This window comes from Rhea americana, unplaced genomic scaffold (genome assembly GCF_003343005.1).
Source record: "Rhea americana isolate MKP2758 unplaced genomic scaffold, rheAme1 scaffold_272, whole genome shotgun sequence".
Taxonomy (NCBI): Eukaryota; Metazoa; Chordata; class Aves; order Rheiformes; family Rheidae; genus Rhea; species Rhea americana.
Genome location: NW_028186393.1, coordinates 585,841 through 657,929, shown reverse-complemented (window position 1 = coordinate 657,929; position 72,089 = coordinate 585,841). Strand labels below are relative to the sequence as shown.

General features: G+C 37.2%; 1 protein-coding gene across 1 annotated transcript; it reads right to left on the bottom strand.

Annotated features, from left to right (window-relative positions):
• Window positions 1–39,790: 39,790 nt before the first annotated feature.
• On the bottom strand, window positions 39,791–62,204 carry OLFM3 (olfactomedin 3). The gene is made up of 6 exons (XM_085308267.1): window positions 62,034–62,204; window positions 57,265–57,405; window positions 54,468–54,623; window positions 50,460–50,679; window positions 42,797–42,903; window positions 39,791–41,113 (listed from the first exon to the last, which is right to left on the bottom strand). Exons 1-6 carry the CDS (start codon window positions 62,184–62,186, stop codon window positions 40,436–40,438), a joined length of 1,455 nt encoding a protein of 484 aa, XP_085164393.1. The 5' UTR covers window positions 62,187–62,204; the 3' UTR covers window positions 39,791–40,435.
• Window positions 62,205–72,089: the final 9,885 nt, after the last annotated feature.

Below are 72,089 nucleotides of genomic sequence, written 5' to 3'. Positions count from 1 at the left end.
TAAATACCTCAAATTGTATATCTTTCAACACCAGCTTTGCATTAAGCTTTTGAGTAGCACCTTTGAAGGTGACGGGTACTTGCATGCATGGTGTTAAGCAATATTTGATGGACTCTGGTGGGGAATTTTGAACTTAATCTCTAGTAATGACTTCTGTGCATACAGAACTATTAAATCATTGGTATTGTTGGCTATTCATCTCTATACTCTTATTTGAATAATTAAGTTTTTTTATTCATGACTCATCCAGAAAACTTTGCAACAGCTGACTTTCCTAGGTACAACTAATAAGAGAGGGTTTATAACATCTCTGAGCCTTTTCAAATACAGTAATTTTGTCTGTATACACATGCATGTATATATGCCTAAATATGTGTGTATGTTTCCATCCATGAAGAGAGTTAAAATTTTCATGCATATGAATTTGTTTGGCTCATAGGAGTGAACAGTTATTTACCCTTATACAGGGCATGTTTTTATCCTCATATATGGTTATAGTTCCAAAATAATTACTCCTTTGGAGCCTTGAGTTTCAAAACGTCTGTCTTTCCATCTTGAGTTTTTCTTGACTTATAATTAGCTGGTAGCTTGGTGTTTAGTAATAATTTAAACATGGTAAGTCAATATGAGCCTGTTGCCAGGACTGAGTGCTCTAAATTTAGCTCCTAAATTAGACACTTCTCTCTGAAAATCTTGGCTTAAGGTTATAAACGGTAGTGGCAATCAGCCAGTTGATACTGATTCTTCATATGCTCAAAGCTTGTCTCCATTMCACCTGAGCTGCAGCCAGATTCGTTTTTCATAGGAAAAATGAATCATCTGCTTTCTCATTTATTTGGCCTGTGTTCCGGGCCTTCATGCTTTTGTTCAGTGTGATATTTGGTTATGGAATTTGATTCCTGTTTGTATGGGAACTGCAGAAGATCTGTGCATTTCAAACTATAAAATAAAGCTTATTTCTTTGGCTTGACTTTTTATTAATGTTCAGTTGCATTTATTTTTAAAGTGAACTTGTTCAGTGCCCTGGACTACTTGTACAAAGGCTGCTTTATAATGTAAATTTGATTTGATTGAAAGTTCTTTAAGGAGATGTGTTTGGCATTGATCTTGAAGTCATGCATCTTTTTGGTCTAACACTAACGTATTCAGAGCTTCAGAATACTGGAGTCCAAGGGGAGTTTTGATGAGAAAGAGAATATTGGACAGCAAATATCAGCAACATGCAATGTCAGCTTGCTTTTAATTTGTCATCTAATCAATTTATTAAGCTAATTTTTAAAATTCTTTTTCTCAAGAGCTAATACCTACAGCAAGAAATATTTTAATTTAACATTTTGTATTGTCTATATTATTTGGTCTCTAGAGGTGTAATTGTCAAAATTCAATTACGTGGAAGAATACTTGAGAATCTGAAAAGAAACCAGAATTAAGCTATGAGAAGTGTTTTCTTTAGAAAAGAAAGAGGCAGAAGTGGCAAGCACTGCATTCAGAGAGGCTCTGAGGTGAAAAGCAAAATACTAAAAATAGAAAATAGGGAGGTCACCAATCATGAATGCTTAGCTTCAAGAAGAGACAAGATAATAGATTTTGTAGACAAAGCCTGAAGCTTCCTGCTAGTGCCTGAATCATTCGTACAATGGTTGATCAGTTTTTTTTTTTTTTKTTTTTTTTGTTTTTTTTGTAAGACTGTTGGTCAGATGGCAGTTTCCCTTCTCAGTAAGCTGGATAGCTGAATACATTGCATCTAATAGAACTGCATTATTTGGGGACAGTAAATATTGTCAGTGATGCTCAGAAAATGGAATTTAGGAAGAAAGTTCGTAAAGCTCAGCCTGTGTTCATATTTTAACTCTACTGAAATCAGTCAAAATTGTACTTGTGATGCATCAGTAAGAAAATATTTTTTATAAATCCAGCAAGTATGAACAGTTCAGAAAAAAAGAAAATCACAAAGTAAAGAATATCTAGTTTCAAATTGTGCAACATAAACACGTCGTGGTGTTGGATCAAGTGATGGTCATGCCTCTTGTGCTAAGCTGGGTTGCCTCTCTGAGAGGACAGCCCAATCAAGGTTCTTCTCCCTTATGTAGGAATGGACAAATTCCTAAAGATGCATCTGGAGAGAGACAAGAAAAATCACATATTTTTGACAAAAGGCAAATGGAACTGACTTTTCCAAAAAAGCTCCAAACCAAAGCAAACAAACAACACCCCCCCGCAAGCCCCACAAAGGCAAACCAATAGAGCAGAATAGTTTTCCCAATTTCCTTCTTTAGGAGATTGGAACAACAGTCTGATTTGGGGGACTGTCCCACCCAGTGGGCACGTAACCCTCATCCGGTCATGCTCTGTTGGTCAGCACCTCAGCTGCCTGTGTGATGGCATTGCAGCCCGCTCACCTCTGAGAGCAGAGAGTATAGGCTGGCTGCAATGTGCTTATTTCTTTTGATTTTAAAGTGCAGTGATGTTGGATGACATGTTGTTACAGAGATTTGATACAAAGAAAAAGTCAAAATATTTTCATGGTTAACATTAGTATGGTTGAGTAAATTGAAATAAAAAATACTGATTTTTCTTGCACATGGAGCTGCAGTATGTCCTTGTTGCCAAATGTAAAATGCTGACCCTAAGGATCAGTTACTTTGTTCTGACAAGACAAAACAACTCCATCATCAAGAGTGGTTTTGAATCTTTTCCTGCATATTTATTGGCAGAGTAGTGTGGGCTGATAAGAACCACCTTTCATCTCTGAGGCATGTGTTTCTGAATCGTGTTGTTTCTTGGGGCTTTGCCTGTAATGGCATAGTCTGTGCTTCTCTTGCAGTGCAGCCTGTTGTGCGTGTGCTGGAGTAAGAAGGATGTGAGAGCTCTCCCTATCTGCTGAGCAGCCAGTTTGAATGGGACTCCACAAAGGTGTCTAACTGGGGCCCTGAGCTAAGGCAAGGAACTGAAATAGGAATCTCCAGTCAAAGTTTGCTAACAGTATAAACTATCTGATGTGGCTGAGGGAAAGAGTCCCCTCAAGGCAGCACCCTCTCCTTCTGCTGTTGCTTTTTGGTGAGCAGGTAGGAGAAGAGAGGACTGACAAATGAGTTGAGAAGCTCTCATTCCCTTGACCTGCTTACTTGCAGGAACATTTGGCTCCAAGGAATGTGAGCAGTAATGATCCCTCCCCAAAAAGAACAAAAAAGTCTGGGGGCTTATAACTTTCTCTGGCTGCTTCACAGTTTATACACATCAGATTTATGGGAGCAATATCTCCCATAGTCAGATGCTACCTCTACTTCTTTTCATGAGGACTTCCCTCTTCCTAACTTTATAAAGATTAAAATCCAACTCCTGCTCATCCAACTCGGTCMCATCGCTTTCAATGACACAACTAGGAATAAGGCAATGAGATAGCTGAAAAGAAATGCCTGTTGGTCAAAGCAAGTGCTGAGATGGGCGATAAAGCACAAGTAAGTCAGGGAGGGACTGGTAACAAGCAGGAAATTGTGTGCTCAAAGAGAAAGTGGCATGGGACTGAAAACTCAACCCCCTTCTTGGAGAGATTCTGACAATACATGTTGTGTTTCTGCCTGACACAGTTTAAGGACTGATTAAAACTGCCACCTGAGCAGAAGTGTGTATATACAAAATAAGTCATGTACGTGTGACAAAAGACTATAAATAAAAGGCAAAATATAAGAGCTACTAATCAAGCATTTTGTCTTGAGTCACTACAGGAGCACTGTTTTGTTACATACARGTCCTTTGAAACTTGCTTGCCTGACGTTAATGGTTTTCATCTCTGTTCGTATAAATTACTTTTTAAGACTGTCACTGAATCCTCCTATGTTGAGCAGCAGTCACTGGAAATGGGAATCCAAGCTGGTAGCTAAGTATGAGAAATTCAGGTCATACCTRTATGATGTTCTGGCTAAGACGATTTCTATTTCAAGCAGCAGAGAGAAACTCATCAGAAGATATTACCACTGAAGATACTATACTATTAACACCTGTGATTTTAAGAAAAATTGTTCTGTGGAGTTTCTGACATTGTTCTGTAAGCTACTTGTTTTCAAGAATGTGGCTAGCCATAAAACACAGATTTATGGGCATAAATCAGAAAACAGATGATAGTGTCATCTGGGATAAGAAATCTTTAAATGCCAGTATAGGATGAATGAAACCTGTAAAGAGTTGAAGGYAGCTTCCTTTTTTCTTGACGTGAAAATGTGACTTGACTCACTCCATTCTTCTCTTCCCTACAGTTGAATTCCAACTTTCCATCCCCTTGGGTGAGTCCTGCCATGTTTCTAATTTCAGAAGTGAGTATTCCTGATGGCCAAATCTTTTAAAGTTCAAAAGGGAACTAAACGGTACTGTAAGAAGCAAAGTACTGATCTGCAAGCAGATATGTTACGTACAGAAAATAAATTGTGCATACAAACAATCACATTTCAATTTACATTTCAAGAGCTTTCTGGTTGTGTATAATGTAGGGATGATTTAAAGGTATTTACTGATGAGCAGAGGAAAAGATATGTAGAAGCAGCAACATTTATAATCAATAAAAAATTCTGTATTAATTGACAACTCTGAATTTCTGCAAGTCTTAAAAAAGAAACCTAAAAGGGTAATATGACAAATTAAAATAAATTCAAAATGCCAAGTAGTGCCCAGTGTGTATGAAGATTTAGATCAGACATAGAAATTTGGGACAATGACTACATTTGGATTCCTTATTTCTCAGCATTTTGATTTTTACAGAGTTGCGAAGCTATTGATTCCCATTGCATCCTTCCCCATTAATCTAGAATTCAGCAAAGTCAACTTTTTTTTTTAATTTATTTTATTTTTTTTATTATCTCCAAGTATAGGAATGAGTTGCCTCCRAAGGTAATTAGCCAGGACAAAGAAGGATCTTGTTACATTCTTTCTCCTAGAATAAGGGAAAGTATTACCCCAAAGTCCCTGCACATATATGATGTTCTAGGCCAGTGAACACTGGCTGAGACCTTTATCACACAGAGAAAGTGGGCATATAAATGCCAATAGTATGCTAGTGACTGAATTATGTAACTGAGCAATTTTTTCTAAGCATAGCTTTCAGTACAGAATAGCTAATTCTGTTTTCAAGGCTTCTTTTTTGCTGCTTGAAAATGTAAAGGTGTAGGGTTACTGTGCTCGGAAGTCTCCTGTTGATTTCAGCAAGAATTTTGATCAGATTAAAATGTATCACATTGCTTGAATGTTTTCTCTATATTTTAAATAGAAAGCACAGAAGTATTTTATTTCATAGTATTTCCTCTGCTTTTTGTCCTGATTCTTAGTTGTACATGTTTTATAAATGCCATTGTCCACTGAAGATAGGGTGCTGAGAAAATATAAATGGTGATTTAATTCAGCAAAAAATGGACTATTTCTGACCATGAAAAATTCCTACTCGCTGTACTTAATGTGAAACATAACTTTCTTCCTTTTCTTTAATGATCTGACCTCTGTGCCAGTGAAACCCTTAATAGTGCGCTGATAGAAAGGGCTGATACAGAAGATAAGCACAATCCCAGCAAAATTGTATAAAACCCGATTAACTCAATGCAATTTTGTTTTCTGTTGTTGCAGAAATTATTATGCCCCAGCATAAATCCAAAAGGCTGTAGAAAATAGTTTTGAAACAGATGATTTTAGTGTCAAGTAAATGTCATAGAGAAAAATGTTAGACTGGCCTGGAGGCTGCAATTGCTATGTCATTTCCAGGATTTGCACAGCCAGAGCCTTCTGGTTCTCTTCAGTTTTATGCTGGCCAAATTTGAGCATTTTGTAGAACTGCAAAAGTGGCAAGCAATAAACATGATAGTTCTACAAATCCTGAGTAGGATTTGAAAACTGTTCAGTAAACTGGAAGCAAAATTTCATCTTTTACTGAATTAATTACACTTTTTTTGCAGCACGGGGAATTCCAGTCAAAACAACAACAGGACTTTATTGCTGAGGAACAAATGGTAATAAATGATAGTCATTAGTATACTTTTGGAGGAAACTGGATGAAAGTTTCCAACAATCAGAGAAATGAGGTCCTGGAATAGCCTTGCAGTCAGAGTGGTAGAGGCACAATCCTTGTTGGCTCTGAGGTAGCTTCTCTGTGTGAGACTGAGGAGACCTTTCAGCTTCCTTACTGGATGGAAGGGTAAGCCCTCAGTGACCAGTTTCTGCTATGCATTGCCTTTCATAAAGAAAGGTTCATCTCCGCACGTGGCCACAGTGGTGTAGGTATCTGGGGTGAGAGCAAGCAAGAGACAGTTTCATATTCCAGTCAGTTCTTTTTCCAGACCACATGGGAAAATAGTTTGGGAGTAGGGGAAAACAAGAATGCAAAGACACAGTAATGATCAGGATTGCTTATACTGTTGCTTCTGTGAAAATTAAGTAAAATTCTGCAGCCTTAGGGCTGCTGTAATTATGCAACATTTTTGCAACTACTCTGTGCCATTTTGGGAGAACCTGATGAGGTTGCCTTGGGTTTCATGAAATTAGTATCAGGGAATGAGCTCTGGGCGATGGACTGCTGAATGTACCTGATAGCAAGCAGGTATTGCTCATCTTATTGACAGGTATTCTTTTTAGTGGGGTACAGAGGGGAAGCAAATGAAAGTCCTCAATGCAGATGAAAAAGGTGAGTTTTGAAGCTCAGCAGTTTTGCTCCAGGAGTCTTAGGTAATATTATTCTATTAGGTTTTTATTATTTAATAGAGATTCCTCTGCTTGTGAGGTTGAGTGTTATAAAAGGGGAGTTAAAGGACAGTCACAGTGTAATAATGTAGGCTCTTGAGCATACACAAATAGGTCAGTGAGTGTTCCAGATGTTGGGTCTTATTACCTTTTACTTGCATTAGCTTTAAATTACTGCAATTCTGCTGTTGTCTTTGGCATTGCCCTGATTTCTGTCAGTGTGGATGTTGGAGCTGGGCCTAAAGATGAGCAATTTCACATGCAAAATAAAATGCAAAATAGAATGCTAATTACTTCACAAACTGGAAAGCCTTCATTCACATTTTTGACTGAGTTCTTTGTTTTGTCTTGTTTCTCTCACAACTTCTAGAATAAGTCTATAGTGTTGTGGCTCAGCTGTCGTTACTAAGGACTGTAAAAGTAACTTAGTTCCAGATCACTGTTCACAGACAATAAGTTCTAGAAGAAGTTTCCGAAATGCAGATTTGTAGATCAATTCTTGTGTTCTGAAGTTTAGTTGAGGAAAGGTGCAGAAAAAGTGTTGTCTTCCTCTGCGTCATAAATTATTTTTTTTCTCATTCAATGAATTTTGCATTTTTGCTTTGCTCAAACATGTTTTATAAAAATGCAGTGGTAAATTTGCCATTTTGTAGTCACTTATCTTTCACTACTTGTACAAGATTTTAATACAAGGATTTTGAATGGTTCATAAAATAATAACTTTATTATTCCCATTGAAGAGAGTAGGAGGAATCYGGGGACCTACTGTGCATGAGCTGTTTTTCTCTGCATGGACAARTTCAACATGCTTTGCACTTGTTGAATATGGCCATGTCACCACTCAGTGGTACTTGCTGCTGTACTGGTCTGCTCACATGCAGTAAATACGGCATGTACTGGATGCATTGGACACCCTGTGCAAAGCCTCTGGAGCTGGATTTTTCCTACGCAGTTAGTGTGAGACATCTGCGATGCAGGGCGTGCATCAGATGAGTTTGGCAYGTGTATACAGTTTGTGGGAAAGTGCCACTCATGCTCAGCGACCTTGAAAGCAGGTTTCTGTTACAGGTGGCAGTGTAGGAGGAGACTGTTGCTCAAACAGCTTAATGGGCACAGCTTCCTGTTTGAAAAATACTTTTTTCTCTCTGAGGTTGAGTTTTATTCCAGAGTTACCCTATAGGTTTTGGCCTTCATTGTGAGGAAACAGATGGTGGTTTTAGTATCCAGAATGCGACTGCATGTGCTGATTTTGCTGGGGTGATTAGTTGTGTTAAATGTTTCTTGTTCTCTGATCAGATGAGAATAATAGTTGTAGCAGGGCCTGATCAGTAAAAGGCTTCCTTGCTGTAAGGATGCTCCAGCAGGAGGGAAGGCAGCGGGGTAAAAATGCATGGTGATGTGCGTCTGGTCACAAGGCACAGCGCCGTCTGTGCCGATGGCACAACCTCTCCTCTGCCTTTTGCCTCCCTGGYTCTGCTATTAGTGTAAAGCAAAACCAAAAGTGGTGTGAAATCATCAGATATTTATTACAGTTCTTCAGATCTATATGCAGTCTTTATATAAAGAAGTTGTTTTAAAACAGTAATGTCTGCAATTCTGTATGAAGATTGATGACAATCAAAAGTTTGATTTGGTTAAAGAAATCTCATTAGAAAGATTGTTTTACTGGATTTTTTTTCAGAGAATTTTTCAAACCTAGCTGCTGTTGAAATCAATAGTTTTACTATCAGCTTTTTGGGGACTGGAAAACAAACATGAATGCTTTTGAAAAACCTCAGCCATACTGTTCATGTTAAATATATTTGAATCCACTGTCTTTCTGTGTATTTTGAGTTTTTGTGCTTGATTAATTATTGATAAAAACTTAATTCAATTATCTGTAACCACCGAGGGAAAATATACTAGCATTACTTTAGGCAGTTCAGTGAGTGTATCTGCTCACTGCTTATTGGCAATCAAAGCCACAGACAAGAAGCTATGTTTTATTAATAAAAAATTACAGATAAGCCCTGAAAATATGGGTCTGTTATGTAAATCACTGGTACCCTGTAACATTGAATACTATATGGAAGTGTCTGTCCCAACTCGACAGAGAGATGGTAGAATCTGTGAGGATTTAGAGCCACAGTTTGGTGCATAGGTTTGAGATGTTAATGAAGATGAAAAGACAGTCTAGTTTTACCTGGGACAGAAGTCATTTGAGTATTTCTGTGTATTATATCTTATAAAATATGTGAACAAAGGAATGCAAAATGAAATTTTAATACAAGCAGAAACCTGATGGAAATACTTTCTGCAACACATTTAACTTGTGTGATAAGAAGGAAGTGAAAAAAGAAGTGTTGATATTCCTAAGACTGACACATCTGTGATTTGATGGGATAGAAGTACATGGGCCTTGAATTTTAGCGAAGAATAAATTTAGCTTCCAATAGGTGGGCATTAAATTGAAGTTTCAACTAATGATTCAAGATGAGGTATGCAATTCCTTGCATAGATCTCCARATGCCATAACTGGCTACCTAAGGAGGTCTAAATGCAGACCACACAAATACCCGATGGTTCAGTCTGCCTAATTATKGCTCAGAGAAGAAAGTATAAAACCGTGGATAATCCACTGAGGTAAACTTCATGGGAGCAGTCTTTCCAAGTGGCCAGAGGGATTCTTTTTTAAGGCCACCATGGGGGACTGGCTTACTGATTGAGAGTAAAGCGGCAGCAGGAGTCTTGCTTATATAGGTCTATTCCTGTTAACTGTTCACTTCATTGTATTTAAACTTACAAAGAATTAGTTTCTGCTTTCTCCAAAGAAGTTAACATTCTTTAAATCACCCCTAATGATAGTATAATCAATCAAGGGTGAACTTGTTCCAATCAATGGTGGAATTACTTGTTGTCAGGAGATGTATTTAATGGAATATTGCACTTCATTAGCTTAAGCAACTGGTTAAGTTTGTAAAGAGACTGTTAGAGTCTGGGGGTCTTAATGGAGGGCAAGCTTTAATCTCAGCTTCTTGACATGTGTTTTATGTGGTGTCACTCTACTGAAGTAGATAAATTAACAAATAAAAGTGTAAAGACTATGAATTCTGAAGATTTGCCTCAATCAGTTGCTTGTTGCAAATGTGTGAGGCCATATTCATTCTTCAGCCATGTTTGTGCAACTTACAGTTTAATGGATAGTATTGGGCATATTTCAAAGAGGAATTAAGCCATATGTTTTACTTAGCTGAAAATGAAGGTTATAACATACAAGAGAGAGAGAAATGGAATGAAACATTAGCAAAGAAAATTTGTGACAGAATTATGTTGAACTCTACTCCCATTTGAGCCAATAGTAAAACTGAATGCCTGAAAAAATGGATAAGTATTTTAAGTAATTTAATAAGAAACTATAATAGCATGCGTTGAAGTAAAACATTATTTTGATAGTCACAGGTGGAAATTACTGCTCAAAATACKTTCAGGTTTTACAGTGGCATTATCCCACCTAACTTATGGCATGTAAAATTAGTCATCTGAATGAGGCTGGTAATTTAGGCCTTCTTTCTGATGCCATAAAGAAAGTAAAAGTCTAGGTAAATTCCTTACTTTTCACCCCAAGAGAATTCCTTTGTTGATACATTAGGATTGTTGTGCAACAAAAAGTGTAAAGGACCCTTGCAGTCAATGCAGTCATGATAGTAGAAAGATCTGCAAGAATATTTGGCRTGGGATCAAAAGTTTTAATCAATTAGTACTGTAGATGGCATAATATTTTGTAAATAGTATTCATTGCAATTCTTTTGTAATCTGCCGATTTATTTATACATAACTATTTCCATTATTCAGTCCGTCTAGGCAAAAATAATCAAGCAGTCCGAGAGAATAATACAATGAGCAGTAGAGGATGATGTTTATCTTGGTACTGTCCAGTGATGGTATGGATTTGTGCGATGAACACAATGCCCTGCACTGAAAAGGAGCGACTATGATAATCTGTTGTGGTCATTGGAGAAAGAGTGCGTATATGAATATGTGGCTCACTAGAGTAGACTACAATAAGAATACGGGTCGAGGTTTGTGACACAGTAAGTCAGGCACTTYTGCAAAGCAAAGAATGAAAGGAAAATTAACTTTATCTGATAAGYGAAGTCAATTCACCATAAGCCCTGTAAGAAAAGCATCAGAAATAAAATCTCTCTAGTAGCCTAAAAGAAATAATAGTTAGATGCGAACATGGGACATCTTTGACAACATAATGATTACGTACATTTATGCTCAGGAATGAAATAGTTGACATATGACTGTTGCAGTATGTGGGAAGCAACAGTAGTTAGTGTTTAAGCCCATACAACAAGTTTTGCTATCCTTCCAAATGTTTTTCTATCTRTGTGCATTTAGTGATACCCTCCTTTCTTCACTGCCGTTTATCACAGGGCCTTTTAAACAGGAAGAACAGTAGAGAAAACCCATTGTGCTGTGTTTAATAATGTCCTTATTTCTTCACAATAGCTTTGTATGATTTTTCATTAGAGTTTCTGGCCTTTTTTCCCCCCTCCCCCCCCCATATTTACAGCATTCTGTGAATAAATAGCTGTGAAGGAATAAATGAGGACATTATTAAAATCTACACAATATTTATTTTTTCCTTTAGATTTCCTTTTATTTTCTCCATATTTACAAGATCCTGTGATTAAACTGTGTTCAGGCAAACATCATCAACACAGAATGTAGGTCGTGCTGCCAACTTATGTCAACCCATGTGCATCTGTGTATCACTCATACTAGTGTGTGATTTGTAAAACTCCTCCTGCAGTGGAGTTTCAGTATAAACAAAAGGAAAATTGTCCCCATTTGTTTGGGAGCGGTATGATGTCAACAGCAATGAAATGGGTTTGTTCAGCCTTTTCTGGAAAAGGGAATGTCATATTCATTATAGTTTCTTGCATGCCTATTTGGATTTACACTGATTACCCATGTCAGCTCTCTTACCTATGTAGTGTGTGTTTTTTCTGATGTAAAATTTGGTCTTTGTTATGATTTTTCATCACTCTGAAAAGCTTTTYTTCCTTTTTTTCTTCTTCCCAGTAGCTGTTTGAGACTTTGTCCTTGTCAGTGCAGCTTCCTACAGGTCTCAAGTTTATTTTGTCCCATATTCTTTCCCTGCTGCCTTCTCCTGCCTTTCTCATATTCTTAATTTCACTTTTCTTTTTGATGGTTTATTTTCATTTCTATTTTTGTGCTATGAATAATTCATACATAGATTTTATTTTTCCATTATACGCATTTCTTACCTCAGCTTTGTAAGGTAGTAGGAAAAGTAGGACCTTTTTTCCCCCTGCCATTAAATCCCACAGATGTATTAAAGTACCATGGCTGTCTCAGTTTGYTCTGTTAGATCATTTATGACTCTGTTACAAAGGAATACTTTCAATAAATGTAAGTGCACCTGTGTCTTACGGATTTTAATACATATTCATTCAAAATTATTTGGCTTCTCTGAATAGTAATTTAATCTGTTACTTTGGTTTCTTCTGGAAAGTTGGTGTCATTAGCAGTTGCATTAAACCAGTACTAATCTCTTAAGCAATGTCTTAATCACCTCATATTTTTGAATTTATTCTCTCATGTCCTACTATTTTCTCTGTGAATGGTTCAGAGTGGCTCATCAATATACTTTCTGGGTGCAATGCGAGCAACACTGTATTTGGACTGCAGATACCCCTGAAATTCAGTTCTGGATGTTCGTTTCCCATCTGTTATCTTTTCCATTAGCTACTGTGGCCAAGTAGATATTGGGACTGCTCTTTCTTAGACTTAGTGTCTGACAGAAGGTGGTAGGGGATTTTCGTGGAGGTTATATAATTCTAAATTTTACTTCCTCTGCTGGCTTAATTTATGCAGAGTCTTGAGTAAGTTTTACAATATCCTTCAGAAAATGCAGTTTTATTAATGTTGAACCTGTTCACAGGATTGGCTAGAGAAGCTTGTATAGATATTTCAAACTTAATTCATTTTGATATTGTTGAAAATTTTATTTTTTCATTGTGATCCTTTTTGATGTTGATGTACTACTCGTGTGATATACATAGTATCACAGGTATTGTATGTGTATATATATTTGAAGTCTGCATGCATGCTTCCTTTATTAAAGTATGCAGCTTGTTCCAGCCATCATATGATTGCAGAAATATCCAATATAGATGTTATTTCCATACAGAATTTGTCTTACATTTAACAGTATCTTGGGGAGAAAAGAGCATTATCGTTACCTGCTCAGCTGATCCCTGTTGCAGTCTTAGTTAGTATTATTTTTATCAAGTAAATAAAGATTGTTTGCTATCAATGGTATAGATTACTGGATATTCAAAAGTATSGTGTAGTTAAATTCTTCCAATTTTTCCTTTCAATTTCTTTAGAGTGTTATATTTTAAAACAGCAGCAAAGGTATGCCTTCTGGCTGTGAGGACGCCTGCTCCCAACCAGGTCCAACTGAAGACTGTGTGGAGTCACCGCATTGAGTAGTGTGGGCAGAGTTTCACCGTTTTCTCCTTTTTCAGCATRGAGTCAGTCTATAGTGGACCAAGACCCAGTGTTTATGCTTTCTATGCATAAGTTAATGGAGCTTTTGCTTCTAAAGGAGGTGTTACACCAAATTCAAAACTCTGCATTCCTCTTATGGATCCCCTGAAATCTCCTGCTAAGAACTTCTTGCTTAATAGAGTTGGTTTTAATCATCAGGCAAGAAGAGTAAAAGCGATCAGGTATAGGACACACAGAAAGATCAGATTTTTAAGGTTGGTTAGGTACCTACTGATGTAAAAAGGCGTCATAATGGGCTATTTAAAAACATTTTTTATACCAAGAGTGTTATTTACTAAGATGCAYCTGAAAAGCCTTTCTGGCCCTTGATTTCATCTTTAGACGTGTAAGCATCTTTGAAAATACAGCACCAAGCCCATCAGCAAGTCAGAGGCAACGAAGCTGATGRACATAAAGATACAAAATGACTCTCAAGTGAGGCAGTGATTAAATTTAAACATACCAATGTTTCACTTCTATACCTATGCCTTGAATATTTGTTTGAATATTTTTTCTGGTCCAAAAATCTGTGCTGGTATTTTATTATTTGCTATTCAGTGTTCACTCTTTGTTCTTTTGTTTAAAATGTTTCAGTCATCCAACTAGAGTGCCAGAAACACAGTTATATAATTGAGTTGGTCAAATCATTCCAGAAATAACAGAAGTACGGTACTGAGGTGAAGATTTTACAAGCATTCCCAGGACTGGAATTTATTGACACAAAATATTTACCAAATGCTTGCAGATAGTGAATGTTTGGATAAAATTATGGTCCATAATTTAGCACCTACATTGCCTCCTGAATAAAAATAAGAGGCTGAGACTGTTGGGATAAGCTGCCTTTTGCAGACAAGTGCCTCTGTTCGGGGTGCTAGGGAGAGCCTGGAGAGCTTTGTTCAACCAGCTGCCATATTTCAAGGTGACTGAAGTCAAGTGAGTTGATTTTACATCCACACTGTGCTCCTCTGCGTTGCTGCAGGAGGAAAATTGGCAACTCAGCCATAGGTCGTGTCTCCATTTTAGCAGGTGTACAAACACTTTGTCTCCAATAATATGATTAGTGCTTTCACTAGGATAAATGCCTAACAACTTTTAATAACAGAATATCTGAGGGAAATTGTACTGAAGAAGTGACAGTCATTTGCTGCGCTTCATTGGGATGCTGCAYGTCATCAGGAATTTTGTTATTGGTGTTGACTTGGATATATTGGTATCCAATATTAGAATCATTCCTGCTCTTGGTMGGATAGGGTAAAACACCAGAGTATGATCAGATAGAGAGATCTATGGGGGAAGAGACAGATTTCTGCAGTGTTTGTCAGACCTGTAGGACTAGATCCTCATACATTAAAAAAAATGAAGTATTGGAAAAGGCCTCAATTCTGAGGATGCAACAAGAGTAATAGCAAGGAATGCTGTAATTAAGTGTTAAACAGGATGGGCTTGTATCTGCTAGTCCAGAAAAGTGATGGGAGGCTTGTTGGGCAAGCTCCCAGGCCTGGAAATTGCTATTTTTGCTGCCTCCTCCACTGCCTCCTGTTTCTTACAGCTGTACCTTGTGGTTCTTTTGGAACGGGGGGACACTTGGGATAATGGCAAGATTGAGCAACTAACTGGCTTATACAGCATACAGCCCATGTTAGGCCTGTTTCTCTTGCATAGTCAAGCAAAAGTGGGAAACTGAGCAGAAACTGAGGGGCCTCAACTCTCAGGGCTAAAGGAGAGCTTCCGACTAGCCCTGGTCCTTCATTCCCTCATTGCTTCAGAAAGGATGAGTCACTGTTGCTCAGATAAATGAATACAGAGCATATTGTTATATAGAGTAAGAAATGATTATTTTCTTCTATAATCTATTCTGTGAGCATTTCAGATCTTTGAACCTCTAGTTCCGACTTTTCCTAATCACCCAGCAAGAAAATATATATATTGTTTGGGCATAATGTCTAAAATATAGTGCCTTTTGGAAACAATTTCAGCTGAACTCACTGAACATTTAAAAACCTACTTCAGCTGTCTGAAAAAAGTCCCAGTTGATATTCTGTAAGATAGGGTCTGATTTGAAAGCCAGTGATAGCAGCAGGAGACTTTCCCTTTACTTCAGCAGGTTTTGGATTAAGTCTTTGTATGCAGGCATTTTAATGAAGGATGTGTGTTTTTCCATCTCTTGTATGCACCAGCAGGTAGTGGATAATTGGCCTGTACAGCACATTGGAATTCATAAATATTCTCTTTGGGCTAAATTACTTGTTGCACATTATTAAAGTTTTATCCAAACTGAGGAATTCCTGTGAGATATTTCAGAAAGAGGCACCAAAGCAATGCTGTGTGATAACACAAATTTTAGATATTTTAGACTGTTCATTGCTTCATGCACCCTCAGATCAAGTGAAGTACACATCTTGATCCTAAAGGAAGATAWTTACTAATTCTCTGTACTCCCAAAGTGGCAATCTCCTTATTATAATGCTAGATCATATAGTAATCTGTCCCTTATCTAATGCGACTGGCTAATTATTAAAATACTCCATTTTTTTACCCAGCTGTTGTCTTCCTTGGTAAACAAATTGCTAAGTTCAGTTGGCTTCCATTTGCACTTCATTGCTGCTTGACAGCAAACACTCTGCAAAGATGAGGTGCCTCCGGGTGTTTATGATCTCCAAGGGAAAGTGAAACAAACGTAGGCATAATTTCCCTCTCTCTCTTCTTTTAATGTTGGCTTCCTCAAAGCATAACTTTTAAAGCTTGTGTGCAAAACTGTTTGCCTTCTCCCGTTCCAATCTAATATTATCATTGCATACTTCTGTGCAGAGTTACAGCTTGGCGTCTGCCACAGCAACAACTGTGTACTCAGAAGTTCAAAATAGCTAAAAGGTTGCTTGCAAAGGGCAGTTAAGTGTATTGTTTTAGTAGTGTGCAGTATTTCATTTAGAAATGGCTCAAGCTGAGTTAAAAAATGAAAAAACTGTGCTGAAACATTCTCATTAAATAGTTTTTCTTTCATTCATAGTGCAAAAAAAGGGGGCAGGAGGGAGGAGATGGTTAGTGAGCATAAACCCGTGGAGGAGTCTGTTGGCCCTTCCATGCTACAAAATAGCAATCTGCTAATATCCACATGCRTATGTGGATATTAACACACATTTTGTTGTGTTTATATATAGGGAAAATTTTTGCTTTTGATAGAGTATTTGGGCTATTAGCTAGGCTCAGTGGATGTATAACTAATTTTTTGGAACCAAAGGTAGGGGATTTAATTTTTAATATTGGGTGTTAGCAGCTGTTTCATGACAAAGCATAGATGTGGCTCCAGATGAATCATTTTGTTGCTTCACTTGAGTTTTCTGTGCAGTCGTTTACCTTTTTCTGGAAGGAAAGAAGACAGTGTTTCCTGAAGAGATGCAGGAAAGGCAGGCTTTTAAGAACCTGTATTACTTAGTAAGAATGGTTTGATACGTAATGACACAGCATTGATATTCCAGTACCGGTATTGAAGATTACTGATGTGGAAGGGGAGAGGAGGAAAATGTCCTCAAATTTAACTTCTCAATGTTGCTGATTATATATATAATACATATATAAAAATATATATATATACACACACACATATATATATACACACATATATATATAAAACCTGCTTATATGCTACAAATATAATGCATGTTGCTGAAGCATAAAGCAGTGATCTTTACCCAGGAGTTAAGTTGGCTGAAGCCAATCTGAATATCTGTAGGTACTTGAAAAAGAAAAAAACACATATCACCATTTTGATGTTTTCTTTATTTAGAGATACTTTTTAGAATGTATCTGCACCTTTTTTTTTTTTTGACGTTTGATCCCTATCTCTGTATTACTGCTAGATTTTAAAAACAAAAGGAAAAACCCTAACACTGTATTATGATATTTTAAACACATWTTTTTTGCAATGTCTGAAACCTTTTTGGTATCAGTCCAATTTTCATGTGAACTGACTGTAAGAATCTCATTAAGTCAAATATACCCAGGTTTTGCAATTTTGTAATTTCATTTTATATTGGAGAAAAAGAAATAAAAAAATGCTTTTGCCAAGGGCATGGAAGAAAGAAGGATGCTGAGCGCAAGCTAATTACTAGCATGAAGGGTAGGGCCTGCAAAGGGACACTCAGCTCTGTGTTTCTGGCCTGATACCTGCGGCGAAGGGAATCGCCTTCTCTCACACTGTGGTCAGGTGCCCGAGGATCGCACGAGGGGCTTCTTGGCTGCCCTATCTCTCATTCAGGCTCTGCTTTTCTCACCACATACTCCACCCCAAATCTGAGAAATCTTTGCACTGAAATAAGTATGCATCTGTAGAAGGTCCTGACTAGTTAGCTTAAAGTGGTACAGAAGTTGCATATTGACCCAAACAGGTCAAATGTATGTATCAGTCTGGTTTTAAAATACTGTTTTCAGTACCGAAGGGTAGAAGATAAGTTTGAGCGCTGATAGGAGCGGCACACTGTGCTTCCACCTTTCTTAGGTTAACTGAGTCACTGAACGGAAGACTTGGGTTCTCCAGTTACACTATTGTTATTTAATTATTCAAGAGGCAGAAAGAAAATTGAAAACAAACATCTCTTTGGGGCCTATTAAACAGAGAGAGCAAGAGGGCAGGGAATACTGGGAGCTAGTGAGATTACTGTAGTGTTGCAAAGGCAAAGAGGCAGAGGATAGCTGTGATGGAGCTGGCAACATGAGAGTAGCAGTTCTGGGACACTTCAAGGCTGCAGTTGGCACTCGGGCAGCACTTGAAGCTAATGGAAACAATCATTCATTAATATTTTATATAAAATATTTATGAAATTCATGTGTTTCTAAATATTTTCAGGCTAATTCTATGAGGTCAGATTGTAATGGAGGAGGAGAATTAAGGAGAAATAACATCTGAAAAGCTGAAAGCAGCAGAGCTTATTAATCATATTCAACTCAGATTGGCCCCTTAGAGCAATATGAAGTGAATAAACTCTGGCTAGAGCATACCTGTTTCTTTGAATACAGGAAACATCTGCAGGTGCTGTGTCTAAATGATCCCACAGTTTGCAGGGGAAGATGTGTGCTGTGGAAGAGAAGTGCATCAGTGCTGAGAGAGTCTGGAGTTACACAGCATGGCGGTGTTACTTCCACTGAGATCAGTCTCTGAGAAGCCTGCAAGGAAGATTAATACTGATTGTCAATGGCAAAGTAATCAAAATCAGCAACAGCGAACTGAATTACTAGATTGCTGTGTTGCGTTTTGTAAGTCATTGGCATTCTGGATCATAGTAGCTTAATATTTAGGAATGAACATTTTAACTTTTCATTAGACATATGTGGTATAGGCAAGAGCTGTGAACATTTTTTCCCTCCTGCTTGTCTGTTCTGGTTTTGAGCAAGCTGTCGTAATAATGGCACGGTACATGCTCAGCCTTATGTTAACAGCTTCCTGGAGATGATACACTATTCCCTTTGGGCAGCCAGCGTGCCAGCTTTTGGCATATGCACAAAGGAGGGAACTGAGAAAGGGAAGGTGGATATTTCTGTGGACAGCAAGTATCTTAAACAAGATAATACAATAAGACGTCAAATTATTTCATGTGACTTAGTAATGTGACTTTTCCTAACAAGCAGAAATTAGAGATTGGAACAGACCTCAAGTACAGGTTCTATTTTTAAAAGAATAGTATGAAAAATGTATACAAGTTTCACCTGCTTTGTTCCGGAATACTTTTGCCGCAATTGAGCTTAGTCCAGTTTGGAAAAAACCTATGCAAAGTAAAGACTGATACTTTGAGAATATTATTTGAATAATTTGAATGTCTAATACTGAAAAGCATGGCTGTCTAAACTGTGGTGCGGTACACCTGTGAGTAATGTTGGCCTATAAACATGCTTAACTCTCTGCAGCTTCCCTGAAAGCTATAACCACCGGTGAATTTATTTACTTCCATAATACCCTAATTAGGTAGTTTGATATAACTTTTTCCTTTACAGATATGCAAACTGAGGTGTAGGTTAGTTGTAGCTTTACCTAAAAGTTTGTAGGAGAAACAGGAAAAGATCCCGAATTTAATCTTGTTTTCTAGCTTTTGGGAGTTGAACAACCTTCACCCAATAATCTGCTCTTTCCATCATATTCATTATTATGCCTTGGTTATTGTTCCTTTTATTTTAAAGTATGTTGTGGAAGACGTTGTTCCAACATAGGTTTGCAATGTAAGCATCCCCACAGGTGGGTGCTCTCTACCTCTGGGACAACAGTGGGCATTTTTCATTTCACGCACTCTAGAAACTGCAGATTTGTGAGTTCTCTTCAGCCAAAATTTGGGATTTCTAGATATAACAGTCAAAGTTCTATTGGTTTGCTATTGTCCAAAATATTTAGTCTTTTTCCACATAAGTATCAGAAAATTTTGAAAAAAAGTTCAGTTTTTGGTGCAAAGCATTTCTTTTCCTTCTGATTTAGTCTCTTGAGAGCAAAAATTGCAGCACAGARAGCACGTGTGACGATGCTCAAAGGTGGTCAGTAAACACAGCCTGTCAAAAGCATTCATATATCGATATTTAGTTACGCCAGTGGGAGTAGTGAACCTTTACATATCTTCAAAGCTCTGACCTCCCAATTTGTTTCAGAGTGTGCCAAAATATTATTTTCTTCATGAACAGACTTCTAAAAGCAGGTGAAATGTACTCTTTTCCTTGCTTTGTTTGGTTCTGAGGAATTTAGCAATTCCAGAACAGAATTTTTTAAACAGTAGGCATTTTAAAAAAGGCTTTGACTCTATCATCAGATAGTAACAGCTTATTTTTACAAAACTCATAGGTGATGAGCATTATCTATTATTTATGTGTTCCAGTGAGATTTAAACTTCAGTGATTTCAGTGTTTCAGTCTTGATTTATACTGGTATTATGAGATCAGAATCAGGATCACTGAATTTTGAGATGTAACATAACTCCTAGGTTTAGTATAGTGCAGAATTAACTTTAAAAATTCCGAGTATAGTGGCATACAGTAGATTAGCAATAAAGACATGCAGTGGGTAAAACTGTAGGGGGATAATACTTGCTATATTTGTTCCCCTGTCTTGTAAAAAAACAGGCAATAATGCATATATGTAAGTGGTATAATTGCAGTTGCTGTAGGAACCTAACTTTAGTTAGTAAATTCCCTGAGTTCTGTAGCTTAAAATTTCAATCTCAGTAGTGCATTAATATATTATTTTGCATAACATCTCCTTAAATTAAATCTCTCAAGATATCATTGATAAGACTGCCAAAGGCTATTCATAAAAATAAYCTCCTCTGATACTATCCTTATTAACATGTTGTGTGTACACTGCTAATCCAACTACTTGAAAGCAGGAAGTTCCACTAAGTCTTTTACTTTAATGGGGCTAAAATTTAAAAATATTTGTAATTTCCAAAGTGTGTAAGGTTTATTTCATGTATTTATGTCCAGCATCTCTATTTGTACATGACGTGTACAAATGTCATATCAGTACATTGATTTTTTTTTTCCACAGCAAGAAGATTTTAATTTYGCTTTCAGCTGAGGGAGAATAACCCCATATTCTTTTTTTTGTAGAATGTCTGTCATCTGTATACTGTATTTCCACAGTGGACTAAAAATAGCACTTTGTGCTTGTCCTTATTTGACAATATTGATTTTATTTCCAGACCATTTCCTTGCTTTTCTAAGGTTTTTATAAACTTAAAGTGGTTTGTTTTCCCACAGTGTAGTGATGGGAAGTGTTTCCATGGCTTATTATGGAATATAATTTTAATAATCTCCTTCTACTGCAATAAAACTTTCAATAGGAGATGTATAATTACAATAAATTACATCTATTTCCACAGGTCTGTTTCTGTAGATGACAGTGATCTGTGCAGCATATCTAGAATGTTAATAAGTGTACACCTGCTACGCAGCTACAGTATGAAATGTAAATACAATTTTCATTCCAGGAAAACATGCAAGTATTTTGGAAGTTTGCACTCATTTTTAAGCCAAGCTTGATGATGTACTGTATTTTGCAGGGACTTTCAACATATTTCTACCRTTTAATGAGGCATAACAAAATCTTTCACCATCTACAGAAAGTTCCTTTATCATGCAGACCCAAAGAAATGTGCCCAGAGGCTGACAGACCTACTCTCGTGAGTGTAAATCAGTGGTTAGCTGTAGGGAAGTAGGGCAAGAACAGTTCCARGGTCTTTATTGATTTACTGAAGCATGAGTGAACAGATAATGGTACAAAGCTATGTATTGCCCACTGTTCTCAGAGGAAAAGAGGAGCAAGAGGCAGTGCATCTGGGAGGAGGTATGGCATATGTATGTGAACCGCTGTTCTTCAGTATTGTTTTCCTTAATTTATCTGATCCAGTTTGCTCTTTGTAGTCACCATGGTCTACAAGTGAAGTGGAATTAGAAGACGAGAAGGCAGGATTCATTTTCTCTCCATCCTCTCCATGTTCTAGTTACAGACTAGAGGGTAGGAAAATCCAGTTAATTAGAAATGAATTTTGTGAGACAAAACACTGAGTTTGAATTTATTCAGATTTTGTTTGACATATAACACTGTAAGTAACAGACTAAAAGGAATCGAAGTAAATACTGCTAAATATTTTCTTCCTCTTTGCAACCGGATCAATAAAATCATTTTATTGTCTGTCACCAGATACTTCATAGCTAAATACTTCTGTTCAATAATATTTGGTATTTCATGGAGGGAAAATGAAAGAATACAGCTTGTCTCTCCTAGATAGATAGATGTTGTAAATTTACCTTTTATTTTTTTCTTGATGAAAAATGACTATGATAGTCTCTGACCTTTCAAAATAATTTTTACAGTCTTCTAAAGAAAACCCAGTACTTCAAGTGCATATAACCACTGTCTCTTCTAGTTCAGAGAGGAATAAAAGAAAGCAAYGAGGAGAAAGAATAGATACAGTAGGAGGCATTTTTTTCCTGACTATTCTCGATACATTATTTTTTCTTCATACTGTGACAGTTTAAATTTATATACATTGGTACTGTCAGTGCAATATGTATCCATCATAAGCGCTATATAAAGTAGAGAGAACAGAAAAATACTACCACTTTAGGAGGGAAGGATTATGAACATTCATCTGAGCATGAGTATTGATGAAAAGAGACCTAGATTTGTTCCAGTCACAGTTAAAAAGAGTGTCAATTACAGTTTAAGTGTGTATTTTGATAACCAGATTTTGATAATTTCAGATAACCAAACACCATGCAAAACAAACTAGCTATTTTAATAGAATGCATAAAGTAATCACAGTTGATGATTTTACAGTTGACTAAAGTGAATGAATGAACTTTAATATTAGTAAACCGTCACTGAACTTTTTGTTTAATGAATATAATTAACATTACAGTGCACATTTAGTCTGTTTGTCTTATCTGTCCCAACGATCAATGCTATTCTGGGTGTGGAACTTCAGATTCTTGTGTTTCTGTCTGCACTACAGTAGATGGGTGGTGGCGGGTGTACCCTGCCCTCTGTTGTTTTTCTTTAGCCTCTAAAATATACAATTTACCGTATCTTCCACCTAATCGTCTATTTACTTACGAGGTGCTGCATCCAACACCAGTGTTTTATTTAATAATGATCTGTAGTACCAATTTCTATCAGAGCTGAATTTTTCTTTTTCTTACATGGGAAAGGAGCCCAAATAAACAACTGAGTCCATATTGTTAAGTTAGGTACAGCTTTAAAATGGTTAAGGACAGAATACTACTAGGTCATTAGAAAATATATGGCCTCACTCAGTGTATTAAATGTTTTCAGTAGCTTTATGAATTTGGAAGCTGTTGCAGAAGATGGGCTAAGAGCAGGTCCATGTAGAGCAGTAAAAGTCTACTGTAAGGTCAGGAAGGAGAGAGCTGTTCTTGAAATTGCATGCACCAGCGTATTTCTGATGCATTTCTCCTTTAGTATTTTAGAGACTAATGCTACATCTTCTGCAAAGTTTTAACTCCATCAGCACAGAATATGGTATTGGACTATGTTTTCTAGGCTAAGCAAATAGTGCAGGTGTAAATTCATGCCTGGGACATTTATATTGGTGAATAATCTGATTTGTTACTATACCTGGTGTTCCTGTGTGGTATGATGCGTTCCCTTTCATTGTAATGTTCAGTCTTGCGTAATCTGAATTCCATAAAAGCAAATTTTACTATTTCTGTTGTCTTAATACTGTATTAAAGCCAAACAATCTAAAAATCCCCCAAACGTTAACTGAAAATACTTGTTGCTAAAACATCCAAAGAAACTAAGAAAGGTTGTCTGAACCTAAACTTAACCGTATAATAACAAAAGCGTTTGAAATTGCTATAATTTGTAAGAGGATGCTGTTAAAACTAGCTATCAAAATGAAACTACAAAGATACATTAAAATGTAAAATAAGAAATGTTTGACTATGAGAAAGTCAACATAGAAAATGCCTTAAGGAAATTCCTCAAAAAGCTGAAGAGTTACCCTAGAAATGTTATATATGAATCCACTCATTTTATTCRTGCAACAAAACTAGACTGTCTCTTCAGTCACCATCACTCCATTATTGGAAACAAAATGATCCTTCACTATTCGTACAGAACTGAATATTTGCTAAGCCCACTGAGGTCAGCAAATATCTCTAGAGAAAAGAAGGAATAGGACCAAGTAGGACCAAAATAACATTTTTCTTGCCATTTGTTTCTTTCCAGAATGTGAGAACTCTTCAATGCATAAGTCAGCAGCAAAAGTTGTGAAGCATATCAGACGGGAAGAGAACGAAAATCAGAAACTATTGCTCTAGGTGAGGTATCCTTAAAATAACTTTCTCAGAGAATAGCAGTGAACATAATTGGTATTCTGATGGGCAATGAAAGTATATCAAATATCTCAGTATCTTAGAGAAACAACTTTAATATTTGATGATGTATATAAATTTAATGATATCTGAATACTGGGTCTGCCCTCTCTGATTTTGAGCGGTGAGAAAGGAAGATTAGTTCCTTCTGCAATATTAGCTTTTCCTTTGTTCTGCAGCCTATAGGGAATATTTTCCAGGGTCAGGATCWGCCCTGAGTGAATGAGTGCAGATTTGGCTGGATGAAGACAGAGGTATGCTAGGACCAGGCACATTTTTACTTCTGCCTTKGCGGGATACAATGAAATACTAATTAAGGTTGAAGTGTCAGCGTAGTGTATTTAGACTCAGAAGTAAGAGTCCTAGGAAGATAATTTTAAGGCACTCAAGTATACCTTTCGAGGACTTAACTTTCTCTTACCATGAGTTGTCAAGAAGTTTGATTGCACTTTGAAGCAGAGACAGATGATGAGATAGATGGTGAAGACTGAGGGGGGAATCTTACCAATGTGTACAAGAACCTGAAGGGAGGGTGTCAAGGGGACGGGGACAAACTCTTTTCAGTTGTCCCATGTGACAGGCCAAGAGGCAATGGGCAGAAATTGAACCACAGGAAGTTCTGCCTGAACGTGAGGGGGAATTTCTTCCCTGTGAGAGTGACAGAGCACTGGACTAGGTTGCCCAGGGAGGYTGTGGAGTCTCCTTCTCTGGAGATCTTCAAGGCCCACCTGGATGCAACCCTGTCTAACATGTCCTAGGTGACTCTGCTGAGCGGGGAGGTTGGACTAGATGATCTCCAGAGGTCCCTTCCAACCTTACCGATTCTATGATATCTGTGTCTGGTCCCTGAAGCTGCATACCAGTGATGTGAAAGGGTAAGAACCTGCTGGAAGAAAGTGCTGGGAAATACGACATAGGAATGGAAGCCCACAGTTTGCTGTCGGTAGTTCAGAAATGCACTGTTCCACTAGCCTTGATAGAAGAATCCTTGTGGAGACTTAAACCAGTGCCTTGTGCCATTGGATAGACTGCTAACTACCACTGGTTAGCTTGTATCTACCAGTTTCTGAACTGCCAAATTCCCAATATACTGATTGTGTCGCATACAATTTCTGCCAACCAATGCAATTATTGCATGGATGACATAATTTTATAAATTAAGAACTGTCTTTCATTCATAGTAGCATAGCAAATCTCTCACTAACATAAAGTGAAATGTGCTAGCTTTGCAGTAGTAGTTCTGAAACAACAAGGTCCTCTTTTAATGATACTAGTCTGTATTACAGTTTTAATACTAATATTTCAGTTATTTTGAAGTTGACAATATTTGATCATATTACTCTACAATTTTAACCTCTGTGTAAAATATATTTGGGGTGAAAGAGTCTTCTCATATTTGACGTGGATTTGTTTTGAAGCTATTGAAATATTTTGCATCTTATGAATGCTTTTTTCTCCTTTCAGAAAAGTTTTAGAAGAAATGTTTTCTCTCTGTTGGGTAAGTTCATACAACATAACACACATTCTTTTCATAATCTTTCAGTATTTTTATTGACATTTTCCACCAATATTGAGAATATTTTCAGGCAATTCTGATATAATCCTCATCTCATATTYCTGACCATTGTGTTACTTGCAGTACAACTTACACTAAGAAAGTTCTCATCTCTGGGAATTTTTCTCATGGTTTGATCTTGCTAAAGTTCTTGAAAATACTTAAGTGATTTGAAGCAGTCTCTCTGATATCTGTTTGACTTAGGGAGATTAAAACTAATTTTTTAAGAATCAGCAAGTTATTTTGCTGAAGAGTGTGCCAAGAATGATAGCTGGTAGTTCTTTCTCAAACTTAATCCCTTGTAAAATTCTTTCTATCTGTATATACACAGAGCTGCCGATGACTGAATGAGAATAGGATTTACTGGGATTTAGTAGCACTCTCAGTAGTAAGGCTGAACTTAATATACAAATTCTAGTGGGAATTTTCATTCCAAAAGATTTTTTATTAGTATTAAGCATTTCAAAGTGTACAAAATAGAGATCCAACTTTCAAGTAGAGAAAATAAGTCTTGTAAAAATATTATTGCACTTAGATGTAAACCTTTATAGAAACTGCATACTAAACTTGTAAAGCTGAAATGTGAGCTTATTCCTCTTAAATGCTTTGAAGTATCTGTCCTCTCTCTTGTTATTGACTGTATTTTATACAGTCTTGGAATTTATGTTTGATAATCTCAGGAAAGCAGAATGTAATTATCTATGACTAGTCACTTGCAAAGAATGGTGAAGTAACTGTCAACTATTGGACATTTGTCTTCATAGAGTCTGAACCTCCAGTATATTATGTCTAATTATTATCAGTGATCCCAAGGATGTCTTCTGCTTCTGTGAGTGGCAGCTTTGATACAGCTGCTTCACCCTGGTATATCTTAGCTATAAAACTGACTAATTGGATTAGGTTTATACCACCTCAAGATACCATTCAAGCTGTCCCATCTTTTCCTAAAAAAAAAAAAAAAGGGGGGGGGGGCTGCAAACAACGCAACTGACACTGGTTTAGCAAATTTTGTTTCTGTAATTGTTTATCAGCCTGAAAATACCTTTTCAGTACCTCTGGAAATTGTAGCTGAATCCTAGGATAGCATCTCAGACAGTATTGTTTTAAGTGATGCTAACAGATAGAATTCAGTAATTATTTTTGTATTAAGGGCAAATGGCTAAAAGCTAACTGAATGTTGGTATCTTGTATGTATTATCAAAAGACAGCCTATAACGTAATCATCTCTTAAGAATCTGTATTAACTGCTTTTGCATAACACAAAGTTTTGCTATGCATGGACTTGGTTTTTAAAAATCTGAAAGGAAAGAGCTCACAGATGCTTCGGATCTTAATATATCATCRAATCATGTAGTCAAAGACTTTTAGGCTCTAATGAAGAACCCATTACCTAATGTGACCTTTCCTGTTTCACAGACCATTGCACTTCTCCAAAAGTGACTCTGGTGTGGGCTCTGTGTTGAGCCCTTTGGTTTAGGATTGATGGAGGCAAAACTGAAGTCCGCATCATTGGAMCAGAAATCTCCTGTCAGTTTTTTTATAACTCTATTGATTCTAAGATGTTCTGTCTTTAGAAGCTGTTTCTTAACATCTTTTCAATTAATGAATAAGATTGTTTACCTAAAAGTGAATGTAGAAAATAGACCATTTACTAAACTGRTATCTACTTAATATGTTTAATTACTTGAAATGCTAAGGCCTCTTGTCAGTAACTCAGTGAAGCACCTTATAAAAGGAGCTCAGAAACTATATAGGAGTGGGCCTTGTACTTTTAATTAATAATAATACAGCTGATAATGTTGATAGCTGTATTCAGATAGAGCCATATTCAAGCATGACAGTGGAGCCAATTTGTATGTCAATATATGTAAATGTAAGCTAATTTAAATGGATTATTGGCAAGCCGGAGTGATCCCTATTTAGCAGCAGTATCCCAAAAGAATACAAATTTTAGAAAAACCTGATTACCTTAATTTAGGTCTACTGTAGCCGTCTGCTCATTTATCAAACTTTCTGCAGTAAATATCTCCTGTCTCCCCCAACTAATTTCTGGGAGGTTCCATGGCAAATATTTAAAGATCCTGTTAATGAGGTTGTGCCACCAAGTGGACTCGCTAGGCAGAGGCATGGAACTTTGGCAAGCAGGACTTGTCCTTTCAGACAGAAGCTGCTTGCACTTAGTAAGACTATTTTCTTATAAAGCTTATTACACTGTGAAGTTTGCTGGAGTTTATTAAAGATGATCCTTTGATTATTCTGGTGAGCAAGGGAGGCGCATTGTGGTTCCTCAGGAACATCTGCGGAGAGCTTTGCAGCTTCCATAGGATGACTATATTCCCGTCCCGAGCTAACAGCGGTGCATCCAGGGCAGCAGCATCTGTGCCTGTCCCATTACCTGTGGCAGGCTGCAGCCCCTGCATGGCATGACAAACTGTTCATAGAAGGAAAAATATCTCAAGTTCTGGGAGTCAGGCTAGCAAGGGGGTGGTAGTTTTCTTATGTTTTGTGTTTTTAAATTATTTTTCTTCTTCTAGTTGGTATTGCTTCATTGAGCGTAAAAACGATTGTCCAGAGCTGCCATATTCTCTCCAGGCTTAAATAGCATGTAGATTTGAAGTACAACCATATATCTGTATTTACATCTGTATCTATATGCATATTATCTATAAAATCAATTCTGTGCTTTTTCTCTCTGAAACGTAGGAAGAAAAACATAAATGTGAAACTTTTTTAGCTCTTTCATCTAGATTTATTTGATGCACTGTATATACCAATTTCTAATTTGCATCTTCAATATAAGAGCATATTATACCGAGTGGTGTAAAGTATTTCCATTTCTTTATCTGTTTCCTAACTCTGTTTTAATATTATGAAAAAGCAGCATTTCCTGCTTGTAATTGTATAATATTCTGGGTGGTTTTTTGTGAGTCAGTCTAATGGCATAATAAATACCCAATTTCATATGATGCATATCCAATTTCGTAATTATCTAGGCATATGTCCTCCTGTCATTCAGTAAATACTAGTAAAGTCAACTGAATTGGTATTTACTCTATTATATTTTATTGAATAACTATAATGGAGTGCTGTTAAGTTAGTATATTGTGAAACRCTGTCCATTGGGATCATTTCATTTATTTTGTTGTATTTTACCGAGTTTCTTTTTCAGATCGGGGGCTGTGCTGTATATGATGCCATTTGTCTATTACATGTAGTCATACCTCCATATTTAAAATAACAGCATATTAATGTTTTACATAGGAGTGCAATTCAGTCTTTCAGAGTGAAATTCATTCCTGGCCRCAGTACCAGGATGAGGCCTGTGAATCTCCCAAGTCCTACTTCAATTCTCAAATTAGTGTAAAAGCATACAAAAATTGTCCTGTTTTCCTCCTTCATTTAGCCTAGTGAACAGAACCGCTTTTGCGTACATTTTGCTGATGAGGTCTGTATGCTGAAGTGAAGGGAGCTAGTCCACAGATATAATAACCCAAAATAAACTTAGGTACCCAACTGTGCTTAATTTTGAGTCACAAGACTCAAGTAACTCAAGAGAGGCAATGATTCCAATTACATCACATATGCACCTTATTTATCTACCTATCTCAGCTGTTTGTGGRGCATCTTTTCTTCTTTGGGGAATAGATTATTTATCTGAAGGAGTCACYTGGATATYGAGTATAATCTTCAGTCAGCATGACAAGAAGAACCTCTCTCATCATGTATCTTTGATTGCTGCCATATTACTAAGACTTGATACTTGTGTGGAAAAAAAGATCATTAAATCATTAAAATTAAATCTTTACACAGTTACAGTATACACTAGGAAAAATTCCCATTGGGAAAGGAATTCTGTCAGAACTTTTTTCCATGTTACTTTCAAACAGGCGCACAGTTTTGCTAAATACTTTGTCAGGAACAGACTTCCTGGACTCCAAACTGGATCAAAAAGGACCAACTTTAACAATTCTACAACCATCAAAAGAAACGCATGCATCATACAAATCTACCAGCATATCTCCACAATACTGCAGTACTTCTTTCTTCCACCCTCCAAATTTTCAAATCCCACATCTGCACTTCCAGGAACAGTGTTCAGATCAACCAAATACCACTACAAAAATGCCACTGCTGAAACTGAACAGCCACTATGCACCAGAATGAAAATTATAGACAATTTGTGAAGGGCAGATACACACAGTTATACCTGAGAGAATATCTTTCCCAAGAAACCACTCCTTCACTCACCTCTTGCTTCTTTTCCTCAGGTAAGACCTAAGCAACATTTCAAAAGACAAACCTGTGAATTGAATTTACAGTTCTGCTAGACAACAAAAATAATGGATGCAACAGAGACTCTGTTTTCATGGCACAATAATAATCTCTAACATATCCTGTCAAGCTTTAATCTCTCCTTAGTGAACTCCATCTTCACCACAACTGCCTTTCAGTTTTTGTGTTATTCCTTCACTATTGCCCTTGCTGCCCTCCACTTGTTTTAGCTCTCAGATGTTACAAAGCCAGGGGTGTGTATTCCGAAGGAAAAAAGGAAAACAATCTAACTAAGCAAAGAACACATTATTTTTCAATCTAGGATTCTGGAAAACCTGATTTAAAAGACAGTGCCACTGAAGGGTGAGTGAGAGATGTCACTCTGAGGAAGAATCAGTGCAGTAGAGCTTGCAAGAAAGACTTGAGGGCAAGGTAGGAGGAAAATACATACAAGAACTGTTCGCTTAGTGTGCTTTGCACTTTAGTAAATGAATAAACAATACATAATATCTTTTTCTAAAGAGGCAAAACCAACTGTGTCTGAATCATTGAAACTGTTYATGAATTGAACTGGTTTCCTGAGTGAAAGGACTTGCACAGGCTGCAGCCTGCAGAGTTACAACATCAGGTGATTCCAGTGTGTGCTGCAGGAAGCCATAAACTGAGAGAATTCAGGAAGGTTTAAAAGAGATTTTTTAAAGAGCTCATTTTCTAGTTGTGGCATGTGAACTGAGGAGCTTAAAACCACTGCTTATAAGTAAACATTAAAAAGCTTTTTTGTGACTGATTAACTGTAGTTCTTCCTGGTTGGTAAGGCATGTGGCAGGGAGAAGAGAGAGAGAGGCAACTGTGTTACAGGATACTGCTGTGTCTGGGAAAATTCTCGGGGCTTCAGGTCTTTCCTGTAAATGTTCAACATTAAATGTCCTGTCTTCTCAGTGGGTTTGTGCTTCTGTTGGAGGTCAATAAAAATTAAATTCTTTTCTTTCCACCTTTCTTTTACTTGCCTTTTGCAGTCTCGGCAAAGATGAGGGTAATTGAACAAGTGAAGATTTCAAAACTGTTAAGGGCTGTACATAGAAATATTGTCTCCTCAGGATCTGGGGTATTGTGAGCTGAAGTCCAAAAGGTTTATCAGTGGTGACTATAGCCCTTGGAGCTGTTCAGAGACCAAGAGAAGGATGGACATGACCTGATACACCTTGCTTACTCATACATTTTTTTAACTGGCRTGTTTTTGTTATTCTTAATCTGATTCAGTTAGAATCATTATAATTTTAATCTTGTTTGTATCAAGCAATCTAATACAAGCTGGTTGAATCCTGATTACTAAGCCATTTTGATATTTAAGAAAGAGAAGCCTTCATTTTGGGCTTTCAAATTGAGGCATAGGCTTTAGGTCTGATTCTCAACCACATTAAATCCTCTTTGAACCGCTCCTTGGGTTGCAAAGGTGTTTTTTAGCCAACCCACTGTTCTTTTCCCAAACATATGTGCTGCACTGTGGGTTAGTGCTTCTGCTCTCTAAGGGCTGGCTGTGTGGTAGGTTAAAACCCTTCCCTTTTGCTGCCCTGCGATGGGAGGGTCTTGGATTGGGTCAGATGCACTGCACTGTGGCTAATCTTTACTTTTCAGGACCAAGAGAAGCCAGTAAAGCCCAGCAGCACTGGAGCTTCTGTAATTCAATCTAGAGGCAAAATAGACCTTTGCAAGTGTGCAAAATATGGGCAGCATAAAAGTAGTCACATACAGCACACTTTGCCTCTCTTCTCCATGAAGGGAAACAGAAGAATTCTGAATAGCAGTGATATTTTTCTTCATWAGTCATTTAGAGGCAGTTACCCATGACAAACACATGCCATTATAAATTAACCAGCTGTGTCTGYAATATAGGCCATTGAGATTGGAGCTGTTGAATGAAAAATAATACCTTGCCAGTGTGAGAAGGCTACTTTACTAGGCTGGAAACRAAACAGAAGAAATCACTAAAAATCATTGTAAGAATGCAAGAACTGAACCTGGGCACAGATACTGGGTTCTGCAGAATTGCTAATAGATAAATACACTGACATGAGATTGGCAAGGCAAAGAAACCCTGTATGGCTTAAGCTAAACAGTTCTCTCTGCAGTTGCTCAGTCTGAAGAATGAGGATTGTAAAAGTTCCCTTTCTTTCTTGATGGATTGTGGAACTTCATTAATTAGCATCTGTTAATTGCCTTGGAGTCCTGAGGTGGTGGCTGTTGTAGTAAAGTCAGGTGATGTGTGTTCTTTCTCCCGAGTGAGTTACTGTCAAAGAACTGTAGAAATGTGTTAGAGCAGTTCTCTTTTTTTTTTTTCCTCCAGAAAAGTGCTTGTCTCTTGAAGTGCTACACTGACAGTGATGGTTCTGAGTAACCATTAATCTGTAGTGTCCTTTGAGGTGACAGTAGGACCAATTTACCACGATGAAGGAAGCTTGAATAAATGGCTTGTCTGCATGGTTTGACGTAGAGTTTTGACGTAGAGTTGGAGCTTAACTCAAAAGGCATAAGCACCTTTGACAAGATGCATAATCAATTACTGTGTTGCCTGATTTCCTGGAGATAGAAGTGTTCCTGAACATCTTGAGGAAGGAATCTAGARAGAGTAAATGAATGTTTAACCTACTCTGGTGAAAGATGATTCTAATCTGATTTCTCACCATCGGTCATATGAAATATAGCATTTCTTCAAAAATAAATAAATAAAATGGAAGAAAGCTATCTTGAATCTGTTTTAAATCATTTCTGTAGACCAGCCCATGATATATAATCAGTATTGCTTGCAGGCAGTTTTATGGACACACTAGAGCTAAATTTTGCATAACTGGGAAAATAGATTTAGGCTTTCTCCAGGTAAAGTTTGCTGTGCTATAAATCTCCTGTGCAGTTTTAGTTCTGCCTAAACAATCCTACATTAAAATTCACTCTGCAAAATGATCTAGGTTTGAGCATTATATCTATTATCCTCCTCAAGAAATGAACACCCTAAGTGAGTTGGAGTTTGAATGGGACTTGGGGAGTAATTTTTCTCCTCATGACAAAAACAAAGCATTTTTGTTTGGGAATCTTCAGTGCCCACCTACATTGAAAACCAAGATCTGCTTTATATTTTAGCTGCAACACAGAAGAATTATACTCCTGAGGACTGAGCTCTTTAATATTAATAACAAAGAGATAAACTCTCTCTCCTGCATAAAAGAAATAAAAGAATTTGCCATGATCAAGGCTATAAACTAATCTCGTGTGATCTCTTGACATCCTTGCTCAAGGTAGAAAAGTTGCAATAGTTGCAGGTTGCTTTGYCTAGTTTAAGTTCTTCCATTTGAAGATTAAGCATCAGTAGGAGAAGGTTCTCTAATAACTGCTTAGGAGGGAATTAACAAAACAGTCATGTGTTGGCAGTGCTGTACAGTGCTAAGAGCCTGGGGCCCTTAGGTACTGAAGTGAGAGGAATGGACAGTCGTCTAACTCCAGAACACAACTAGGGGCCTCCCCAAAACATCTGTAGAACTAGGTAAAAATAAGGAAGTAGGAATGTTCTTAGAAAAAGAACTGAATTACATTAGGTAATTCAGTTGCCACCTTCTTCCTGAAAGCTTTGTCTGAAGAGAAGCAGAATAGATGTACAGAGGAGAATGCCGCAGCAAGCAGGTGCTCTCTTTAGCTTATGGTCTAGTAATTAAAACTCAGACCAGGATATCAGGATTGCTGAGTGACCGCCTTCTGTTCGTTTTAACCGTTCCCATCTTTACTGAAGTAAAGTGAGTTTGAAATAAAATCTTCCTAACAGAATTGTCATGTCCTAATCTACTGTTGAGCAATTTTAAGTTTATTTAATAGATGCTTGAATGAAAGGTACTACATGCTGCTTACTGTAGTTTCAGCCTGTGTTCTCCTTTCTTTTCCTTATAAGTACACTTTTTGTTTCCTCTTTCATCTAGAAATATACTGTGTTGCCTAGTGGACATCTCAGGAGCCAAACTGAAGGATCAGTATGAGCACTCAGGAGAGGTAATCTGAGTATTTTGATTGGAAAGAGTAAAATAAACTCTGGGGAATAAAAGAGTCACAGTTCTATTGTCTGAATGAAAGCATTTTTGTACAACTAGCAATATTTTCAATATCGTGCAGGTAATATTTTTTTTTGCTGGATTATTAGGGACTAGAAGTCAGCGCAGTTAAAATTGTATAGGTATGTCACTGTAAGTACAGTTTTAGTAGTGTGAGTTCTCTCAGATGAAGAACAAAAATAATCCTGAATGATGTGAAGCATATTTAACTATTGGTAACTGTATTTGGCAGTAGAACTTTTTTTGGGGTGTAACAGTGCTTGAAGGTACTTGGCTCGCCAATAAGTAGGCAGTTGTAGAAATATGGAGGCTCACATGAGCTCATTCAGTCTCCTTCAGTGGAAAGCTTGGGCTGTAAGTGTGTGTACCCCCAAAGTACTCTTGCACATTCTGGTCGCCAGTGCGAGAAGAATCTTTGTCTTACCTTTGTGACACTGTGTTAGCTGTTGTAAACACTAAGCAAAGATGGGAGAAGAGCTGCTAGTGAGAAACATTTCAGTAGCTTCAYAAAGATGTAACTGCTGTTGAGAGTTGGTGTGAGCTTTGATGAGAGTTACTGCAAGCTTTTTGGGGGAGATGTCATCTGCATTTTCTGCAGGGGGCCAAAGGCTGAGAATATCTGTTTAGGGTCCAGAGCCTGCAACATGAACAGTGTAGTATACCTCTGCAAGTTGAAGTAAAGTGAGTATTTCTGACCTTGTGGATTCTTACTGTTCACAGGGTAGATAAGAAATACGTACTGTGTAAAATGCATTCAACTTTCTATGTGAAAAGCTCAGTAAAAGGGATTGTGCATTGAAATGCAGAATCTGACCTTTTAACTATCGTTCTTTCATGTATCTTTGTATACTTTTGTGTGCTGCTATCATAGATCAGTCAGTTTTCAGGAAACCAAGATTTCTATATCATGAACTCAAATTTGAGGGTGGAATGCAGCTAATCCAAATATTATCTGCATTTCTAGTGGTCTGTGCTTCAAATTCTATCATTTTTAAAAGGAAGTAATCCTGACCAAGTCCAAGTTTCACTTGGACTGCTGAAATGTYTCTGCAACCCAATTACTTTAATTGGGTAGTCTGGAACACACAGGCTCTGCTGCTGATGCTCAGCTGACAAGCTGCATGTGAGTCTAACAAAAATTTCTGATTCTARAGAAAATGTGAATTTTTCTCCCTCCCTCCCTCTGTTTCAGAGATACAAACAAACATCTTCCTTAGTCTTTAAGAGGCTGAACACTTTTATGACAAGCTTCTGCAACTCCCATGGGTATAAAATCAATAAACATGAATTGTGTTCTAAGAGTGAGGATTTCCTCCACATGGTGTTTTCAGAGGAAATATACAGGTTTAATATCTGGGGCCAACATCTGCATTTATGAATGATCCCTATTGACTGAATGAGAGCTAAGCACATGGCAGCTACAGAGAGGATGTGTYGCTCGTTTTGATCACCCTTGCAGTTTGTTTGACACACTGTCTGSTAGTTATGTGAGACAAGTCTGAGGAAAAAGAAAAAACTGTGGAAAGGTTAGRAGTTATCTTGAAATGTGTACTAAACACAGTGACTGACAGCTGCTGAAAGACTATAGGAGGTCACAGGTTATCAGAGTGGAGATCATTCATAATGCTGARCTAAACAAATCCTGATGATCTACTTGCAATTTGAACAAAACTCCTGAACATCTGAAGATTTGTGAATCTGTGGTAGTATCTGTCAAATCAAAGCTTTTGAGAGCCCAGCAAAACCCGTACTGAACAAAACTTTTGTTTCTGTATAGTTTCCAGAATTTGGTGCTGRATGACTCTGTTTCTTCTCAGTTGCACAGTGACTAAATGTAGAACCTCCAGTAATAATGATCTCTCTCTAATCTAAATGCTTTGTTGTCTGTTTTCTCTTCTCTTTAGGAGAAACAGCTTTATTGACTCTATAGTTAGTTTACCTTTACTTTTAAGATGGTCTCTGTTTATTCTTGGATGGGGAACTGAGTTTCAGGACTTGGCTCTGTGACCTATAGGGAGYTGGTTTTGCGTGCTTGAATCCTTTTGATGCCTTGGAGTTTCTGGTGGAGCACAGTTGTTGCAGGATGTCGTAGAGCCGGAGTCAGTCTCTTCAGAATTAGCACAGTGGAAAGCTTGTCAGCACGGCAGTCAGAAATGCAGCTCTGTGCCAACTTGTTACAGGTGCAGCCCTCATCAGGGGCTCATTTGTTATAGAGACCGTATACCCAACCTTATTCCCCAGATTATTCTAGGAACTTTGAGGAAGATTTGCGCAAAAGCTATGCAAGTTATTTATAAGGAAATACATGTCTATCCAAGTGATTTCCTTAAAGATTTTGACTAGCATAGAAATCAGTACAAATCATAATCATTCCTTGGCAATTCCTGAACTGGAAAAGGATAAAATTTAGCAGATGAATAATTTGCTGTAAGTGGTTTGTTCATCTGTCCTCCTAGTCTTTTCTAAGCAATTAGATATTGTGGCAAATTACTAGATAACAGATTTATTCAGACTGTGATTTGAAACATAGATCATGTCTTCCTTTGATTTGGATCCAGCCTACAGAGCTGAGTGACAGTTAGTGCTGGGCTTGTCTGGAAGTGAATATTCTCAGATCTAAGCAGTCCATGATTAAAGCATTGCATCATCCTGTCTCACTCAATACTTTTTTTTTTTTTTTCCAAATTGATTACTATCCCCTAGAATCATAGAATCAGTAAGGTTGGAAGGGACCTCTGGAGATCATCTAGTCCAACCTCCCTGCACAGCAGGGTCACCTAGGGCATGTTAGACAGGGTTGCATCCCCTGCTAGTAGTGTCTGCAGTGCCAAGTAGACTACAGAGTCACTCTGCCAGTGGTCTGCTTAACACGCTGTGACAGATAGGACTGGCTGAACAGCCTGTGTGCATAACCATAGTTATGCACACTTGATAGTTACCCACTAGAAAATTTGCTGGAAGGGACTATAAAGGGTGATTGCTGTGCAGGAAGTGGAGGTTTGTTCTACACATTTTGTCATGAGGAGGGCTAGCTCATTCGAGGGAGAAAGCTGCCAGCTTTGCAATGTGCATCATTCCCAATCCTCTGTCTCTCTCTGTGGATTGGTAAACTTGTGTTTCTGTGCTGGATTTATGGTCCTTGTGCTTGCCTTTCTACTGGTGATATGGCTGTGTGAAATTTAAGAATTCCTTTTTGGGGTGCAAGAATGATATGATGCTTTTACATTCTCACCYCTGCTCTCGCTCTTGGAGCAGGAGTCTGTATTTCATCAATAAGCTATTAAAACAGGCTGTACTATTACTTTTCCCGTATGTAAAGAGAGATTATTYTTCCTAGTGTCACTACCTCCTCATAACAAACTGCCTACCTTTTGTCTATAAAAATAAAACTTTATTGCTGGCATGAAAGTTTATGCCATATTACAAAGATATTCTGCTTAGTTATGAAAACAAAGTTTGTGACACTTCAATTTACATGTATTGAGTGAAGTGTTTGCAGCCTTTTAAGAATATAACTTTGGAAAAGATGTTCAGGTGATCAACACTGATTCACAGAAAATGAATATTCATCAAGAAGAAGCAGTGTTATTTACTTGATAATGTCTTACTGACCGCATTTTGTTGTATTGATGCTGCATGGGCTATTATTTCACTTTTAAAGGTATTGGAATCCAACCCCCTGTTACACATTTAGTGGGGCAGGATTTATCTATGTGTGACTTTTATGTTTTAGTGCTGTAGCTTCATCAATAAGGCAAATCGCCCTTTGAAGATGCCTATCTTTCTTACCCATCTCTATATCACCCTTTAGTAGCATCTCTTTTTTTCTATTCCTTGACTAATAGAAGTAGTCTAGAGGATTGTCTTAGTGTAGACATGTTAGCTTTTAAATAGCTAATTTAATGGCATTAAAAACAGGTGAGATTAACCTTTTTATAAGAACCGTTACCTGCTTGTACTCATTAATGTATTTGTACTAATTATGAATCACTGTATGAAATTCATACTAAAAAACGTGATAGTAACCTTTTTTCCAGCTAAATTAATTCCCATAACATGAATATTAGCTTCTGATAATAAAAAGAGAAAAGTTTAATTTCTCACTACAATAACTTTAAGATAGTATTTTTAAGAATGTTGTATTTGTGGGGAAAAGTACTTAGTTCAAGTTTCTCAGTGTGGAGGAAAAGTCAGGGTTTGTTTAAGGGCATTTGATAAAAATCTGAACACGTTTCATTTTCATAAAACATTTGAATATCACATAAAATACCTTTTAAGTCAGTAGTTACACTTTCATGTGTCACAGAAATCTCTCTGTTAATATAGGAAGATGCACAAGCTGTTCTGGGAGTGGCTTAGCTAGTCTATTTACCTGGAGTTAGTGTCTCCAGATCCTGTGCAACAGACTTGAAGGAACAGCAACTATTGTTTCAGTTAGATAGGAAGGAAAATGGAGGTAGGACAGGAACTTTTCTATGGTCCTATTGTAGTTTTTTCCCATCTTATCAGTTCTTGAGACCTGTAAGTAGTTTTGTATTTTGCAGCCTGTATGAAAAATAAGACAATTTGTTGTGCAGCTGCTCATGGGCTTGAGTTGTGAAGTAAATTTATGTAGATAGATACATTTATAATAGTGAAAACAATCCTGAGACTTAAGTTGGTATCAGCTGGCTTACTGGAAGMGTAAGTGAAATGGCTTCAGATAGATCTGCCAAAATGTCAGTGTGTTTACATTTTTTTTCACATTTTTAAACATGAACATTATTTTAAATGTTTTTGCTTTTCTATGAGCAAAATTTCAAAAGACTTGCAAGAGGAGAAACGAAGAGTCTGGGATGAACAAAGCTTTAACACAGTGTATTGGACGCCTGCCTTTTCCCAGTGTGTGACAGCCCAGCTGAATACAAAATCTTTACTCTTTCTGACGTTAGCGTCTTTTCCTTTATGCCAAAATAGACAGAACCTCATTCTTTTTCCTTAATGAAATACCCTCACCACAGCCTGCAATTTCTAATGAAAGCCATGTAGCATACATAAATATTTGTTTACATCAGTTTGGGCCGTAAGTAGTGATATTATCTCTAGCAAAACCTAAACCTCTTTGCAAGAGGTTGGCCTCACTATTGTGGCTGCTTTCTCCTAAGTTGTCTATCAGGTGTCGCACTGATCATTTCGGCCTTGGACTTTTTCCTTTGTCGTCTCCTCCCACCCCCCCCACCAGTTGCTGCCCTCCCAGTGAGAAGCCCTTTGTCAACAGATACCTGGTTTTGTATTATGAGTGAGAAGATAGGGAGATTTAGTAAAGCAGTTTGCCTTATAACTCTGTTCCTTGCTGTCCCAGAACAGAGGCAAATACAGGACCGGCTTGGATGTTCAGCCTGGAGTCACAGGTGACAACCACTATTCTGAGTTTCTTCTGCAGTCCACATCRGGGAGTGAGCTTAGGGAACAAGGGAAAGAAATGATGGGAGGAAGGAGAGTGAGAGAGACGGAAGAAGGGACATGAGATAGAAATTGGGCAGAGTCAGTAATTGTAAAATTGAGGTTGTTCTGAGGCTTCAGGGTTGCAGATTTGCCAGTAAATACCAAGGATCTACCAACCACAGCTGAGAACAGCGCTCATGCATCTAGCAAACTATTGGTCTGTCTCAGAAATAACAGCCTTTTCTCAGATTTACCACTTTCAATTGACCCATAGCCAGAACTTCAATTAAGCTTCAATATATTTTATAAAAAATAGTACTTAGTTTACTTTCACATAAGTGAAGAGATACAATTGCACAATGGTGGTTACAATGGTAGAAATACATACTGTCAATAAAATGTTTGCAAGAGATTTAAAAACATACTGTACAGCACCACATCTGAAATTGGGTGATGGCAAAATGAATCATACTCCATGTTTAAGTAAATTAAATTTCTAAGTCTTTCATTTGGAATAAATAAAAAAATATGGCATAAAATTTGTGTCAGATTGCAACCAAAAAATTTCCTGAAGTTGAGCAATATATAGATGAAAAAAAATGATGAGGTAAAAAAGACATTCATGCATTTAAGCCACCATTAGTCTCTGACTCTAATATAAGGCAGATCATAATCTTTTTAAAACTATGTCTTTAGCCACTTACACTCTTTAGTGCTTTTCATGACAAGGCTTGGACAAACCTTGTAGAATCATGAGTTAAGATGATTTTATTTCCAATAGGTCTTTTTTGACAGGCTCAGACATGTTAGAAATGCATTGTATTTCTAGAAAATGTTTTTCCTTAATGGAAAAAAAATAAAAGAAACCCAGAGAGATGGATGCTTTAGAGTTATCACAAATGACAGTGTTCTGAAGTGGGATGAGGAGAGGAAAAGAGGAAGAAAATTATGTGTCATCTTCAGTTTTAATGACATGGAAAAGAGTGACATTAAACAGGACTTGGTGTCCATTATTCCAGGCATAGAGAGCTCTATCTCTTGCATTGTAGTCAAGCATGGATATATGAAAATACTGATTATGGAACGGAATGTCTGTATACTCGTAAGTGGAGGTTTTTGTGGAATAAGAGTAGTAGACCTTGGCTCCTGTTAAGTGAGAGTTAGTAACATATAAGGTGCCACAGATCATGAAGGATTCTCCAGCACTTCTCTTTGGATAGCCTGTACTCCAGCTCTTCAGCACTTCCAGTGTATCCTGGTTTAGCTGGCTGATGACAATGTTGCCTGCATTCTGGTTGGTGGCATATACTGCCCAGAGCCCAATTTCATCTGCCATCAGGTCAATATCAGAAAAGCCACCCCAGGTATAGGGGTAGACATTGTGAAAGCCTGCGTACTCAAGGCTACGCTGTGCAAGCACCCGCCCAGTGTCAAAGCTGTATTTGATGATGATGTTGCTCTGATACTTGTTGAAATAGAGGGAGCCGTTGTAGACAACATGGTTGGTGCCTGCCCATTTGAATGGAAGGTTGTATGTCCTTGATTCCGCCCCGCTGACAAAGTCTGCAATTGATTTATATTCACGAACAATTTTATTGTTAGTATAACTATCCATGTACCAGACCTGGAAAGAAAACAAAGATTGGGAGTGAACACCTGGAACACAATCCGTGATACATAGTCATGAGCCTGTGTGACTGATACCAAGAAAGAAAGGAAGGGCTTTTAGGCATGCACAAGGCTAGCATATATTCCTGTTACAAAGTCATGAGGAACTCTTGAATTTCTAAATCAGAACTTAYAGAAAATGAACTCTCTAGGAGACTATTAAAACTACAGGGTCTACAATTTCAGATAAATTCAAATTCAGATTATTTAATATTTAGGTCTCTGCTTTATGGGATTTGCTTAAAGTYATTCCTAGAGACTAATAATCTAAGAGACAGATAGAAAATGTTCTGTGAGCTAAGCTTGGTCTTATGCKTATGAGTAACTTGGTTGAATTTTCTTCACCTGAACCTCTACTCAGTGCAATCCAGTAAATTTTGAGGAAAGCAATCAAATATAGTAGTGATGAAACCCATAGAGTTTTAGGAATTTTTCCCCTTAAAGCAAAAGAGAACAAAATTAACTGATTTTTTTTCATTTCTGTATGCCAGCTATCATTTTCTCCTTTCATGTTTTTTGCCTTTTCTCCTTTCAGTTTATCTCTGAGGAAAGTCAGAATCCTGACTAATAAAAAAACAAATTATTTTTTTGAGTTATTCTGTCTGCTGATTTGAAAAGTGTTGACAGAGTATTTGTTTAGAAACCAGTTCAGTTCCCCATGTTTCTAGCAGCTGAGATCCTGTGTGCAATATGGCTTGTTTCAATTTGCATGCACTTGGGGAGTTTCTAGGTAGCTCCAAGAGGGTGGCCAGGGTGGCCGTGAGGGGGATGTGGAGCGTCCCTGGGGAGGGCGTTGCAGGGTGTGYGGGAGGGGGCTGCAGTGGGCAGCAGGCCCTGTGGTGGCAAGAGCCCACAGCGAGGGGTCTCGAGCAGCCACCAGGCCTCTGCAGTGGCAGAAGAGATGTCCTTGGGACTGATGGGGCTGGGCAGAGTTTGCAGCACCCCAGGATGTAACCGAGATGGCTGGGGCTGGTAGCGAACCTGCGGGGACTCGGTGGGCAGGGAAGAGCTGCACACAAGCCTTTAGTAATTACTATTTCTGTGTTGCCTACTCTAGCTGCTTTGATCTTTTTCTTCATTTAAGAAGTTTCTGGGTCTTATACAAATGAAACCTAGTGTTCTGACTTCAAAAGCCCTTTTGTGTAGGCAACACCTCCACACAGCTCTAGCCAATTTGAGATCCTATTGCAGATCCAAACAATAACATAACTTTGATCTGAGCAAGTACATGATCTGAATACAGGTCAAATTGGGCCTAGTCCTGCAAATTTTGACTGCTCTGTTATGAGTTGTGTTCTTGGGTAAATTTATTCATGCTATTGTTAAATTATTTGGGTTCTTAAAAATGATAAAATACAATGTAAGAAAAAAAAGATTTGTATAGTGATTTCAGATAAGTATGTATCATCCATGAAATACTTTAAGGAAGTGGCACAGTAAGCTTAGCTAACTTTTGTCTTTGAATATTTTTGCACAAATGCTTTTAGCTTTTTTTCTAAAGATACAAAACAGTGAAAATGACGAGGGTCCAAGAAATTTGCTTGCATGTATGACCTAAGGGAAAAATCTGTCTTTATAAGTTAAAATATTGCAAGTAAAACTTCAGAAGGACACAAAGGTATTTAATGCTTTAACATACTCGGTTATTTTTCTCTGATGCTAATGGATCTGTCATCCAGGCTCCAAATCGAGTTCCGGATATCTTGACTGTAATGGGGCCTGTAATTTTCATCAATTTGCCACATGCTGAAATTAGAAAAACAAATGCATTAATGCAAACAATTACACAACTCTCCTTGACATCACTCAGAGCACAAGACACATTCTTCTGAACTAAATAGTGGCTCCAGGGGATTTAGGCTTAGATTGAAGATAGATTGTCATCTTCACAGTATGAACTTTTCTATATTGATAACACAGGTATGTAAAAACATAAAAAATAAATAAATTTTTTTTTATATTTCTATCTTTATATATTTATATACAGATACATTTTCTGGACATGTGTCTTTCCAGATGCAGTTAATAAAATTTAATAATAAATAAAAAGAAGTCATAAACTCCCCTAATTTAGATCTCCAGAGGGCCAGAAAAATGTTCGAGTTTTCCATTGACCAAGGGAGCAAGAAGGTTAGGGGTAGACCATAAAAAATAGTTTGAGATGTTGGAATAGGTATCCAAATGCCTGTGGCTGTCTCTTCGCTACAGTGACGCACCCATAGCTCTTTCATGCTCACATACTGTATTATGGGCCTGTCTGATGTTAGGAACATGAATGTGAGAATTATTCAGGAACTGTGGCTGTATCAGTTGGTTTCTAATCCATTAGACTGTCTTGTATTAGCCTGTCTGGGAGAAAATAATGAGAGTCAATATGATCTTGAATGCTGACCTTTCTAACAATCCTAAAATCTATATTTTAGGGGACATTAATAACATACCCATTAGCCACAAGCTGTAGGAGGAATTCATATGTTTGCCCAGGGCCTTAATATCACACAGTGGTGCAGGTGGTTAAGTGAGATAGCATGTTGTTGAAGAAAAGATTTCCATATGAATGTAAAAAAGTGACTCATTTTATTTCTCTTAATTTAGAAATAAGTACTTCTCCATGATACAATGTATAACACAATCTATCTAGGAAATGTGACAGACAAACTGTATATAATTTTGAGAGTGGAATTTATTCAGTTCAGAGGAGAAGGTCATATCATGCCTGGATTTTCTACTTTCTGTAGCTAACAGGGATGTATTGTATCTTGCTGCCCCAGTTGGTTGGCGTGGGGTGATGCTGCAGGGACGGCTCAGGGACTGCTTGTGGGCATTTTGTTCATGGCCAGCGAAACTGGCTGTAATGAAGCTAACTGCCCATGTGCATTGACCTGAATGAGCAGTGCAGGCTGTGCCTCATGTCTGGATCAATTTAAAGGTGTTATTGTTTATGTATCACAGTGTATGTATCGTTTTGTTGATATTTTACCCATTTGTTATAGCAGAACTATAAAATACTGACAGAATCAGGGTCATTTATGGTTTAGCTCATTATAAAGATTTGAGTCTGCTCTCTGCACTGAAGAATTGCATATTGAAGAATAGCATTGAATTGCTATTACAAGTAAATAAATCACTCCAGACGAATCATGCAGCGTTTTGATGACATATTGCTCCAAAGTGCAGTTTATTGATCTGTTTAACACTGAAATAATTAGTGATACTGACTTTATAAAGATAACAATTTCCTTATAGCTTGCCCAAGCCTAGGTTTGCATCTGGTATAGAAGTTAAATGAGAGCTCTTTCAAGACTAAAACTCAATATAGCTTTTAACAGTTCACTAACAAAGCAAGATGAGTTTTCTAGGTGGTTGCAAGCACTCTGAATATTGCATTCAGTGCAAGAAATTTCTTCAAGCCCTCATCTAGTTTTGAAAACAGCTTCTTCTTGCCAAGTTAAGTGTAAAAAGTATTGCTTTAGTGCCAGCCTATACTCATATCTGCAGCACAGACCCTGTAATTTTTCATGCAGCTGTATTCAAATTCACCTTGCATGCTGAGGTTTCTAGTTAGGGAATGGTGATACTGATGTATTGAAAAAGCAGTAACATCTACGTAAATGCTCTGTGATGTGCCATGTTCAGGTTACTTTCAGAGTTTCACTTTGCAAATAAAATACAGTCCTATGTCATATCATACCTTATAGCTAACATAGGAAAATAACAATCTGGATAGATATTAAGAATAGGAATCTAAAATAATAATAATAAAAAAATCCTTATTTCTAGTTAAGAATTTTCTTAACTTGTTTTGTATCTGGGGAAATGGCACAGAGACAAATGTCACGTGAAATGGGAAGCTTTCTGGCCTATTATGWGTTAAACCTGTTAGGAATTGACTTTGTCTTTGCCAATCTGGAGATTCCCAACTGCCTCGGTATCTTGTTAACCCTCTGGAGGTGACTCTCAAAACATCTTCAAAGGAGAATTTCTGCCTGGGAGATGTGAACTGCAGAGCAGTTCTGTCAGCTTCAGGCTTTGTTCTCCTTTTGGTTGTTTTCTATGGTCCTTGGAGACGGAGTCTTCATTGCATTTTTAAACAGATGCAAATACTTTACTACCCTAGACTCTGTGTTCACAGGATCTTCCTGCCACACAGCACAGGGCAGCAGAGTTTGCTCTTCTATCTAAAGCCCCTGTGACATGTTGTCAGGCAATGGGATGTTGCTGATAGATGTTCTTCTCACATTTAATATAGGAGATGTTAGTCAGATGTGTGACTTCTGGTGAGTTTTCCAATTTTCCAGATTGTCCTCATTAAATCAAAAGGAAATATGAGGTACAGTAACTGGAGCACTTGCAGTGCCTTTTTTTGAACCGGAATTGCACCTCATGGGGAAAAAAAAAAAAGACAAACAAAAATCTTTGAATTATTTGACTCAAAATTTCAAAAAGAGAAATCTACTACTCTTTCTATTTTCCTCTTGCAGAGTGTATAAAAAAAGGAGCTTTTGCTTTTGAAACTTGTCAGATCTAAAAGATAGATTTCTTTTTTCCTTTAGAAGCAAGATAGAAAATATTTTTTTCCAAAAGCTGCCTTGGAAGGCAGACCTGGTGGCCAGTGTGTGTGCAGTAGAGGAGATGGTAAAATTATTCTCTACTATGCCTGTCTCCCAACCCAAAAATGAGTAATACATTTGCAGTTATTACCGTATTATAGGTGCATGACTTTTTTTTAATATAACCTTCATATCTACAAATCCCTCACTATTAAGTAATTTGCGACAGAGGTCTTTTATAAGCAAGATATTACTATTTTTCCCATACTAGTATTTACTGGTTGTGAATATGAAAATATAGTTGGGAAAGATCTCAGTGAAGCAGAGAAACCATCTGCCACGTGAATGTTYGGTAACAGTAAAATGGCTGAGAATTAAAACTGGCCCTTGCGTTTCTTTACATGGCCAAAAGCCCCCTTTTTGTTTCCATTTTCTTTCTTTTCTTTTTTTTCTTTCACTTCTGGCACGTAGTGTCCTTTCTCCCTTTCCAACTGAAACTTTTTTTTTTTTTTTGGTGGGGCTTTATCTGCTCTTTAATTGCCTGGTAGGTAAGGGACCAGATGGTAATGAGAAGGTAGGTCATATGCTTCTCAATACTAACAAATGTCAGAAAGCTCAGAAATGTTTAAAAAACAAAGAAACTTTTGTGAGTTTTCTAGCTTTTTTCCAGCACAAAAAGATTCAGATGGGGTTACACTCTCAGAGTGGGGTGATTTGAAGCTTTCAGTGATGGCCTCTTTCTCTTGACTTCAAAAGAAGCAGTTTACCAGCTTAGAAAAACCCAACCATTACCACTTAGAGTAATTGGAAAATCAAACCTCTGAGTGTTCATCCATCCTAAATGAAACTGTACAAAGAACATCATATAGTGCAAAATCTGGATGTTTATGACTTGATTCTACCTTACAACAGTTTTCCACCATGGACTTAGTAAGTCTGGTTGTGYTTTCCTGAATGTGTCTTTTCAGAATGCATCTGAAAACTCACTCCAAAGTGAGTAAATACCAAGAGAAGGTTGTGAAGACCAATTAGGGAACTATTTTGAAAATAGGAATGGGTAGTTAGTATTCCCAGTCTCTGTGATGTCAGTGAACACTGGTAGCTGCTATATATACCAAGCAAGTGTATGAATTATTAAAGGACTTGCAGGRGAAATGAAATCCATCTCAACCAAACCATCCTCCTGTAAGGATCACATACATTCTTATTATAGGTAATAAACGGGAAAATGAAGTGAAGTTTTTTTTTTTTCAGTGCACACAACCGCTTCCATGTGCTTCACTTCTTTCACTTTCCACTTACGATCAGATTTGTCACAACATTGCTTTATAATGTGAGGGAATGAATAATTACTTCTTAATGGCTGTGTTTCTGTTCTCTTACATAATGCAAATCCAGAAAACATTGTCTACTTATTAGAGCTTGCTAAGAGGAAGCCAGTGGATTGTTCTTTGTGTGCAATGTCTTGCTGTGTAATCTTTCGGAAAGTGACTWCTTGCCTTTTTGTTTCTTTATGTGTAAACTGGAGATAATATTTATCTCCTTTGAAGAGTTTTGTACTAAATGATATTTGTAAAGCTCTTCAAATACTGATGGGAAAGATGCTTTGGAAGTGCCACACATTATAAGTGTCACTTATAATCAATAAATGCCTGCACTAATACCTCTTTTGCTGTGGTGTAACAGCATTTCTTTGCTGTTTTCTATGGTCTTATATTCTACTTTATAGTCTTTCTATGGTCTATATTCTACTTTTCAACTCCTAAGGAAAAATGTTACTGTAAAATGTTGTTTAGATTCTATATTATAATTAGATGTAGCTACAAATTAATCCAGTGTGTATCTGTTCTAATTACTTTTTCATGTTTCATATGCAGTGGTTGGCACGTGTCTACTGCTAAAGATTTACACGTGCATAAATGCGTGCAAATTTGTAGTTCGGGCAATTATATTCCTACACTCTATTCCTACAAGTTTAATAGCGTGCACCCTTTTAAAGTTATGTGACCAAATTTGTTAGCAGCTTCAACTTAAGTTTTCTTGTATTCCAGGGAGAGGGAACAAGCCTGACTCATCACAACTGCTATAATAATCATTAAACTTTAGTGAAAGTAAGAAAACTGCTCACTGTATGCTAATGACTTTTGCAGGGGTTGCCAGTGCAGATGGAAGATCCCTTTTAAGTGGCCATGACCAAATAAATAATGCATTAGATAGCAGCTATATTGCTGAATAACACCTGCTAGGGAGGAGAAAGGCAAAATTGCTATTACGCATACTGATTAAATTAATTATATTGTGCAACTCAACAAAAATCTTTGATGATTCAAGACAGAAACTGTGGCACATTGTGGTCACATATGTCTTCTGCTGCCATAGGTTTCTGGACATCAGATTGGCGTGGATAGCTTTAATTGGATCATCTCCAGTGTGGTGAATGTGGCTGGAGAGAGGGGGTAGGCATGAAAGCCTGTATGCCTGCTGATGTGTGTGCACACTACCTGCTTTCAAGAGTAACTCACAGTAAGCCTGACCTAAGGTGGTTTTAGAAGAAGCAGATATGTGGACCAAAAATGCAGCCATTTGCTTATCAGGAGAGCATAAAAATCATTTAAGCTTCTAAGCCCAGGGAATAATACCAATAAGGATGAATAAATCTGTATTAGAGCTTGAGAAGGCCCAAACCCTTTTAATAATTGGTCAGAAGCCTGGCTTCTGATCATTAAAAGGTGTGAAGAAGCTCTTAACCCTATTATGAAATATCAGATTCGTGGTAGTTCTAAGTGACGCTGTCTACCATTGCTGTAACTTCAAATTGCACTTGTATGGCATGTTGGAAAATGTACTTTGTTATAAGACTTTAGAAAGCTTAATGGGAAAAGGAAGGTGCCCAGGGAGGCATCAGTATATTAGAAAAAAGGTATCTTATTTATATAAATGCATTAGGGGCATGGATGTGTATAGTAATCTATTTTGTACAAATATTTTCTCTCTATTGTTAATATGCGTAATTTTAAAGATTTTTTTTTACATTAGCATATTGAGAAAAATAGCAGGGATTGAAGGATAGAGAGGAGGGGAGACTTGGATAAAAAAAAATAGAGAAATATTTGGGAAATAAAAGGCAAACATCTGAGAAGAGTATCTATCTGAATACACCTGGTCATTCTGATGTTTAAAATGTAGCCTGTACTGTAGTTACTTTACTGATCAGTGTTACAAGTACGCATCATAAAACAAGTAAAACCGAGATACTCATTAAAGTTGAGATGATCTTTTGGTGCCTAATACACTTGCTGGAACGTTCAGAAAATATTGTCTATTTATACCATTTCTCGTTTGCCGCAGTATTGTAATGCAGCCATTTTCTTTTGACTGCAAGTGTGCCTCCAGTCAATGCAATAATGTGCTATTATGTCTGTGTACTGAGGGGAAAATAGGATCATAAGAGATTTCTGTTTGAAAAATTCTTTCATGTCTTTTTGCCCATCATTGCTATGCTATTTCTAGTGGAAAATAAGGAAATTGGAAATAAATATTTTAAAAGGATAACCCAACCTAGATTTTCCTTATTCTATTGCCTCATGAAAACAAAGAGGCACTGCTTATTACCCTAAAAATGTTTCCTGTCATATGTAGCTTTTAAAAGTAAATCCCCCAACCTGTGGCAGACATTGATCACAGGGTGGAATTTTGTAATTTCTACTTTATTCAAGTTCAGTTTTAACTTTGTATTTATTTCTTACAGAAGGGGCTGTATTGCTGGTTGTAGAAGTCAAGATTTTACTAGCAATCCATTCTGGTTTCTCAGAATGGATGGAATGATTGAAATGACTGATTTCCTAGGGAACTAGTCTGCATCTGTGAGCTGCTGTGTGCTTTGTCCTTACCTTTAAAGGAGACCAGGCTAAGGGGGTAGATTTTGGTTGTGCTTACTGATTACTCCTATTTGGGAAATGGAAGTTAAGGTTGGCATTTAATAATGATAGTTATGGCTTCTAATTTTGATAACTGATATGGAGCTGGTGCTGATTTTCAGAGAATGTTCATGCTGAACATTCACTTTTCCTAAGTCAGTCAGCATGAGAACAACCGAGGTGGACACTGTCTAACAGCCCTGTAGCAGATCCGTTGCATTGCTCAAAATGCATCATTGCTGTGCTTCCTATAGAGATTGTGCTTCATTCCTCTGAGTTAGGTGTCATACTAAATATGCTGTACTGCAAATTGCAGAACAGCACATCTCTGCTAAATGCTAACATTACAGATCTAAAGACAGTGCAGTTTAAAGGGCCTCTCAGATTTTGTGGTGGCATTTGAATCAAGTTTGTGATGTGGATGCCTCTAAACTGATCCCAGTCTACTTTCTACTAAATTCTTTTCATGGTGACATCCCAAAGATGATCTGAATAGCAAGCCTGCCTGAGCTAGCATGAACAAACCTTTGTAGCCCCCCAGGAAGTTGTAAATCTCTTATGATTTAAAGTTGCCGTCTTTTATAATTTTTAATTATAAAATTGTATTATCCTCCTGTATATTGTAGGGCAAATTCTCCTCTGAGATACAGTGGTGTATACTTAGAATGCTATGGTTGACCTTGGCAGAGTTGCTCTTGATTTTTATTAGAGCAGCATAGATCAGAATATAGTGYAGTCTTTCTTCAAACAAGAGAACAGAAAACTTCATCTTTCCACAAAGCCTACTAAAATATACAGCTGAGGGACCAAATTTGACAAGAAGTTGTTAACTTACTGAGCTTTTTCATGCAGTCTCGAAGCCTGGTTTCTAAACTGAGAACCCGCTGGTGTAGTTCCTCATAGTCATAGGCACCAATTTCTTCCTGAATCCCAGTGAGAACAGTAGACAGATTCCTAATTTCCTCCTTGAACTGGGTGATTAATTTGGCATCAGTTTTATATTGTTCCAGAACTGGAATCAGTGGTAAGAGCTCGTCCATCTTTTCCTTCAACTCCTGTAAGAGGCAATCATATGTGCATTAGAGCAGTTTAAAGGAGTTCAATCCTCTAACTCCCATTAATATAATATTTATGTGTGATTATTAAAATGACTTGAAAATGCTTATTGATTTTAGTTATAGAACTATTATTAGCATATTCTGAAAGTCTTAGAAATCTCAGAAGTAATGGTAGTAGGCAGTGGGTAAAATGCATGAGAGAATAGTCAGCTTCTCCTGAAAGTACACAATTACCATCAAGTGGCTCGAACCAAACCCCTGAAGGTCTGACTTTCCATCAACAGGGTATAAAAGCCTCAGTATCTTTCAGGAGAGGTGATTAGACCTGAACACACAGTGAGAGTCAAGGACGTCGTACCTGTTTTACAGTGCTGTCATAGCTGGTGAACTGTTTTTTTCTTTTTCAGGCCTTAAAAACACTGAGTTCACCTTTTCCATAATGGCAATTAAACTGTGTAGTGCTGATCCAGCCACAGTGATATACACATCTTTCTTCTGAAGTAATAAATTCAGAACCTATTGTGCATATGCATAGTTCAAAATGCACTTTTCTTAACCGTGAGTCGTATTTATCATTCTGCTATATCACTACATGCCTTTCAACTTCCTCCGTTGTTTTTGTGCTGGACTATCCCAGATCATTTTACTGTCATGTGTAGTTGGTGCTGCCTTGCCAATCCTATTCCTAAACATTACTTAAACAAAATAAGGCTCTCTTTTGCCACCTTGGATTGCAATCTCTTTGCAATCTCAGATTTTGCTATGCCACGTGCTTTGAGAATTTGTCTCAGTCGGTTTGTAACCTATAATGGCTGCTTATCTTTTGTAATTATTTTTCTAAACATGCAAATCTTAGAGACTTTGTTAAATTAGTTTATATAGTTTGAGAGGGCTTTTTTTGTTTATTTGGTTATTATTCTGTAGTACCCTCAAATAACCCTTGCAGTCAGAAGGTTTTGCTTTATGAAAAACATGCAGGTTTGCCTTGATGTATCATCTGTATATAAAGATTTGCATATCTGTTTGCAATTTGAGGAAACAGCAGGACTTCCGTGAGCAAATGCCAGAGGGACCAGAGGAGATGCAAGCCTGGGCAGAACAAGAAAAGGGTGGAAATAAGAGATTTGTTAGATGTTAGCATTTGGTGATTATAATAGACACTGGCTGCAGATGAGGACACCCAGGGAGAGTCTATAGAAGGGATTAGAAAATCAAGTCCTAAGGAGTAGAGGGAATAGTAGATAGAAGGGAAAGCAGGAGAGAACTAAAATGGAAGCCCAAGAGAAAGAGGTGCAGAAGCAAATGTGGTCAGAGGGGCCAGGTTAGCACCATCACTGAGATACATAGAGACATGCATATAGTTTATTATGTCATGTATATTAAAGGATGTAATAAACTATAAAAAATTTCCAAAATAAATATGTTATGATACCAAAGAGAATACTTTTCTGCTAAGATGTGAAAGAAGCTGAGAGAGATTTTTACTCAAAAATGAAGACTTGCTTGTTTTTTTAGGAAGTATGTTTTACACACAGATCATCTTAATAGCTAGAAAACTGCATTTTAAATTACATGCTGCTATGTTATTATAAATGGGGTCTAAGAGTATCAAGAGTTCTCTTTGTATCTTTGGTTCTATTTTCAAGGGGCCTTCCAATTATAGTAGGTTAGCAGAATTACTGAACTGAACAGAAAGAAGTGAAGAATCAGTTTTGTCTGCTGTTAAAACTATTTTTATTTGTCTGTTCTTATTGAAAAGTTAACTTGAGCCTAATTTGTACCTGTTAAAAAGAACAGCTATGTTGCATGTGATGATAATGAGGTTCCATGATTTAGGAAACACAGCTCCAGAACCCAGTATTTTTGGTACTTAATTTTGAAATGAACTTAGGCTTTGGTTCTATGAAGCAGTAAGCTATCAAAACTCATGGTTAAACCATGAGGCAAAAAAAGAACAAAGTCTGTAAAAATTCAGCAAGATAAAATTAGTAAAGGTAACTTATTCCTTGTAGAATTTATGCCAAATAAGGTATCATTTGACCAAACCGCTCTTAAGTTTTTGGAGGGTCAGGTATCTTGTGCCTGATATAAATACTGATTTGACAGAAGTATGCTCAAATGTGATCTGGATTGCATTTGTATTTTCTGCTTCTCATAAACATGGAACAGTGTTGGAACATTTCACTTTGGTAAAAAACACACAGGTGGTTTTGGTATTTTCATGACAAAGAATAATTTTCTTGGAATCTGCTGGCACTCTTAGCTTGTTGCTATGATAACTGGTACAAGAGCTAATTTGTAGTGCAGCACTGATAGGTGGTAGATGTATTTTGGCACTTTGCACCTRCTAGTATGAGGGGTAATGCTATATCTAGAATGAGTTTCTTTGTCTCAGGAAAGATAAAGCGCTGGGATTATAGCAGATCAAATTTCAGAAAGCCAGCAGCTTATTGTATTGTGTTGACCTTTTAAATTACTCTGTAATTTGATTAGTTGGAAATCTGTTTTATACTCCTGCCAAACAGTCAAATTGAAGCTAAATGACTGGCCAATACAAATATTGAATGTTTAAAAGGTTATAGTAGTGCTGAAAGCTGCTACCTTTGACATCCTATATCAGACATTCAGATTTTGATATTTTGTTCCCAAGGAAAACTATAATGGGAATGCAGAATATATAATGGCACTCTACAAATATGTTGTTACTGTAGTGAAGAGTGCTAAAGAAGGAGAAGTTGGAGACATGTCTGAAAATGGCTGGGAATATATACTCAAACTCTAAGCTAAACTAAGAATGATAGCAGACAATAAAGTTCTCTAGTGAGATCATTAGTATACTTAATTCTTGGCTTTATTAAGACCCATTGGATATTCCGTGGATCTGAAGAACAAATTAGATCCCTTAGCTATGTACTCGCTGATTTAGGTATGTAACTTTAGGACTGATAAGAAAAATTAAGCCCATAATTTTGTGAGCTTTCCTGAACACTTCAGAAATATATATTAGGCTAACATAATTTAGTTCTCAGAATATATTTCCTAGATTCTATCTGGCTTTCTTATAGGCTTGAAATACCCATTTATCAGATTTGCTCTTTAAAGTACATGAATATGCTCTTGCAACATTTTCTCCTTAAGAGTACTTCAGATAACTTTTTCAGAATACACAATACTATTTTGTAATCTCTGCAACCCCCTTTCCTTGCAAAAAGATTGGCTTATGGTTTCTCTTGTCATTAAAATTCCTTGGAAGTCTTTTTTTAATCACACAAATGTGACTGGTGTTGATTTCCCTCTTCCCCTATCCCAAACCCAAAATAGCAAACCTTCAAAGATGAAATTAGATCTTAATTGTACTGGATAAAAATTACAATAACCTGATTTATAACAGGCTTTCTTCCCTTCAGCTGCACTAAATGTCAGGCAACAGTAAAATTGCAGAACTCTCTAGTTGTTTGCTAGTAATTCCATTGGATCTCCACGTTTATCACTGGTGCTTGAGTGAATATAAATTTCTCAGTATGACATGCACATTGATACAGAATAAAACAGGATCTGTTTATAGTGACATTTCTGTAATGTCTTAATAATTAATGGTTATTCCCTATTACAATTAAATTAAACAGAGCAAAAGATTATCATCATAAAGGAAGCTTTAGTACACTTTTCTTTTTAATGTTGCCTTTGTGTGAGCATTTCAAGCTGAGATCTTAGCAGTCCATGCATTGCTGCTTAGTACATTGCTTCCAGCAGGCTTTCAAAGTTATTGTTAAAATAAAACCTACTTGAAAATGCTTTGTCATTAATGTCTTCCGATCATCTTCAATTTGCCGAAACTTGGCCTTCAGCCCTTTCATTTGTGTTTCCATTTTTAAAACATACTGGAAATCCCTCTGAGTCCGTAGATTTAAAACTTCAATAGATTGGGACATATTCTGAACCTGTTAAAGAAGAACACTCTCTAAATGCACTTTTTGTTGCTTTACCTTTTTTCCTGGTTAGGTAGTTAAATGTCAGGCAATAAAATGTGCTTATGTCAGTGCTTTAGTTGTGAGTCATTTATACCACAGCATAGTTTTAAATTCCATAACTGCATGACAGTACAAAAACTGATCCACAGGGCTAACAGAGAACTGGCAGAAGTAAGACCTTAAAGGCAGAGAGGGGGAGGGAGGGAGAGAGAAAGGACCTCCCCTTTGGAGAGGTCCTTTCAGCCCCATTATAGCTTTTCTCCCAACACTTCGGGAGGGAGGGCACTGCAAGCTGGAGATATTTTCTTGGTTTGTATGAAGAGCTTGATTTTTGTTGCTAGTAGGCATTTGTATAGTAATTCAGTACCAGCAATCTATGAGACTACTCAGAGATAAGATGGAATGGTCCCATCATTGAACAGGTGTTTGGCTATGATTTCGTAAGGAGATAGGAAACCAGAAATGTTACCAAATTGTCTCACTGGTACAAAAATGCATGAAATGAGAAGTGAATGTTCAGGTTAACTGTTGTAGAGCAAGTGAATTTGTAGCTATAGCTGGCATTTTTGCTACAGTGAGACATGAATCCAAAAAACAATACATGAAAAATAGTCTACTCTTTTATCTAGAGTAAATAATATGTATTTTTAACTGTATCTGATATAAAGGCAGTTCTTTCACCAGTGATAAATCCCACATGGTATTTTGCAAATGCAGTTATTCTATTTCAAAAGGTGTTTTGTCTTCCCAAAACAGAAAGAGGACCCCGAGATTACTGTAAAAATGTTGGGCACGATATTGAAGTTTTGGGACTCAAGCTAAAAAAAAAAAAAAAAAAAAAGTACACCTTCCTGCCTTCGTGATATAAGACAAAACCTGTAGTATTCCTATTGTTTACAAGATGTAAACATGTAACGTCACATTTGTGACTAATATATATTTTGATAAGGACACACAAGTAGCACATTGCACCTACTTGTTAAGAGGATGGGTGGATTTAGTATTATGTGATTCTGTATGATCTAGAGCTCTTAAAATAGTATAGATTAAGCTATTAGAAAATTGCCGTTGGCAGTTCTTAGAAAATATTTTTCATGGAAAAAAATAGCRTTTCTCTTTGCTTTATAATTGCTGAAAGCAAGCAAATAAAGTCCTTCAGGACTTGGATGAACTTTGAATGTTTCCTTTGACGGAAGCTGCATTCACAGAGGGGCTCTGGTTAATGAATGTTTGGATTTACTAGACTAATTGTATTACAGTACATACCCATGTTTACCACAGTTCTAATCATGAGTAAATAACTTTTAGAGACTGATGATTTAGGTTCTTCTCTGTGACAGCTGAAGAACTGTATTGTGAACTTCTCCCTCTACCCAAGAGAAAGGTTTTTCGTTATTATTTTAGTGTTTGGGCAATATGCTAGAGCAAAGACTCTGAGGACTGAAGTGTYCCTGTGTTTTGGCAACTAAACAGGTACAGCATCAGGGGTAGCGCATCCTCTGTGCTGTGCCTGGGACCTGAAGGGACCTCGTGTGGTGACAAGAGCCATAGCTTTTTCTCTGAAACTTCTGATGTAACGTATTTTATCTGTTCCTAAACAACATCTGCTGAATGGCATGAAACTGTTAGGAATGGTGAGCCTACCCAGGCATTCAGAGGGGTTGTGGTTAAAGGTAAAGAACATAAACTTGGCTTAAGAATCAAAACCAGGCTGACTGTCATTTATTCTGGAATTTAGTGATCACCCAGGTTGACTTTAGTGATAGAGTTACAGGTGAGATAAGAATCTGGCCCTGATTATGTAAGAGTAGCATGTTCGCTTGATTTGGTTTGGAATGTATTTAGGCAGACACATTTAGAAATGTAAGAACTTAATTTTTAACTTAGGCCATCATAGCTGAAACATTTACTGAATCTGATCCAATCCTGGGTTCTCTCTCCTGTTGTGCATAGTAAGTGGAAAGCCAACTAATTCAATTTGGTTGAGATTTTTATCATGTTTAGAATACTGCTCAGGTGGTGTAAACCCTGTACAGGAATTTTACCCTCACGAAGTCAGAACACAGAAGAAATATATAATATTTAGCTGGGAAAAGGAGGATGATGTATTATTTCCCAGGGGTTCTGAGATGATAAAGTGGTTCATTAAAACCTGTTAATAGTCTGTAGAGAAGAGGAGAGGGCAAGAAGATATGATTGAAGTTTTGAGTGAGGAGCAAATGTGCCCCCTGGTCTTTATGTTTCAACTTTCATTTAAGACTGGGATTGTTTATATTTGAAATGTTTCCAAATTAGCTGAATCTCATGCTAGGGAGTCCTTTACAAGCTGCAGCTAAACCTCTGCTGAAGTTCACACAGATTTATAGAGAGAAAACTTGCAGGATATGGCACTATATTAGCACTGGCATGATTTTTCTGTGGATAGAAAAATATTGAAAAATATATACTGAAGAATATATTTTTAGGTCTACATTTTATGATGGATAACCCTTGAATGACTAGTTAGATCACTCTTGAATCCTCCATTATGTATTAAATTTCAAGAGCAAAAGGAGTAGATTTCCAAGGATAGCTTAATGATCAAATGGAGGAATTTGTTGGGGAGACTTACCTTCTCTAGCAGTTGTCTAAGTTGCCTGCTTTTGGCATCTCTTGAACATAGGTTTTGTTCAGGTGCAACAACAGTACAAATGCATCGGCCATCAGGATCCTGGGCTGAACTATAAACTTGCCACCCTTCCTTAGGGCTAATCTGAGTCTGTAACAACACAATAATAATAACAAAAATAAAGGGAATTGAATTGATGTTTTTGTTCGGAACCCCCCGAATATTTTTGTTTATTTTTGTGGTATGTGTTTGGAGTGCAGTTCCTCCTGTTTATCGTTTATTATTAACTTAACTAATTAGAGTGGTGATTTCACACAGTTTTGTCCTGTATCACACCTTTGTATTATTTCTCTAGAAGTGTCCTGCAAATGTTGTTTCTGTTGTAGATGAAAACAGGTTTCTGCTTATGATTCAGCACAAGTTGGTACATTTAATTCTTTGCAGAGGGATGTTATGTTTTTTTCATCAACAGAGAACAAATATGTTATTTCAGCCTGAATGACTTCTACTTTAGATTAATGGAAACAACAAAGACAGAAAAGAATAAATATGAAATCCCAAAGAGAGAGCATGCTGTGTGTGACTGATGCCATAGGGACTTGAACATGGATTAGCAGGTTTGCTCTTAAAGATGCAGCACGCAGCAAGCTCTTCTCCATTCACTTTAACCATAGATACAAGAAGGAGAAGGGAGGCTTCCTGCCAGGTAGTACTGAAAAGTGTCTGGGGGCCCATGGCAAAATAAGGGCCATTGCACTGTCCTTTTCTGGGACAGAAGGAGGCTATCCCTGTTCTTTTTGAGCAACCAACAGCAGCAAGAAAAAAAGCAAAAAAATCATGTTTGCTTGCAGAGCAGGCCAACACCTCGCTGCCTTTAAAATTTCTGTGATTCCTTGTGAGACTAGGTATCGCTATGTTTAATGGGCTGTATAAAAATATACAAGACTAGAATAAGAAAAGCAATATAATTAGATGATTGAACAGATTCATATGATGGAATTATATCTAATGGATACCAGGAGTATATCTCTCTTACTTTCTCAATCTGTAATTTAATATTATTCATTATTATCTTATATCTAATAATATAATATTGACCACTGAATTTCATAGTACAAATGCTAATGGATTACCACAGAAATAATTTTGCTCTGGTTGAAGTCACTTACTAGCTATATTATAAAATTGTATTCAGCATCAGGGCAAAGAACGATTATTAAATCCTGCAAGGTTTAATATTAATGCTTTACTAGGTTATGCAGTTGCACAGTTCCTTCTCTCAGGAGAGATGCAGTGTCTCTATAGTCTGAGGTTAGACAAAAAGGTGGCAATTTTTTCCTGCTCATCAACTTAATGTTAGAGAAAGATCATAGACTTTTTCCCCCCACAAAGACTCTTCTGAAGGAGTCGCTGAATATAGCAGTGACTTCTTCTATTGTGGAGTTAATTGAAAAATCAAAACTGTGTTGTTCCCTGGTTTTGCGAGGAAAACTAAAGGATCATAATCTCAACTGTAAAAAGAGGACAGCTGAACTTGCCTTAGGCTCTGCTACAAAGTCAAATCCAAAGTTCAGTGCTAAATTATACCACTGTGATGATGTTCTTAGCTTTATTTTTAGGGAACAAGGAATCTAGTTTGAGAGATAGAGAACAAAAAATAAACAAAAAAAAAACACAAAAAAAGCAACTGCAGGGACAATTTAAATTGGTTTGGAGTAGTTACTAAGATTGTGAACTTGAACAACTTAAACCTCTCAAGACTGGTAACCCTTGCAAAGTGTAAGCTCTGTTTACTCCAGCAGTTTCCTTGTGCCTTATACCAGGACAGCAATGTCATGCAATAGCCAGGAAGCAAAATTTATCTTGAAGTTCAAGAACATCTACAGATCTAGTGTTTGCGATTATAATTTTTTTAGGACAGAAGAAGTTAGTCTGAGTTTATGAACAAATTGTGAAATTTGGGCCTTGCACCAGGTATGTTTAGGTTGGTAGCCACTGATGAACTGCTTTCMAATGAGTGGTGTTGTGTAAGTCCTGATGATGAATATGTCTCTCTTGATTTTTCTAGAAAAAAAATGTTTATTGATTAATTTGGCAGATATTTTCCTATGATGCCTAATGTATTGCCAGATTTTTATAAAGTAGATCTTATTTGAGAAAATAATTCTCACTATAGGAGACCTGGTGCAATACGAGTGCTCTGGGATCGGTTGCCCGTGCACAGACACATGCTGAGATAGCATCCGACCGTTTAGGCTACTGCTCTTTGCATTATTCTGTGTTTCCCTATATTTTGGCCATTATGGCCATTCCTTCGCTAATTAGAAGGGCAATGTGAGTGAATGTAGATAGAGAAAAAGAAGCAGGTGTGTGTAAGTGCATTTCTTTGCCACTTATTTCTTTCTGTGTGTGGTTTTTTTTTTTTTTTTTACTTTGACATTTAATGCCTATCTCGAGCAGAAACTGCTGTTGCCACCCAGGGAAAGAGCTAGAAGGCATAAAAACCTTAGGAGAGCTACTGAATGTATTCTTCAAATACAGGCTTATTGCTGACAGGCCATAGTAAACAAGCGAGAAAAGAAATAACCAACTGGAGAAGAAGAATGATGATAATAAACTACGTTAGTTCTTTAAAATCTATGGAAAAAAAGAATTCCTACAAAAAACTATATTTATTACTGTCTTGGCAGGCAGCTGGGCTACAGACTCACTTCACTTACCTCAAAAAGATTTATTTTTTAACTTGCACTTCTATATATTCTGATAAAACTATTATAACTTCCTCCATTTTTACTAGGGACAGAGCAAATGGCAGTACATATACTTAATATGATTGCTTAATGTAAACAATATTTTTCAGTTTGTCTTGTGACTTCAATCCTGGGATTGTAATAGAGCTGAAAAGACCAGATGCCGCAGAGGAGCAGCCACTCTTTCCCCTGACTCTGCCTAGTTGTATAGTTCTTCCAGCTGAGGAGAAGAGAAGGCTGACAGAGATCTGGAGTTCTTGCTCTTTTTTTCTTTTTTCAATTTCTGAGCTGCCTGAGTGCTAGGAAAGAGCTTTTGGAGAACTCTGTATGCTGCACTGTTCGCTGGGGCAAGTGGCCCATGGGTGACAGTACCTTGGAGATCCTTTGCTGGCAGGTAACGGTCCGTTACTGAAGACCAGAGTATTACTGAACACCGGGGACAGAAAGCCCCTCCGCCAGCATCAGAGGTTTAGAAAAAAGTAGCAGTTCAGGGTTGCTCAGCAGTTTAATGCAAAAGAAACCACGACTGAAGATTGTGTGTTTTTCTCTGGGCAGATGTTGCCAAGCTCAGATACCAGCTTTTGTGATTGTGTCCCCAGCTCTGCAGGCATTCCTGTTACCCTCTTGAAACAAGAAATGTGCAAGTAACTCCAATTTAATAAATGCAAATTGCATTACTGAAATAATTCTTAGGAGGCATTTATATCATCAGTGCTCTACTGAAGCCAAAAGAGGCAGGATAGTTTACTCAGAAACTGCTGCAGTTGATATAAATACATATGTATACATACATATGTATGTATATATATGCTCACATACTTGTTATTATAACTAGTGTGGGATTCTCAGCTATTCAGCTGCAAGTTTAAACTTTGACTTAAATGAGATAGGGAACTTTATTACTTGTGACATATTGCCACAAGAACTAGTAATATGTTCTGTAGTTCAATGGGAAAAGTAGTTACTCTTAAAATAAAATACAGCTTTTCCTTCTCTCCTCGCATTCTTGCTGGTCTAAAACATAGCAGAATTCTTTCTCATGATCAAAATTAATTTATTTAAAAGTAGCAATGTTTAATCATCTTAATGCAGTAACTTTTTACAGTAATATTTTTCCTGCATACATGTATTCAGTTAATTAAATGTTGATTAGTAAATTCATCATTTTAGTTAAAAAATTAAGTTTGAAAATAATGAGTTATTATACAAGTAGTTAACATTATAATTTACATAACATACTATTATATAAACATCTAACTGCAGTTACACTAAAAGTACGGGTATGAGAGTTTGTTTTACTAAGCAKTTAGTGTTCCAGTTTAATTTCATCCTTCATGAATACCAGTATAATGTTCCCTGTTGTCTAACTAAACTACTGCTTTAAGTTCACACTTCTCAAGAATAGCTGATCTCATGATTTTTTTCTCCATTAGCAGAGGCTGCTGTATACAAGCATCAAACATACAAAGTGGTGTTTGTGTCATTTACACTGTTTCTGTATTAGCCTTTCTGGAAGTTTGATATCCAGCCTTCTAGTACCAATTTTATTCTGTTTCTAACAGCTATTGATTTGCTTAACTGTACTCCAACAGAGAAGAATAAGAAAGAAGCCGACTTTTTGCATATTGTAGAGACTAGCTGATATACTGTATTCTTCAGACAAAAATTAAAAAGAAATCTATAGTCTGATCTCAAATAGTTTTTCTTAATACTATATATTTTTCTGGAGCAGTAAGCATAGGAAAAACGTCTAGGCAAGTGAAACGACATTGCTATATTGTTTTTAGCATTTCGCCCTCAAGGTGAAGGCATTTGTTCTTCAGTATTTAAGTATGCTATTTTAAAATCTTTCCTTTCAGAGAAGACCACAACATGCTCACCAATGTGCAGTTTTATTATGCCCAAAGAGAAGCATGCATTAAGTGATGATAGGCAGATTAGTAGCTTAAAAAGAGACTTACAAAGAGGCAACAAGCTAAAGCTTTTGTTGTCACTTAAATACTAGTTCAGCATTAAGATGGCTTGCAACACATCACAGCTACTTACTAGAGCATCTGAAGTGGAAAGTCTGGTGATATTTAGTCCTACCAGAGATGGGAGAGTTTGGGACATCCAGTTAGAGATCATTGCCATGGTACTAAGAACAGCACCAAGCTTCAGCAGTGGAGGACTCATTGCTGTGGAGCTAATGAGTTTTCATAGTGACTGATTATCATCCCAGTGCAGGCTGGCAGGGAGAGGCGTGACTGCAGCACACAGCAGCCACCRCGGGAAAGGAGATCAAGCTACCCAGATTTAATCATCCATTAAAAACGTTCATATCCATATTTGCTCTCTCTTTGCCTTTGCTAACAAATATGCAGACTACCTTATGATGCTGACCACTAAATTAGCAGTCCTTTATATGCTAATAGTCATTGCAGCTTTCCAGTGAGAGATGGGGGTGAGTGAGTTGCTTTTTTTAGGTGCTACAGTCAATTAATATTTAGTTAGATCAGTCCTTGCAGAGTGGTATGTGTACTTGTCTAAAATGCAAAAGCCCAATTGCAAAACCAAACAAAAATAACCCCCACCTTCTCTCCATCATTACTTTAGTAGAAATATGCTCAAATGTATTTCTAAATACAACAATATACTTGTCCAAGGGCTGGGGAAGAGGGAGGGTTCTCAACATTGCCATGAAAACACAAAAGCTGTCATTCTCACAAGCCTTTCCAGCATTCTGTGATGTTGTCCTCACAAAAATTATCAATATCAGTGACTTTATAGTTTGCAAAGTTTGTTATTAACATACATGTTGTTCATGAAATAACACTGAAGTAATAAGGGTTCACGTTTCCGAACACTCTTGTTCATTTGCACGTTTTCATACTGAGAGTTATTGCATTGCAGTCCCTACCGGCAGGCTGAGAGTGTCTTCATTGCCTTTTGGATGGGAACAGAAAACGAATTTTGGCTAAAATGCTAAATTAGAGCATTTTGGCTCTACTCTGCGGTTAAATCTACTGTTTTCTAATGCTGTAGTATGATCTCCAGGTTCAGTGGCAATTTGTTTTTTTTGTAAATTCAGTATTTAAAAGTAGATGAATCCACTGATTTCCTTGATACAAGATATACCAAATTAATGTGAAAATAACAGAAAAAAAAGAATGTATAAATCATTGCACAGTTGGGGTAGCTTTACTTTCTAAAATTATTTTTAAAAGAAGAAAAACAGATCAAGGACTTCTAATACCAGTTCTTTCAGAGAGAACTTGCTTAAAAGCTCTCTAAAAGAGAGCCAGAGTATCATATTTATTCCCAAACACAATCCTGGATTTTTTTTGTTTGTTTGTTTCTGAGCAAAGTATATTTCTCTTGAAGAATTTTGGTAGTTCATATGAAGGAAAACTATAGTGAAATTGTAAGGGATGCATATTTATAGGAGTGTGTGTGATTGGAATGTATTTATTAAACTTACTAAAACCCTGCAGAATATTTTTCAGATTCTCAGAGCTTGTATACCAAATTCAGGTTGAGCCTCTTTCTTCCAACATTCAGTTAGAATTATTTCAGTCATCTCTGCTGTTTGATCAAGTCAAATAGAAAATTTATTGATTTTTAAAAATCAAGAACAAAACAAAAAAACCCACAAGAGCTAAAGTATAATCTTATAAGGTGTCTTCCAGCAAACAGATTCAGCAATAGCAGAGAAATTCTGTGCATCCAAATATTAAGCATTTTTCTGGAATTGCACATTAATGTGAGCTGGAAAGTGTGTCAAATTTTCAAAAGATTTAATTCACTGAAAAGTGCATTTGAAAACAGTATTAGAATATGCTTTAATGACTTCCTAGCCCAGAGGTTTGTTTTCAACAGCTTTTCATGGTGAGGTATATGGAAGCAGAATTAGGTTTCAGAAACCACCTTTTGCAGTGGTGTCTCCGCTTACCCTGTGGGTTGTGCTGCGGGGCCGCGGCCAGCTGGGTGTCCGCAGTGAGCCAGCGTGGCGATGGGCCGCGGCTTCGGCCGGGCCCCTGCGCTTCCTTACTGTGAAAAGCGCACGGTCTGCGCCAGGCTGCAGCCTGGTCTGGGCTTGTGGTGGTGTCGGGATACGCTGCTAGATCCAGGGGTTCAGAAACATGCCGCTGTTCAGTGGTCCTTTATTGGCAGCTGCTGTGTGTTTTTTGTACTTCAAAAACTAGCTTTCTTAATAGGTTACCTTATCATGAACATAAACGTTAACGGATTGTGTGATAGGAGCCATTTTATCTTTCTCTGGGGACAGAGACCTTGTAGCAAGACACCGTTACAGTGGTTGTTGCATCTTAAGACAGAGAGGTTGCCCAGACGTCCATGTATTTAGACATAATAACTGCAGCCCTTATTTCTACCTATGAAAATAGTATCATTAAAATTTTATTTCCTCTCCCCCTAAAATAAGTGAACATGATTTAGCACTGTAATGAAATCTGTGGGTTGGTTAGTTTTAAAAAATCCGTATTTTTTTCACATCAGTATTACTTTTATGTTTTATAAAGTGTGGAATTCTAATTTTAAAAATTCTTTCTTTCATGTCTCTGGGTATTCTGGGGTTTTTTGGGGGGAGATTTTTTAAACTGTTCTGGCCAAAGAGAGTATTTGGATACTGTGAGGGAGTTTATTCATGATGAAGGAATGTCATTAATTTATTGCACAAATTATTTTACTATTTCATTATCACTGTATTTTGCACCTTGTCCGTTTCTTTGGCCATCGCTAACCGCTGAGCAGACGTGCTTACTGAGCCGTCCAGGCTGACGTGATGAGTCAGTCTATTTGCTGAATGTCGCTCTTGATTGGTAACTGTCACTTTATTGAGTAATTCAATTTATTATTTCCAATATCAATTACGTATCATTTGGCACTATGTTGCATAGTTTTCTCATTTTATTGGGTTCTTCCGAAGTGCCTAGGTATCCTCTGTAGTCCTGAGTAGCAGAAAAAATTCTGTCATTCATGAGTTTTATCACCTTTCTTTTCCCTCTCTTCTTTTAGAAGTTTAATAAGTACCTAAGTTCTATTAGTTCCAACACATTTCTTTGGAGAGTCATATATATATATATATATATATATATATATATATATAAATTTTTTTTTACTGCATTGAGCTGCAGCTGTTTATATTTTTGTTTTTCTTCCCTTAAATGTTTTCTAATCCAGAACAGAACAGATTTGTCCTCTCCTGATTTCTTTAACCTTTGACAAAGGTTCAGGACAATTTCCAAAGACAAGTAAAGGCCCTTCAGAAATCCAGAGAAATTATTACTGCTGTTTATCCTTTATCCAGTGTGTGCCAACTCCCACAAAGAATGCTCTAGTCTGGGGGCACAGGATTATTCCTGAGGGATGCCACACCAGTTGATGCTTATCCTGGAATATTCATTAAGGTATTTGAGAACTTTATTGTTTTCCAACTAGTTTACCTGCTGAACTAAAACTTGCTGATGTGTGATTCATGGTATTTTACTAGGCACATCCTTAAAGATAGCAGAGCAGGAAATGTCCCTCCAGTATGGTTGGTTATGTAATTTATTAAATGCCATATAGGTGGTATCTGCATTTCCTGGGGCACTGGCATTAGATCTGCTRCGCTCCGAAGTAAGTGCCTAAGGGCTTTCAAGCACGCTTGTGCAGCTCTGTGCGGCACAGCTGAGCCGGCTGGTGGAGCCCAGCGGTGCAGCTCCAGTGGAAGCTGCAGGAAAGCCCTTCTAGGGCTTTTGACAGCCGTGTCCAAATGGTGCTGCAAGTTTAATACTGAACGTGGGTTGGTTTACACAGGCTATGCCTTTCTTCTGGACAGGGACCTCACCTTTTCAGTGTAACATTCAATATGTAGTGTATCTAATTATCTTCATTTCTCGTATCCATTTGTCAAATAGATGCTTTGGAGTAGTATTGCAAGAGAAAACAGTGAGAACACTGTATGTCTCTGAAAACATTTTTTTCCCGAGCAGTAGAAATACGCACTGGAACTGTATTTTTTTCCTGTTTTTATTAGAACTGCAGAAATGTCAAAAAAACCTTTCTGCTAAGGAAATAAAGCTTCAAAATAATTTTAGCTGGTTTTATGCCATAAATACTTTAAGAAATTAAAAAATGGTAAGCAAATGTTAGGTAATTGTAGTGAGAAACATACCTGAACCATAAATACAAAGATCTTACCAGAAATCAAAGAATAACTGAAAGGCTATTCACATCTAGTTAAAGTAGAAAGAAAATCTTACGATATTTTATGTCTGCTCTGTGTAAAAAAGCAAAAATTTACAATTTTGCATTTCCAGTGCATGATATACTGCTAAGACATAACTTTATGAACAAAAACTAGAAAGCAACAGGAGCTCTAACATATGAACATTATTCTTTTTAAACAAATTACTCTAACATTTTCACTGGCATGGTAACTTCCTGTTTTCATAGTCAAACTCTCTTGAAGTCAGTGAAAGGTAAAATATTTATATAGAAGGACTGTAGGAGCGGTATTTTGATCTCATGTAAAGGCACACAAATTTGTAACAATTTCAGTGTTTTCAGTAGAGTTGCTCTGTACCAGCACTSTGATATTCCACTATTATATTTTTCAATTATTACCAAGGTTGTTATATGAATGTCCTTACTTACTGTAATTACACAGGATGAGTCTCTGATATTTATTTTCACTCTGAGACCCTGTTAGACTTTCAGAAGAGTTAAATGAAGTCTAATGTAAATGAGAATAAGGCCCAACATTATATTATCACAACTGATGTACGATAACCTCCRTACTAGAAAAAGTAATTAACCTCAGTATTATGAATCTCAATAAAGTAAATATCCTGAGAGTCAGCAATATACAAGCTCGCAYACATAAATGTATTAAAAATGAGTAAGTGCCTCCTAGTTGGGGAAAAGGAACAATGATTGTAAGGAAAAGGAAATAGTGAAGATCCGCAGCAGTCATTTAACCCTGCTGTCAGCTTATGTAAAGTGTGCAAAAAAGGTGAGCCCACCTCCAATTATTTCTTAGAATTCAAAAATATGTGCATGGGTAAATGCTACAAAACCAGTCTGATTTGGTAGGAAAACATATTAACTCCTCTGTAAAGCCTTTGCCTAAAAGCTTGCATTTTGTGCAGATGGAGATCAAAGCAATGACACACTCATGGCTCAGATGTCTTAAATAGTTTCTTTTGAAGCAGTGCAGAGGCAGGAATCTTAAACCTCAGTAAGTTTCTACTTTGACAAGTTAGGTTTTGAAAGTAAGCTCATGCACAGAAGCCAGAGCTTTGCTTGTTATTGTGCTCTTTTTCTCCTATCATGTCTATAGTTTCCTTTTTATTCATGTGATATAGCCTGGTGATGACTCAGTAAATTGGTTTCAGAAAGGTGTGTCAGTGCATTAGTCATGTTCCTGGAGCATAATTATTTATTCAGGTAAGTTTAATGCTTATAAGGTAAGTTTTCAGAAATTGAGTTACAATTAGAATTCAGCGAGTTGGGCGTGGACTGAGCAAGTGCAACTTTACCTTTTCAATTACCTTCTTCATCTGCCTCTACATTTTTGTTCAGTAAAAACCTCTGGCTTTGTAGTGTTACCTGAGAATTGTAATATCCAGGTTCTCTTATAACAGCAGATTGAGAGGAATGTGCCCCTTCTGTAGAATATCCTTTACCAGCTCATCTGGTAATGAGCATCTCCACTGATAGTAAATAGCTTACCTTATCAATGGAGCCATTCCCCAGTGGAGCATCTCCATTGATAGTAAAAGCATCGAGCAAGGGATTATTTTAAATCTGTGGTCCATTACATGCTTCTAATCTTACTGTGCTGCTGAGATGACATTCTTCATGAAGTGGTCTTAGCTATCTCCCTGTTCATTTTACAGGCTTCAGGGAGCTTCAAGTCCCTTTGAATGGAGGAAGACATTGCTCTTAGAGAACATTTCCATATTTTCTTCCCACATATCCTCTTGTGTTTGGTTGCTGGCAGCTCCCAAGTATAAAGAGTAACAAATAAAGTAATGTGTCTCCAGTGAAATAGTTCATGATGTGAATTGTCTCGAACTAGAAGGAGGCTAAGCAGTGTGCTTTTGGGAAAGTCTGCAGCTAATTGAACAGCTGAAATTGAAAAAAAAAAAAGGGAGGGGGCAAGAAGGGACTAACTGAAATGGAACAAAACCTTGTTTTTCAATTAACTTCCTGCCATTTTAATTTTCAATAACATTTATATCAGGTTCTCAGTAAAACTTAACTATTCCATTTCCTCAAATGTAYAATATAATGGTGGATCTAGTGGGAGAAAAAAGGAGTTTAGTGGAATCATCCTTTTCTGTTCTGTTTTCTTTATTTCTCTGAGTGATCAAGGTTACTCATGCATATTCTAAAAGCTTCTTTTCTAAAATATAAGGAGATATTTAATTTTTTATTAGACAACGACTAAAGATTGTGCAAAGTCTTTTTCACCTCAGCAGAGACAGAGAACCTGCATGCTTTAAAAAATGCAGGGATCTCTCCTGCTGGCCTGAACAGCCACAGAATAGTAGAGTGGAATGTGTAAGGGCCTGGGCCTGGAATTGGTTGGGCATGACAGCTACAGCAATTTGGATGCTCTTTTCAAAAACATAGGAGCTGGATATAAGGATTTAGGCATAACTGCTCCTAGAATACTCCTCATGCATTTTCTGTTGAGGGAGTAAACAAAGCCTCATTCATTCTGGCAGGATAAATTGAAAAAAAAAAAAAAGAACTTGGTTCTTCTAATGTATTCAGCAGCCAAAATTCACCACCAAGGTAGATCATATATAATGGCTTGAGCCATGAAAATCAGTGAGTTCTGTKGTGGTTTGATAAACTGAGAGGTTTCAAAGGGCTCTGAATGCAAATACATGTAATAAAACAGAGAAATTCCTTACTCAGAACAGAGGTCCATCTAGACCCTCTGCAAATGGCCAGTATAAATGCATTTTCCTCTTGCTGATGTATGCTGCAAACCTTTGGCAGTCAGTGGTTATGGATCCCTAAACTGGAGGTTGCTTGAGGACTGTCATGTTTAATGGTGGATTAGTGCAATCTATATTTAAAATCTCCCTGGATTTTTGCAAGTGAGAACAACAAGAGAAATGTGATTGACAAACAAGTAGAAAAGTTTGAAAACCAAAGACTACACTTGTAAAAGTGTAATTCTGGCTTTTGGATAAGGCTAATGGGCTATACCTCTCCATGTACACGAAACAGGTCACAGGATGGGGTAGGGCACYGGCTCATAACTAACCCTACTGTTCATTCTTAACACAGTCCTTGATAACTTTTTCTTTTTTATACCTGGGCATGGTTCAGAAGTTGGGCGGGTGGGACATGGTCACTGTATTTCAGGGAGGAAGACAGTAGTCCTGGTGTGCGGGACGGAGCTGTGCTGCGCCTTGGGGTCAAGAGAGCAGTCCGCGTCCTTTTTTATTTAGCAGTAGGGATGCGCTCACATTTTGCCAAGCACTGTCTTTCGTAGCTGTCAGTAAGGAAACTGCCTCCCGTTGTTTGATTTCTACTGTGTTCCTAGGAACTGGTCTTTGTCTGTTCTTGTAAATAAACAGGTTTGCATTACAGAAACATTTGGCTTTGCCCTCTGCTTATTTCCTGATGCAAATATTGTCAAGACTCTATAAGCTGTCTGACTAATGAAAAAGTGAAAAGTGGACAGTTATCCTTTGACTCGCCCTTCGCCCTCYCATATTTCATATGTGGTCATGTCGTCCATAAGGATGAAATAYGGAAATTTATCCAGAAGTTTAAACAACAGCTTATTTTTAGCAGGCTGGAGTCCCAAAGGCTATGCTATCTTTAGATACTATCTAAATTTTATAGGTTTAACTAGCATAGCACTGGTGATAGCATTTAAATGTTGTAGCATGTTTCCGTTGGAATTTTCTAACAGTAGTAGCATTAACAACATTTCCTGTCTGAGATATGAATCTCCCTTTCAGCAGGCAGAAAGACAGAAAGAAAATTATGTAGCTTTTCAGAAAGTACTGCATGTTTCCTGCAAAATCCTCAGCAAGTCAGATTTTGAGAAAGTATCTCATTTAAGTGACTCCATTTTTATTATATACTGTTTCTCAGCACCATTTTGGAAGGACTTCTTCTGGACAGGGGTGAAAGCATACAAGGAATATATGTGAATACTGAAAAATCTGAAGGGCATTCTTTTGCAAGACAGAGGTGTTAATCTGAGCACGGTGGCCAAATTCCAATAATTCCAGTTAATTATGTTCTGTCTAGCAAACAGCTTCCTGCAGTTTCAGCTAGATACTGTAATCTGTCCTTAAGTGTCATATAGTGCTTTGAATACAATTAAACAGCTGCAGTGTTTCACCTCAGAGATGGCTGTATTTCAGTAATGGGTAAAATGAGCCATATATAATACCAGAAAGCATGATCTGAGATCAAAGACACTATAAAATAGTTCTATTTTTAAATAAGTGTGTAGAAAGCAAACACTTATTATTTTTCAAGGCTCTCAAAATCATGAAGGTTTCTGATTTGAACAACATTAAGAAGAACTTAACCATATTTGAACGTGTATCAAAATTTTATTGCAGAAAAATAACACCAACCTTATTGAAATTTTGATATAAAATGTAGATAGCTATTTTTATTTCCTATTTATCTTTTACTGAACAGAAATAAAATCCCTAAAACATATTTCATTTTTTACAGGATTTATGGCTCATTTTTTTCAAGTTTGCCCTTTATCCTGTTTTTTTGTCTTAACAAGATCATCAAACCAGGCATTTACTGCTCCGGGTGGTTGAACTAGTTCCGTGGATATGCATGTGAGTGGCTGACACTGCCCTCTGCAGGACCGCTAAAGGGCTTAATACTAGGAGGAACTGAAGAAGTTTTTCATGGATGAGGAATTTGTTTTTCAAGTTTGAAGTTCCAAGGTTCTATTCTCAGCCCTTAGTGAGCGAAAGAGAAATTTATAAAATTGTGGCTGTTGTCTTGAAGATATTACTTCATGAGAAATACACTTCTGTAATGCACAGCAGTGAGCAAAAGGAAATGTAACCATGAAAAGCATAGAGAGATGACTCAAATTTTGTGAAGATTAGTGCTCTTACCTCTCATGCAGTAATGCTGCCTTGTGCAAATAAATACAAAAGTAAATAAAATGTATTTTTATCTTGGCTACCAAATTTCTGCAACAACAGAATGTCAACTTTGTAATTATTTGATATCAGTGACAGGTATCTGCACATGGGTGAGAGGTAAGATTATAAAAGCCACTTTGAACATGAACAGTTTACAGCAACTTTGTAAAAGGAGAAGAGGAAGAGAAAGACAGCTGAAGGGAAGAAGGGAGTTGATTTTAAAGGAGAGCATGAGATTCCCATTTACTGGAAATGGTAAAACAGTTCTTTAAAAAAACCCTCAATATTGGCTATTCAAAAATAGTAGTTTAATGGTGTTTAAAGAGTTTCTACCTAATGGTCTGACCAAAAGTCTGCTGAAACCAGTAGAAAAATGTGTTGACTCCCTTAAGCTCTGAGTCAGGTTGCAGATGTGTGTCTGAACAACCAGGGCAAGTGTTCAGTTCCAAAAGTTTGAAATGAGGCTTCCAAGGTAGCTCACACTTCAGAGCAAGTTCTCAGGACTCACTCTTCGAGCATTTTTGTCAATAAATACTTTTTTTTGCAGAAAGTAGACAGGGCTCATTAGCAGAATGTAAGCAAATGCATTCATGTGCCTGACTCAGCATTGAGAGAAATACTGAACAATATTTTTGCTTCTGCATTTCAGAATAGCTACCTATTATACTGTGGAGTTGTCAGTGTTGATTCACATGCGTATGTTTTCCAGATGATTTCATTGATTACCTACAAACAGAAGAGCTACACTAGATGTTGTGTAACTCAAGATGAACTGGTTAAAATTCTTAGTATTAGAAGCTGACTCTTTCCCTGGGCTAGTGGGGCCACTGCAGTTCACACGGCTTATGACTTTCATATGGCTTAAGATTCTACGCTCAGCAAGAGTCCTGGAACACTATAGATGTACGCACTGTTTTGAAAGAAATTATTCATGATC

Excerpts from the sequence above, each read along its gene's own strand:
- OLFM3 (XM_085308267.1), bottom strand. The coding sequence starts at position 62,186 with ATGAGTCCTCCACTGCTGAAGCTTGGTGCTGTTCTTAGTACCATGGCA. Across the intron at positions 57,406-62,033 it reads GTAGCTGTGATGTGTTGCAA|ATTAGCCCTAAGGAAGGGTG; the intron begins GCCATCTTAATG and ends TTACAGACTCAG. Across the intron at positions 42,904-50,459 it reads AGACTGCATGAAAAAGCTCA|CATGTGGCAAATTGATGAAA; the intron begins GTAAGTTAACAA and ends TTCTAATTTCAG.